The 62261-nt window shown below is 44.8% G+C and overlaps 2 protein-coding genes across 2 annotated transcripts; one reads left to right on the top strand and one right to left on the bottom strand.

Annotated features, from left to right (window-relative positions):
- The first annotated feature begins 1564 nt into the window (after window positions 1-1564).
- On the top strand, window positions 1565-23863 carry Aph1b (APH1B gamma secretase subunit). Its single transcript, XM_013010245.1, has 6 exons — window positions 1565-1770; window positions 4349-4519; window positions 11586-11656; window positions 13004-13126; window positions 20438-20565; window positions 23277-23863. Exons 1-6 carry the CDS (start codon window positions 1658-1660, stop codon window positions 23442-23444), a joined length of 774 nt encoding a protein of 257 aa, XP_012865699.1. The 5' UTR covers window positions 1565-1657; the 3' UTR covers window positions 23445-23863.
- Window positions 23864-35957: 12094 nt separating this feature from the next.
- On the bottom strand, window positions 35958-57012 carry Ca12 (carbonic anhydrase XII; the record flags this gene model as incomplete). The annotated part of the gene is made up of 9 exons (XM_013009930.1): window positions 35958-36923; window positions 38131-38218; window positions 39072-39104; window positions 47953-48079; window positions 49440-49597; window positions 49902-49965; window positions 51206-51301; window positions 55511-55656; window positions 56820-57012. Coding segments are annotated over 9 exons (978 nt in total), but the record flags the coding sequence as incomplete, so codon positions are not given.
- Between the last annotated feature and the right edge of the window lie 5249 nt (window positions 57013-62261).

Below are 62261 nucleotides of genomic sequence, written 5' to 3'. Positions count from 1 at the left end.
TTCCCTGCAAATGCCATTATTTTGTCATTTCTAATGGCTGCATAATATTCCATTGTGTATAGATACCACAATTTTTGGATCCATTCATCTGTCGTGGGGCATCTGGGTTGTTTCCATATCCTAGCTATTGTGAACAGTGAAGAAGCCCTATTTCTAAGTCATGGAAATAACCGCAGTTTTAAAAAAGCTAGAATAGTTGCTATTCTTGAGTGTTAAATTTAGCTCAGAGCCTCCTAGAAGTCAGAGGAAAGCCTGAATATGACCAGTTAGCTCTCCATCTGAGTGTATGTCAAGAGAAAGGCCCAGATCCAAAGCCATGGTGTAATGGTATTAGAGTTTTAGAAAACAAGCAGGAATCGGGGGATCAGTACTGGAGTTTGAGTTTGTGAGGCAGGCGCTCTCCCTCACGAGCCACTGTCTCCAGCTCTTATGTTCCCAATCGAATTTTGTGGGTTTTGCCCAGAACTGGGACGCAGCATGATCTTCCTATGTATATTTCACCTGTAGCTAGGATTACAAGCATGGTACCACCACGTCTAGCTAGTAAAAATGGTTACACCAAAGACATAAGTACATTATGCTTTTTTCCACTCTGGATTTTACATGTTCCCAAAACGATGCAAATGGAAAAAAATGTGCTTTATAAAAGCCTCCTTTATTTAAAAAAAGGAATCTTGTCTCAGTCCTGTTGTTTTCTCAACTTGACCTAGAATCTCTCCTCCTCCGGGGTGCAGGCTCTAAAGTGCACCAGGACCTCCCCTTCTCCAAGCACCACCCACACCAGTGACCTCCCCCTGAACCGTTAGCACCCTGAAGGGTCCAGTGAACCCGGTCCAGGAATAAAGACCTGCTGTGCACCGCGGCCTGGGCGGTCCCAGATGCTGCAGATCGGCGCCTAACGGCCTGTGGGGGGGGGAAGATCCGCATCCTCGGTCGCCACGCCCACTTTACCCAGCCGGGTCGCGGGGATAGGCGCTTGCGCGTCTAGTGGCCCCGCCCCCAGAGCCCCGCCCAAGCCCCGCCCCATCCCTGCACTGCGGTGAACGTCTCCGATCCCCGCCCCCAGGAAAACCTCCCGACCACACGAGCTCCGTCCCCGGAGAGACCGAACGCCCGCTTCTAGCTCCGCCCCCCTGCCCCGAAGACCACGCCCCCGGGGCTCACCCGACTACCGCCCAGGCCGCACCCGACTCTGAGATGCACACTTCTAGGCCCCTCTCTGCCCGACTCTGCGACGGTAGCATTTAGAGGCCACGACTGAGTCCCACTTGCCGACAGAAGCACTTCGAGTCCTGGCTCTCCACCCCCTACCCTTCCCGCGCCCCGTCTCGCAGACCGAACAACCTCCCCGGTCTCCCCCCCACCCCCTGGCTACGCCCCTAGGCCCCTCCCAGAGCGAGGCCTGACTCCTCCCTCCGGCCGCGCCCTGTCTCCACTTCTAGGGCACGCCCCCTCAAGACCCCGCCCACTGCATTGCAAGGCCACGCCCCCACGCCCCGCCCCGAGCCGACGGCGCCCAGCTCGCGACGAGGCCTGCCTCCTCCACCTGCCCTCGCCCCGCCTACCCTCACGCTCCGCCCTCGCCTCAGACTGCGCCCCGGCGCTTGTTGCGTCGTCCCCCCCCTCAGGGTCCCCGGATGGGCTTCGGAGGTCCGCCATGACCGCGGCGGTGTTCTTTGGCTGCGCCTTCATTGCCTTCGGGCCTGCGCTCGCTCTCTACATCTTTACTATCGCCACCGACCCGTTGCGCGTCATCTTCCTCATCGCCGGGTGAGGCGGTTACGCAGGGGAAAACCTGGAAGTCCGGGGCTCGCTTCCCCTCCCCCCCCCCCCCTCCGTCCCTCCTCTCTTCCCTCCCCACCCCGCCCCCCCCCCGGGGCACCTGCGAGTTCGAGCTCCTTGGGGCTCCCGGGAGGCCGAGGAGGGCGGAGCGGAGACCCGGTCCCGCCGAGGCTCGTTAGCCCTCGTCTGCGGGGAGGGGGAGGCCCGGGGCGGGGAGACCCCGGCGGGGGCTCTGAACCCCTGGTGTTTGGCAGGTTTGTGGGCTTTGCAGCCCCTTCCGTGGGCTGCGAAGCCTCTGAAGAGTGATATGTGTGTGAGTACATCCATAGGTGTACCTCCTCCCACCCCCCCTTTTTTGTTCCTGTCAGTGGTGGGCTTTGAACTCTGGGCCTGGGCGCTGTCCCCGAGCTCTTTGTGCTCAAGGCTAGCACTCTGCCACTTTGAGCCACAGCTCCACTTCCGGTTTCCTGGGAGCGGGGGGATATTTGGAGATGAGTATCAAGGACTTTTCTGCCTGGGCTGGCTTTGAACTGCCCCTCCTCAGATCTCTCTGCCTTCCCGAGTAGTCAGGATTACAGGTGTGAGCCACCGGCGCGCCCAGCTACCCTTTGATTTTTGTGGAGGAAGAGGTAGTCTCCTATTTCCCTCAGTTCTCAATGAGGTCTGTAATTTCCCCACCGGGCGAAAGAGCCATCATGTAGAGTCTTGGGGCAGTAGTTTTCCTTCTCTGCCAGTGAGAATCACCTGGGAACCAGATGGTGCCAGCATCTGCCCATGGCCTACCTCAGATCCTCTGAACTACAATGGGGAGGGGGTGAGGTTCAGGCTCAGATTGTCTTCAAACCTTCCAGGTGGCTCAGGTGCTCCTCTGATGGGTGGAAACCTAAGAAAACACTGACATATCTGATCCTGCTTTGCAAACACTCAACTCTGATGGTGAATGTGGTCACTGTCTGAGCTTTCAGGCAAATGAGAGCATGCCCCTTCTACTTACACCCCAACAGGCTGGGTGGCTAGCTGTGATCCCGGTATTTTTGAGCTGCTTCACCTCCCACACCCCTGTAGAAAAGAACTATACCTGGCATGTGTCATTTGAAAAAGCAATATGAGATTTGGGCTAATGGTTTATAATACTATAACCATTAAAATCCATCCTGGATTGTTAAAAGAATTGAGCCCAGAAAGCTGTTTGGTTGTGGGGTAGGGCTAATGCAGAATGTGAATGAGGATGAATGAGGTTGCATGGATGAAAATAGACAAATGAAATCTGTGGAAATTGTTCAAAGAAGTGGAGCTAGGCTCCTGTGGCTCACACCTCCTAACTACTCAGGTGACCTGAGATATGAGGATCTCAGTTTGTAGCCAGCTATTAAGACTTAATCTCCAAGTAAGCACCAAAAAGCTGAAAGCCATAGAGCACTAAGTTTGAGCAGAAAAGGCTAAAGGATGGCACTCAGACCCTGAGTTCAAACCCCAGTACCAATGCAGAAAGTGGGGGGAGAGAGAAGGTGGAGGGCAGAGGAAAGGAGAGAGGGGAGAGAAGAGAGATAGAGGATGGGGGGGCATAACAGTAGGTGAAAAACTGATTAAGACACATGTATACATTCATAAAATATGAAACCTACTTGTTGCACAAACAAATAATATATGCTAATTAAAAAGAATTGGGATCTCTGGGCTAAGAAGGCGGCTCAGTGGTAGAGCGCTTGCCTTGCATGCATGAGGCCCTGGGTTTGATTCCTCAGCACCACATAAGCAAAAAGAAAAAAGCCGGAAATGGTGCTATGGCTCAAGTGGCAGAGTGCTAGCCTTGAGCTGAAGAGCTGAGGAACAGTGCCCAGGCCCAGAGTTCAGGCCCCACGACCGGACCCAAAAAAAAAAAAAATTGGGATCTAGATCAAAGTGTAGGGTTTTAACTTCTGAATTTTATAGCACACACTAATTTATTTTTTCTGGAAAAGACACAGCTTTGTGGATATCTGACCTTTATAACTTCTGGTAGGTTTTAATAGTCACAGATTGTATACTTCATTGTTTTGGCACCACAACAAGCAAAGCATCAGGAAAAGTAAGTTTCCAGCTAGATCCAGGTAGTCTGCCCGTGAACATCACCTGGTCACTGAAAGCAAGAAATTATTGGGCAGGCCTCACATTTCCCTTGGGCCACATGTATCATTGGTTAAGGACAACTGATCAAGAACACCACTATAAGGATTTTTTTTTCCTCTTATAGAAAAATCTAAGCTTGGCACTGTGGCTCAGGCCTATCTTCCTAGCTACCCAAGAGACTGAAATCTGAGGATCAGAGTTCGAAGCCCAGACAGAAAACTCCTCTAGCCTCACCTCCAATTAACTGTCAAAAAGCAAGAAGTGGAACTGTGGCTCAAGTGATAGAGTGTCAGACTTGTATGGAAAAGCCAAGGAGAGTATAAGGCCCTGAGTCGAAGTCCCAGTACTGACACGCATACACGTGCAAAATCTATTCTTTCTCAAGCAGAGTTTTGCTCTTTTGAGTCATTATTAGTACTACTGTTAGTTCACTTGTAACTTTTGTTTTTCTTTTAAGAGCTTTCTTCTGGTTGGTCTCTCTACTTCTTTCGTCCATTTTTTGGTTCATAGCAAGACTCACAAATGATAATGAAGATGGCCCAGTACAGAAATATCTGCTCATCTTTGGAGTGTTACTTTCTGTCATTGTCCAAGAAATTTTCCGGCTTGCATACTACAGACTTTTAAAGTAAGTTCAGTGCTTTATCTTACCTTTTTTTTTAAATCAATTAGATTTGAATTGTGATTTGATCACTTTAAAGATTAATAGCCTGTGGTATTTCAGGGTTTGTCCTTTTCGATATAATTCTAAACAAAGGCATTAGCATATTTCCAACTCCAAATTACTATTTTAACTTAAAGAAATTCTTTGCCAACTTCCTTTCAAAAATATTGGAGAATTTACTTTCTTGGGGTACTTGGGATTGAACTCAAGGCCTCCCAGTTGCTAGGCAGGTGCTCTACCACTTGAGCCATACATCCAGATCCTTTTTGCATTGGTTATTTTTTACATAGTCTCTCTTTATGAGCAGGGTGGCCTTGCTGAGATCTTCCTACTTACACTTCCCTGTGCCAGTGGGGATAACAGGTGCATGCCACTGTGCCAGCCATTTTGTTTCCCTATAGCTGGGATGACAGGGGCATGCCACCGTAAGCATTGATTGGTTGAGATGGATTGTCATTACCTGTTTGGCCTTGAACTTAGGTCTCTCAAATCTCTACCTTCCTAGCAGCTAAGATTACAGGCTGAGCCACTGGGACTGGATACAATTTTTTTTTTAATAGTACCAGGGCTTGAATTCAAGGCCTTGCACTCGCTCAACTTGCTTGCTGCTGTTCTACCACTTGAGCCACACCTCCAGTCTAGTTCTTTGCTGGTTATTTCAAAGTTACAGTCTTTTGGACTTTTCTGCCCAGACTAACTTTGAAACTTGTTCCTCTAGATCTCAGCCTCCTGAGAAGCTTGGATTATGAGCCATCAGTGCCAGTGTAGGTCTATGTTTTTAGTGAGGAAAATAAGCAAGTAGGAATTACAGCTAATTTTTCCTGCTAAGTTCAGAGAAGCCTCTTTAGCTGCCAAGGAAAGCATGTTTGGCCCTCTTTTTTAAAGGACTTTTAGAAATAGACAAACAGATATTAGTATAAACATGTATTAATAAGGGCCTTGCATTTGCAGAATATATCTTTAATAATAGCCTACAAAATATACTGCAAAAAAATGCCAGCAATTTTTTTTTAACAAATATTGAATACTTTATAGTTAAGACATGCTGGAGAGGCTAGATGCTGCTTGCTCACACCTGTAATCCTAACTACTCACACCTGTAATACTAGCTATTCAGGAGGCTGAGATCTGAGGATCTTGGTTCAAAGCCAGCTCAGGCAGGAAAGCCCCTGTGAGACTTTCATCTCCACTTAATCACAGAAAAACCAGAAGTGATGTTGTGGCTCAAGTGGTAGAATGCTAACCTTGAACAAAAAGGAGCTCAGGGATGATACTCAAGTCCAGAGTTCAAGTCCCAAGATCAGCAAAAACAGACAAGCTGGAGAATTATTGTACTTTGTTGATGATTTTGCACACGAATACACTGAAATAGCTTTTATTTAGGCAGTACTTGGGGTCTGAACTCATAGCCCTCTACTGCATTCAAATATAGTCTTTAGTTTCATCAATATTTTGTTTATCTCCACTGCCAAAGTTACCTTTTAAGGATTGCCTCAACTCAATCACTTTTTTTTTTTTTTTTTTGTCGGTCACGGAGTTTGAATTTAGGGCCTGAGTACTCTTCCTGAGCTTTTCTGCTCAAGGCTAGTGCTCTACCACTTTGAGCCACAGCTCTACTTCCATTTTCTGGTGGTTAATTAGAGATAAGGATCTCACAGGGACTTTCCTGCCAGGGCTGTATTTGAACTGGGATACTCAGATCTTAGCTTCCTAAGTAGCTAGGATTACAGGCCTGAGCTACCAGTGTCCAGCTTTAATCACATTTTTACTGATTAAAATGTAGAGTTTAGGCACTCTTGGATGTTGCCTAAAATAGATTTACTAGATTTTTTTGTTTCGATTGAAACTTTTGTAACTTCATTTTTAAAAATTCTAATAGGGGCTGGGAAGGTGGCTCAGTGGTAGAGCACTTGCCTTGCATGCCTGAGGCCCTGGGTTCAATTCCTCAGCACCACATAAGCAAAAAGAAAAAAGCAGGAAGTAGCGCTGTGACTCAAGTGGTAGAGTGCTAGGCTTGAGCTGAAGAGCTGAGGGACAGCGCCCAGGCCCAGAGTTCAGGCCCCACAACCGGACCCCCCCCCAAAAAAAAAAAACAAAAATAAAAATAAAAATTCTAATAAAGGCCAGTTTTAAAAAGGCATTAGTCTGTTCTTTTTAAATTTCCAAAATGATGTATTTAGTATGTATTCAGATTCCTTGATGCATTAAAAAAACAAGAACAAATGAAAAAGACTGATTCATCAGGAACTTTGCAAAGTTTTTTTTCAGTTATTTGGAATTATAATTATCTGTTTAATATAACTATACGTCTAGTATAATATATACATCTAATGTAGCTATACCATCTAATAATTTAAAGAATGACAGAGCTGAGATAGTTACATTTCTATGCAAAGTTGAAACTAAACCACCCTCTACATACTACATTTTATCCCCCTTTTATAATTATCTCATCTGAAGGTATACAAACATTATTTTACTATGTGACCATAAAAATAACAATTCTGCTGCCACTAATAAGGGATCAATAATTGTTTCTATGACATTAAGTAAAATTTTGTAAAAACTGTCACAATCTTAAAATCACAATTCAGAATCAGTGTCATCATGCCTAGAACAGATAAAGCAAGTCCAAGGACCTCACAGGCTTTGTTACACCAAACAAATGAAAAACAGATTGATTTTAGACTGTAGGTCTATGCAAATAAATAAATAACAAAAAAATCCCATACTTTTTTCCTGTGTGTATGCTTAATTTCTTACACAAATAACAAAAACACTCACTTCAAGAATAAACTCCTTAAAAAAAGTCCAAGAGTTGATAATCAACTCCTAAGTTTTATGCACATATTTAAGCAGGAACGTCTTGTTAGTGTGAGTATGTGAGTCTGTAAGTGTTCTGAGCTCTGCAAGGTTACGTATGTCCCATGTTGCTTTTGGTTTCCCATCTCTTCTTTGCTTCAAACCCCCACCCCAGCTGCTGCTGCTTTCTAGCAGCTTGTGAATTTTCAGCTTCCTTTTTGGCTTCTACAAACTTGTGGCAGGCAGTTGCTTTGGCAATTTCAAGACCTGACTTTTCAACTTTTTTCTTTTTCACAGGAGGTTCAAATCTATCATTGGCTCCAAAATACGGAGTAAGCTCCTTCCACTGGGCTTCATTTAAGGACTGTTCACTATGAGAGTCTTTTTCATTCTTCAACTTACCTTTCCTGGAGCGCTTTCTTTTTCTTCCTCTGAATCTTGAGGCTGAAGTTTTCTGCTCAGAATGTTTTTTATGCAATTCTTGAAATTTATTCCATATATTTTTGGGAATTCCAGAAGGGCACTCTTCATATGCTTTTGCCTGGACCTGGGGCTCAGTTGCTGGCCCATCTTCTGGGAAATCTGAGGCATCTGATTTCCTACTGGTCCCATCCTCTTTTAACTTCTTGTAAGTTAAATTTGGAGTTCTCAGGTATGGCTTCATCTTCAGGATTTGACGCTATCATTTTCATTCAGGCCAGGAGGCAGTAGCCCACTCCACATCCTTTCGGCCAGTAAACAGCTGCCCGGCAGCCATCTTAGGACCTCATCAACATCGTGCCTTTTCATTGGCTGCGTCATCCCAGCCAAATCCAAAGTTCTATATTTAAAAAATGGTCAAAATTTTTTTTCTTGCAAATACAATAATAACTGCAAACAAAGAATTTTCCACTTCAAAGCTGGGTATGGTGGTACTTACCTGTAATCCCAGCACTTAGGAGTAGAGGGAGGGGGGTGGCAAATTCCAGGTTAGCCTGCACTGCTACCTAGCAAGATCTTGTCTCAAAGAGCAATAAACAGGGCTGGGAAGGTGGCTCAGTGATAGAGTGATTGCCTTGCATGCCTGAGGCCCTGGGTTCGATTCCTCAGCACCACATAAGCAAAAAGAAAAAAGCCGGAAGTGGTGCTGTGGCTCAATAGAGTGCTAGCCTTGAGCTGAAGAGCTGAGGGACAGCACCCAGGCCCAGAGTTCAGGCCCCACGACCAGACCAAAAAAAAAATAATAACTGCAAACAAAGAATTTTCCACTTCATACTGAAAACACTGCCCCTTGCAGGGAGGGTCATATGTTCTGCTAGCAGGGAATACAGAAACTTTCTCACTTCCTAACTTGACACTGGGGACTGTCAAAGTGGGAACATTTCCTCCCATAAACGTCTATAAGGGAAAATAGAGAAATTTTCTGCTTGTTAGAATCCAATGAGTTCAGTAGATTAGTGGTGGCAGTACTTTGCTGTATCAGGTAGAGCAATTTACATGAAAGAGAGATCCTTCCCCCCTTGAGTCTTCTTGCTATGTTGAGACATTTGCTGATGTGATTACCATCATGTGACAAATTTATTTAGGAAAACTGAACAATTTAGTTGGCTGTTGCTTCCAGGAAAGAAGACAAAGTTGGCTTATGCTAGGTGTTGGTAACCCCCAACTGTAATCCTACCTACCTAGTCTGGAGGCATGGATCAAGTGATAGGGCATCAGCCATAAACAAGAAAGCTGGGTGTAAAAACTTGAGTTCAAAGCCAGGCACTGGTAGCTCATACCTGTAATCCTAGCCACTCAAGAGGCTGAGATCTGAGGATCACAGTTCAAAGCCAGCCTGGGCAGGAAAGTCTGTGAGACTCTTATCTCCAATAAACCACTCAGAAAACTGGAAGTGGTGCTGTGGTTCATGTGGTAGAGTGTTAGCCTTGAACTGAAGAGCTGAGGGGGCAGCACCCAAGCCCAGAGTTCAAGACCCACGACCCACCAAAAAAAAAAAAACAACTTGAGTTCAAGCTCCTTTCCCACACCAGCACAAAAAGAAAAAAGGAAAAAAAATTCAAGCTGATATTTTTTTCTCCTAGCCAATGTTTCTAAACAGAGATTACTGAAATAGCAAATTGTTTCTTTTGAGGCTAGACAAGCAAAGGACCCTTATCATTATGTATATTACTGTTTTGGTTGAATTCTTCACTGCCTTAATGCAATCAATGATGTACATTTATGTACTGAATAGACAGCTATAATGAATATTCATGCCTTGAAATTTAAATTAACACAATACCCAGAAAATTAGGATGTTCTGGATAATTGAATTGTTTTTAGAGTTAATCTAATTCCTTTTGGTTTCAGCACTTGGTGGCAAATTGTTCTGTTTTTTGTTCCTTTATTATTTTAATAAATGAACTTAATAGTAAATATAATTTAAATACTCTTTTTGTTGTTGGTGGTTGTGGGGCCTGAACTCTGGGCCTAGGTACTGTCCCTCAGCTCTTCAGCTCAAGGCTAGCACTCTACCACTTGAGCCACAGCACCACTTATGGCTTTTGTTGCTCATGTGGTGCTAAGGAATTGAACCCAGGGCCTCATACATGCAAGGCAAGCACTCTACCACTGAGCCACCTTCCCAGCCTTTTAACTACTCTTTGTGTATAGATCTTACACTGTTAAAGTTTCTAGTCAAAAAGGATTTTTTGTGTGTGTGTGAAAATACCGAACAGAGGGGTTACAATTACATGAGTAAGGTAATGAGTCTTACCAAGCATTGTTGCCTCCTCCTTTGTTTACCCTTCCCATCCTTTCCCATCTCCCCCCCCCCAGAAGGATTAGTGCCAGGTGTTTGTTGGTGGCTCACACCTGTAATCCTGGCTACTCAGGAGGCTGAGATATGAGGATCTTAGTTCACAGTCAGCCCAGGCAGAAACGTCTATGAGACTCTTATCTCCAATTAACCACCAGAAAAAGGGAAGTGGAGCTGTGGCTCAAAGTGGGAGAGCACTAGCCTTGAATAGAAAAGCTCAGGGACAGTGCCGAGACCCTGAGTTCAAGCCCCATAACCAGCAAATAAAACAAAAGAGGGATTAGTAACAAGTACTGGTCACTGATGGCTCACATTTGTAATCCTAGTTACCTAGGAGGTTGGATCTGAGGGTCATTGTTTAAAGGTAGCCTGGGCAGAGAAGTCTGTGAGACTCTTATCTCCAATTAACCACCAATAAGATGGAAGTGGAGGTGTTACTGAAGTGTTAGTGTGCCATCCTTAAGTGGAAAAAGATAAATGAAATACCCAGGCCCTGAATTGAAGCCCCAGTAGTCACACACACACACACACACACAGAGCCATAGCAACAAAACAGTGACAGTAGAGGACTTGTTGGGCACAACATCCTGATACATCTGCAGCGGGAGAGGGATCATGGTCAGTTTGTGAATCTATGCTTCATAACAGAAGCATAGATAGCATCATTCTGAAGATCATTGTCACCCAAGTATTCATTTAGCTCCTAATCTGCTGGTAACATTCTGTTCTACAAAAATGCCATCTCTCAAGGTCTAGTTGGGGATATGAAACAAATATAGATAATGTTTAAAAATCCAAAGACCTATGGTTATCATGTGAGAGTTTAGGTCAGTATTAAAACATTTAAGAGTAAGGAAAGATTAGTGTTTTACAACCATTGGTAGAGGCTGTTTGAAGAAATTGCCTGAGGATTAGGGTGTCAGTCCAGGGTACAGCATGTGCTTAGCATATGCAAGACTCTGGGGTCAATCCCCAGCACTCCCACAAAAAATCATACGAAGAACAACTTTGGTTCTGTGGAGAAGGGAGCATAAATATAACCCTAGTAGAAAATACAAGGAAGTACCAACTTAAATGAAGATGTATTCTGGGAAGAGAAAGAAAATTCAGAAGAGCTATATTTCTCCCAGGATATTGGGATCTGAAATGGATCTCAGAAACAAGTCTGAATATTGCTATTTTACCTATTCAACTAAATCCTAGTGACTTGTTTGCATATATATACATATATGTATTATTTTTCCTTCTTTATGAACACCAGATAAAAGGCAGACATTTAATTGGAAATATCTTATTGATTTCAGTTCATTGAAAATGGGCTGGGTTTTGTTTAAGTGGATTCTAGAGTTAGTGATAACCTAATCACAAGCCTCCAATAAGTATATAGTTTCTACTGCTTTTTCTTAAAAATACATAATACATGTGTGTGTGCTTGTGGTTTTGTTTTAGAAAAGCCAATGAGGGTTTGAAGATCATAAACCCAGAAGAGACAGCACCCTCTATGCGATTGCTGGCCTATGGTAAGTAGGAACTGGGAAGGTAACTCAGTGGTAGAGTGCTTGGCCTTGCATGCATGAGGCCCTGGGTTCGATTCCTCAGCACATAAGCAGAAAAAGTCAGAAGTGGCGCTGTGGCTCAATTGGTAGAGCGCTAGCCTTAAGCTGAAGAGCTGAGGGACAGCGCCCAGGCCCAGAGTTCAGACCCCACTACTGGCAAAAAAAAAAATCAGAAACCATTTTTATCTTTGTGGATTTCTATTTCTCTTTTATGAACATACATCAGTTGTACAAAATTGTTGCCCTGTGATATCTCCAACTATCTTTGTAGGTTTCAAGCAACATTTCATCCCACCTCAGCCTATTGGTATACATTATTTCCACAGATTTCCTGTTCCTTATGTAAATGAAAGTGATTGCTAGTAACCCTTACATGTTTTCCCATTAAATTCTAACCTTTTTTTTTTTTTGGTCAGTTGTGGGCTTGAACTCAAGGCCTGGATACTGTTCCTGAGCCTCTTTGTGCTCATAGCTAGTGCTCTACCACTTGAGCCACAGCACCACTTCCAGTTTTTGAGTGGTTAATTGGAGATAAGAGTCTTATCCGGGGACTTTTCTCCCTGGGCAGGCTTTGAACCCTGACCCTCAGATCTCAGCATCAGCCTCCTGAGTAGCTAGGATTACAGGTATGAGTCCCAAATGTTAAATAATAACAATTTCAAAGTGAATGTGATTCACTTTTCTGTGGATATTTACCGAAACTTTGTAACGAGAAAGACTCTGCATATGAATGCAGTTAATACTCCTGTGATCAGATCTAGGTCCCTAAGTTGAGTCACCTCAATGTGGTCCAGGGATCACACCTTACAGTATTACCCTCCATCTCTGTTCTGGTTCTAAACCATCGAACTTAACTTTGTAGACTCTTTTCAGAAACCAGAATCAGAGGTTCCATAATCCTCTGCCTCCTGTATTGCTTCTGACTGTGCCTTTCTAGATCTTTATCTTCTCTATTTCATTTCTCTGCTACATGAACCTTTTTTCTTTCCCTTTCTCTCTTTCATTCATCACTTAACCAAACATGAGCCTTTCTGGAGTGAGCTGTCCAATATATCAGCAACAGCATATGTATTGGGGTATAGCTTAAGTGGTAGAGTGCCTGCCTAGCAAAACACAAGGCCCCGAGTTCAAACCCCAGGACCACCAAAATAAACTGACCAGTATGTTATTTTTCCCTTCAACGAGATAGTATTCCCTAGTCCTTGGACATTTAATTTAAAGACAAATTTAAAAAAGAGCAGAAGGAGGGACACTTTATTTGAAGAGAAGCCATAGCAGGGTCTTAACTGATTTTTTTTCTTTCCTCTTTAGTTTCTGGCTTGGGCTTTGGAATCATGAGTGGAGTATTTTCCTTTGTGAACACTCTGTCTGACTCCTTGGGGCCAGGCACAGTGGGCATCCACGGAGATTCACCTCAGTTCTTCCTTAACTCAGGTATGTGTCCAACAGTATGCATACCTCAGGCTTCTGTCCCAAAGGTCTGTTGGAATTCTCTGGCTTAGGACTGCAGGTGGATTGAGACTTACTATATACCTTTCAAAGATAAAATACTCTCAGGCACTACAAACTGAAGGACCTAAGAAATTAAGAATTGTGGTTAGAGTGTTTAGGATTTTTTAGTAATATTTAGCTTCCATAAAATTTATTACTATTTGGCTATCCTAATAATGTTACTGTACACTTAAAATATTAGAAGTTAGTTTTAGTAGGTTATGTGCTCTTTTCTGATTTTATACTTATCTTTAATTGATATTTCTTATTAATTAATATCAGTGGTTTTTGGAGCTAGGCAATAGATTTAATGTCAAAATTGAGAGGAAATAATAATAGTTGTTCTTTGGGTTGGTTTTTTTGTTTTGTGTTAGTGTTGTTTTGTTTTGATGGTCCTGGGGTTTAAACTTGGGGCCTCACAGTGGCTAGGCAGGCACTGTACTACTTATTTTTGCTTTATGCTGGGCTAGCCTGGACTATTATCCTCCTATTTATGCTTGCCATCTTGCTGGGATGATAGGCCCCTCCATCACACTCAACCATTGAATGTGAGGTGGAGTTCTATGAATTTTAGGTTTTTTGTTTGGGATATTTTGGTTGTTTTGTTGTTGTTGTTGTTGTTTGTTGGATTTTTGGCCCAGTCTGGCCTCAGACCACTATCTCCCTATTTAGTATTAGGTGTGAACTATTGTGCCTGGCTGAATTGCTCTTTTTGTCTAAAGGTTCAGCTAACAGGTCCACAAACTCATCTCATATCACCAGCTAAAAATTGTCATCACAATGCAGTGACAACAGATTTGAGTTAGTACTATATATGTAATTTACAAAGGATTCCTTTAAAGTCCTCAAGTAGACTGTAAATAATAGAGGGTGAAAATACATTGTAGTTGTACTACACAGCTGTTATAACACTGAAATAAGTTGACCCCACAACCCAACTTTTAATTAAGTCATTATTCACATGTAGGCTAAAGCTCTGAAAGGAACTTGCCTCTAGTGGAAGGAAAGGAAAAGCTTAAGAAAGTAATAAAAAGGTATAAAAAGGTGGGAACAATTTAAAAACCATTGTCAATGTAGTTCAGAGACATTCCTCATATTGTAGCAATCCCTAAACCCAGCACACTGTCCCTATTCTCAGTGGGCCCTCTGTCCCCCAGACTGTGGTCAGTTGAGGTCTTGCAGCTCCTATCCAGACTGATGACACTGACCCCAGCTTTATCCCGGAATCCATCCTGCAGGCAGCTACCTGCAGGCTGAAGAGTTTTTGAGTTTCAAGATCTATAGGGCCAAGTGGTGGACCTTTAACTCGTTACAAGTTAGAGGTCAGGGAACAGTGAACAGGTCATAGTTATTTCATGCACATTCCTTTCCTAGAAAGGTTCTAGAAAGATCTTTTATCTTTATAATAATGTTTACTTAATCCTACTGAAGGGTTTGACATTGAGACTTAAGTTTTTTTAAACAGCAGACTGATTTTTTTTTAATTAAAATCATGTTAACAGCTAAAAAAACCCTTACATTCTAATCAAGAGAATAAGTTTAAGCTAGACTCTGGTGGCTCACGCCTGTAATCCTAGCTACTCAGGAGGCTGAGATCTAAGGATCATGGTTCAAAGCCAGCCCCAGCAGAAAAGTCCATGAGACTCTTATCTCCAACAAACCACCAGAAAACAGGATGTGATGCTGTGGCTCAAGGGTAGAGTGCTAGCCTTGAGCTGAAGAGCTGAGGACAGTGCCTAGGCCCAGAGTTCAAGCCCCACGACTGATTTTTTTTTTTAAAGGAATAAGTTTAATTTCTGAACTGGAGCTATAGTATATTCTTAGCACTTGGCTTTGGTAACTACTGCCTGCCTTCTTAGAAAGAACTGTACAAGTAAGAGTTATTCCAGCAATTAAGTCAGACCTTAAAACCATAAAGTTTTAGTGTAACACATAAGTCTAGATTTTATTTTTAAATTCAAGTCAGTTTCCTTCAGTTTGATGATTGGAACCTGATAAACCAAACATTTTCTTTTTAAATAAAAGCAATTTGCAGATACACTTTAACATTTCAGATAATCTAGGGATACAAGCCCAGATTAACTTAGTGGCAAACTTTTAAATGATTATACTGAGTGTAAGATTTTTAAAAGAAATGTAATATTAATAGTTAAATTCTTTTGGAGTCATAAATGAATGGGGTGTTTACTTCCTACATTTTCTGTATTTTCTTTCAGTGGTTACATTGCTGCAACTGTTCTACCAGTTTCTTCCACTAAGTGGTGCTAATTCTCTTCAGTGAAGTAGGCTGTTTTCAGAAAGCTAGTTTAAAATGATTCTTTTAGGATAAAGATTTGCTAGCACTGTGGGAAATACATATTATACATATGTGATTTCCATTAATTTAAGTAAAAATACTGTATTTAATAGATAATCTTTTTTTAATTATTAAGTTTTTTTTAATTGTGAAAATCCGTACAGAGGGGTTACAATTATATGAGCAAGGTAATGAGTACATTTCTTATCAAGCATTGTTGCCTCTTCCTTTGTTTCGCCTTACCATCCCTGCCCTCCCATCTCGCCGCTCCCCCATCCCGCCCTCAAAGTTGTAAAGTTCATTTTTCGATATAACGACTTGTACATCTCATTGTTGCAATGGGTCCACCTGTATCCCTATTAAAACGATTTGTTTTTTCCCTTCCCCTCCACAAATTATACCAATATCAAATACAGTAAAAACGGGTTATAGCGTGGGGGAGGGACATACAAAGCAACAAAAAAGCATCTTATATATATGTTAGAAACAATCGCAAGAAAAAAACCATTTGAATATCCTTAGATAGATATCTTTTGTGTGGGAGGGGGAATACTGGAGCTTGAACTCAGGGCCTGGGTGCTGTCTATCCCTTAGCTTTTTCCCTCAAGGCTGGTGCTCTCCCACTTGAGCCACAGTTCTACTTCTGGCTTTTTGCTAGTTATAGATAAGAGTGTCTTCAGTTTGTCTTCCGGCTGGCTTTGAACCTTGATCCTCAGATCTCAGCCTTTCTATTTAAGGATACAAATATGAGCCACCAGCACCCATCATTGATATCTTAATGTCTATAGTAAGGTGAGGATGGCAGGCTGTGAATAGGCATCTGTAGAATGAAATAAATATTGTAAGTTTATGTAAGTTTCTTGTTACAAAATCATTCTTTGTAGTATCAACTTTTTTTTTTTTTTTGTTCGGTTTTTGGGGTCTGAACTCTGGGCCTGAGCACTGTCCCTCAGCCCTTCAGCTCAAGGCTAGTGCTCTACCACTTGAGCCACAGCGCCACTTCCGGCTTTTTTGTTTTTGCTTATGTGGTGCTGAGGAATTGAACCCAGGGCCTCAGGCATGCAAGGCAAGCGCTCTACCACTGAGCCAACTTCCCAGCCCCTGTAGTATCAACTTTGAATTATACATTTAAGAAATTAATTATAGGGCTGGGAATGTGGTTTAGTGGTAGAGTGCTTGCCCAGCATGCATGAAGCCCTGGGTTCAATTCCTCAGTACTACATAAACAGAAAAAACTGGAAGCAGTGCTGTGGTTCAAGTGGTAGAGTGCTAGCCTTGAGCACAGAAAGGCTCAGGGACAGTGCCCAGGCCTTGAGTTAAGCATCAGGGCTGTCAAAAAGAAAAAGAAAAGAAAAGAAAAAAATTAATTTTATTTAAGCATACCCTGTATACATACGTGTGTGTGTGTGTGTGTGTGTGTGTGTGTGTGTGTGTTGCAGGGCACTGTTGGAGTCACTCGTGTCTCCCTTCTCACAGAAATGAGGGGCTCATCCCAGCTATCTACCTCTCAGCTAAGGCAGCCTTCATTCCTTTGTCTTTGTTGTTCTGTTTCTTCCATGTGTGTGAATGGTTCTTACTGTATTCTTCATCCATTGCAACAGTACATTTAGTGTTTAGTGTTTTTCTTCACTGAATTTCACATGGATTTTTTTTAATAGCCACAGTAAGCAGGGGGCTACTCTGAAAAGATGATTAGCAATGAACCAAAGTCATACTTTTAAAAAATCATCCAGGGTGGTAACTTCATTCAGCCCATGGGAATATGATTTTTGCCCTTCAAGTCCTGCATGAATGATTTGAAAGGGCAAAAACATAGTCTGTCTCACGCTTTCCTCACCAGTGTCAGTGTGACCTGTGGCTGTCAGATACGCAGAGAATCTTGGCACACAATGATCTGCTCTACCCCCTTCCCTGATGGTGCAGCCTCTGCACCACTTCATTCTTCTGCCTCTTCATGGCTCTGCTAAGGAGGGTCAGAGTGTCGACATCAGCCCACTGCATTGCTCAACTTCTAGGGAGATTGCTCACATTTTATTGGTATACTCAGATTTTCAACACTATTCCAGGAACAAGGTTTTGCCAAATTCCCCAGAACCAGACTTTTCTTATATGCATAACGTAAGTGTTTAGAAATCTTGGCAATTCTTTTGATGAATTAGTCAACCTTAAGGTTTCCCTGAAGGGGTAGGTCTATTAGGTTTTATTGCTTCTCTATGATTTTAAAGTTGTCACCGAAGACTTAGAGATGGAAATGTTTTTTGAGGCTGAAGTCTGATTCAGGTGGTAAGCTGCATTTCCATCTCTAGTTGGGCCTCTCTCCTTCCATTCAGTAGAGGCAGTTCAGAGTACTGCTGACTTGCCTGGAACAATCCCTGATTGTTTTTCTCATAACTCACACCCAGTCCAACTGCTGATCTCTTCTCCAGCTTTCATTTCAGTCTTCAGGCCTCAGGAGTTAGTAGGTTTGAGTGCCAATTTGGAGCAAATATATTTAAAGAAAATCCGGCTGGGCATGGTGGCTCATGCCTGTAATTCTAGCTACTCAGTTAGCTGAAATCTGAGGATCTCAGCTCAAAGGCAGCCTAGGCAGGAAAGCCTGAGAGACTTATCTCCAATTAACTACCAGAAAACCAGAAGTGTGGTACTGTGGCTTAAAATGGTAGAACACTAGCCTTGAGCAAAAGAGCTCAGGGTCAGCTCCCAGTCCCTGAGTTCAAGCCCGTGACTGGAAAAAAAAAAATCTTATGGTACTAATACTGTACTAGGGCACACTTTCATTAGAAAATCAGTGAAGCATTTTTGAACAGTAGTAGAACACTTCCTGCTACTGAGCATACATCTTCCATTAAGACCTGTGAGCACTGCCTTGGGCCCCATGTTCCCAGGGCACTTTCAGCCACTGAGATCTGGCATGTCTGTGTAGAGCAGAGTTCTCAACACAGCCCTGCTGACAATGAGGGGATTTCCCAGGTAGCTAAACTCCAAGACATGGTTTTAGCAGCCTACTTGGATAGTCTCAGTATTCATGGTGATGCATAGAGTTAATAAGATGCCAAGCAGGTTAGCATGTTGCTTTCTCTTGACGCTTGATTGATGTTTAGGTTTTAGAATATCCTTTGAGTATGAATACTTCATGATTTAAAAAAAAAAGATAGTGTTGTCTTGTGCCAGTTTCTGCCTTCCTTGATGTATAGAAACTTTAAATCCCCTACTTAATGCCTTGACACCTTCAGTGGCCACGAAAATAATCACTGGGATGATCGGTCTTTGCCTGGAAGTTTTCATAACTATTCTTCTGCTTCTACTTTAGTTAAAGTATTTACTGTTGCTTACTAAAATTATGACACTAATACACAAGGATATAACAGCTTGCTTTCTCTAATCACAATAGATATGTCCTTTTAATATTATCTTATATATGCATATATTGCTTCATGTAGATAAAACAGTAGGTTATTTTTTTACAATGTGTTTTCATTCAGTGTTATATTCTGGCATTTATTTGGTGAGTTATGTGTAGTATTTATATTGGAAATCAGCATTTATGTTAGAAATCATATATGGCAATCATTGTGTAGATACGCTGTGGTTTATGCATTCTGGTTATGATGGACATTTTTTGTACAAACTGCTGAAATAAATATTCTTGGCTGTACATTGTAACTCAAGTATATAATCCCAGCTACTTGGGAAATGGAGAACAGACACATGGATAGTAGTCTGAGGCAGCCCAGCCTGTCAGGCACAATGGTGCATACATACCATAGATAGGAGGATTGAGGTCGAAGGCTAGTGCTGGGCAAAAACACAAGACCCTATCTGAAAAATAACTAAAGCAGAAAGTGGCAGGGAGAGTGGCTTAAGTCATAGAGTGCCTGTGAAGCAAGTCCAAGGCTCTGAATTCAAACCCCAGTACTAGCAGTATACATATACTAGCATGTATGCATACATATGCGTACATGTGATACATTTGTATATATCACCTTGGACACAATTATACGAATGTCTCCAGAGCAGGACTGCTAAAGCCTGACCAAGCATCAGAACCACCCTGTTGTTTCTCGGTCGGTGTGGGGTACATCCTAACAATTTGCATTTCTAACCAGTTTCCAAATGCTGGAGACTTACTGGTTGAGACCTGTCGAGGGCATCAGTCTAGCTTGGAATTGCTTGAGTAAAATTAAGATGCAAAATTTTCACTTTTATTAGTAATGGTTGTTTCCCCTCAAGCTTTGTGAAAGAGTTCCCAGATATGAATTTTTCTATGTGACGAGTGCTTATGATTTCTTTATTATGTGACAAGAAAGGGAAATCTCTGTTCCTTCTTTTTCATGTCAAAACTTGTAGAATATATGGAATTTTCCTGAAGAATTTGAATGTTCCCCAGCACCCTGCCAGGATGTGCTCGTACAGCACACATCACACAGAAGCAGTATTCCACAGAGACTTGTCAGTGCTAGTCTTATTGCTTAAGAAGAATCTCTGATAATCTTTTCCCACCCCCAAAAAAAATTCTGAAGAGAAATTCCACTTTAATGAGGAGACTTGTTTCAACAGAAAAATCCTCCTTTTCATTGAGAAAAATCTCTTAAGTAGGATGGAATGCTAGTTGGGAAAAGCTGTTAGATTTCACAATAATCTTATTGCATTCCATGGGAAATGCTTGAAAGCTAGATCCAGTAGACTTTTTATTGAGCAGATTCCCATCTGAGAGGAAAAGTTGCCCCAGAGGCTGACCCTCTCTCAGAAGTGCTACTTTCCAAGTTATCCATGGAACATGTATCAAAGCCTCTGTTGCTGTGGGAAGGGTCAGACTCTACCATTGCAGTGGGGGGGGGCAGAGAGAGGGGGGAGACGGCCGGCAGGGAACACAAAGAGTCCACGCCTAGTGACTGGGCATGCAGAGGGCTTTGATGTCTGTTGTAGGATATGGGCATTAATCATTGTTGTCCTTTCAGCTTTCATGACGCTGGTCATCATATTGCTGCATGTGTTCTGGGGCATTGTGTTTTTTGATGGATGTGAGAAAAAGAAGTGGTACATCCTTCTAATAGTCCTCCTGACCCATCTATTGGTCTCTGCCCAGGTGAGTGCTGTCTCTGTGTTCCCACACTCTGGAGCTCAGAAAATTAGGGACAGATAGAAAAGCCAGGCAAATGAATGAATGAATCACCTGAGTATCACTGTAAAAGAAGACAACCAATACTAATTTTTGGTAGGTCTCATTGGAGTCTTCTTCATGGTTTTCCTGACAGCGTGGCATATGCTTCTGTTAGGAAGCACTTAGTAGTTCCCATTTTACTACAAAGTGGAATGCTTTCTATCCTAACATGAGAATTAGAATTTAATTTGGATTTTTACTTTTACCCTGACTATCTGTATAGATAGAACTTTTTCTATACAAATTTAGATTCAAAGCATGGTATTAGGAAGTTCAAATGGGGTTGATAGCTACATAGTTATATCTTAAAGGATGGAGTTTCTGTCAGCTGAGATGGTGAACTTGAAAAGAGAGGTCAGGAGTTCTGTTTGGGAGTCCAGTTACCTTACATGTGCCAAGTGGAGATGTCAGGTAAGCAGCTGGCTGATCATCAGGTTGGGAGACGATCTGGTTTAGAAAAGACAATTACAAGGACTAAGTATATAAAGAAGATGCTCAAGGACTGAGCCCCAAGATACTTCATGACTGAGGTTAGGGAAGAGAAGAGAAGGAGCCAGCAGAGAAGACTGACAGGGAGTCCCAGTGAGATAGGAGGAAATCTGGGGAAACCTGAGAACCAGATTCAAGAAGCCAAGTGCCCCAGGTGAGCTATCACCTCCACAGAAGCTTTTGGAAGAAAGTCTGCAACTCTTTGACATTAACTACTTATCAGTCTTGCTTCTACAAAGCCAACGCTGGCTGCCCTCCACAGCTGATCTGGTGTGGCCCCTCAGCATGCATACATTTAGGCAGTGATTTGTTTCCCTTCTGACCTAAGTCATTTTGAAATATTGTTCATTCTTTGAAAAGCCTGCTTGGAAAAGTTGTATATTCCAAACTGAGCACAGTCATTGGGTTTTATTCATTGCTCTCTTCTAGTTCTCACCCTTGGCTGGCCTTGTTTTATTTAATAGTTTTCCCATCTCTTTCTCTTCATTTAGAAGGGTGACCATGAAAGGATCAGATTTTGTCACTCATGGTATCCTTAGACTTTGGCACAGTGCTGACCAATGGATATTGATTGACTATTGAATGGGTTGACACTAACAATTTAAAAAAGATCCAAGGAAGTGTGAAAGGTTATTTTCCAAAATGTTAACAATAATTCTCTTCTCAGTAGCAGACTTCATAGAGTGGCTAATAGTTTTATTAAAATGATACCCATGCAAAAAGCACACAAATCAAAAGTGTACATCTTTGTGAGTTTTCAGTGAACACACCTGTGTAACTATTGCCTAGATAAAAACCAAAACATCACAGTCCCCAGGAATGTCCTGTGCCTTCAGTCCCTGTCCCCACCATGAGCACCCAGGACCCTGGTTTTCATGGAGGCTCTGCCTGCCTGTGGGTATTGATGTAAATGGGATGGTATGGTATTTGTTCTTTTATTCAACATCATGTTTGTGAGATTTAGCTCCATCCAGCAATAGATGTCTTGTTCATTTTTTTGCTGCACTGCCTTCTGTGTGCATTTCATAATCCTATTCTGCGGCTGTTGCAGTTCTCAGTTACCATGAGGATCACAGATGTGAACAGTTTGTTGATGATCATGTGTATGCATTTCTTTTGTCTACATACGTGTGAGTGAATTTATCCATGTGTCAGTTTTTTCATGGTGGCTGTGGACAGGATTCACACCATTAACACAGGAGCCAGCACTTGGCTGGAAATGCTCTGGTAGCATATTAGACTTTGATTTTAATTCCTGTGATGAATAACAGGGCTAAACATATCTTCATATATTTATAGGCCAATTGGACGATTATGTAGTGAAGCTCTTTTTCAAATATTTTGCCTGCTTATTGAGTTGTTTATCTTTTTTAAGAGTTCTTCATATTTTCTATTAATAAAAAACTTGTCAGGTGAAACTCTTTGACAGGTAAATTCTGTGGCATGGTTTGTCTTTACATTCTTTTAATGTTGACTTTGGGTGAACAAAGTATTATGGTGCTGGTTTGTTTTGCAGTGCTAGAGATTGAACTTAGGGCTTTGGGTATGCTAGGCAAGTGCTCTTCCACTACACTCTACCCAGGCCCAGATTTTCACTTTAATGTATTTGTTATTTCCCTTTTTGCAGTATTAAATAAAGCTCAATATAGCTGAATTTGTTTTTAAGGTTATTCTCATTTTTTTGTGTTCCAATTTTCTATGGCAATCATGTATTACTTTTGAAATTGTTTAAAAGAGATTAGTGTCTTTAAAAAAGTAAGGAAATGCACAAAAGAACGTAGCACTCCACAATATAAAATAAAATTGAATGGGCTTGAGTATATAGCATTATTCTAAAACTGATTCCAGGAAATTCTTGGTGCCTGCCATGATCTCAGATGCCTCTTGAATAAAGCAGTTTCCAGAACCCGTTTCCTGAACCAGTTTGGTTCTATTTAGTGGCTAAATTCCAGGGTTAACCTGTGAGTCTAGCAAAGGGCACAACCACAGAAGAGTCTGTCACTAGGCTACTTGCACATGGCCTTTGGGGGTCCTTAACACATGACAGGCATCCTGTGTGTGCTGCAACAGCCTGCTGTGGAAAGCATGTTCCTCTTTTGCTGTCCTACAAGTTGAATAAGCTGTGCTGATTCACTTTTTCTTTGCAGACTTTCCTAAGTCCTCACTATGGGATAAATCTGGTGTTGGCGTATATTATCTTGGCACTCATGGGCATCTGGGCATTTTTTGTTGCTGGAGGCAGCTGTCGAAGCCTGAAACTCTGCCTGCTTTGCCAAGATAAGGACTTCCTTCTTTACAACCAACGCTCCAGATAACCTCCGACAGTCAGCACCTCCCGAACAGCAGGCTGCATCTTTAGACGAAGCATACTGTGCCTTTTTCTAAGAAAAAAAAAATCCCTTTTTCTCATGGAATTTAGAAAAAAGCCAGATGATCGTGGTTGGAGTTCCATTCGTGTGGCTTTCAAGAGCTGGTCTCTGCAGTGGACGCAGCTGTGGTCTGCAGTCTGGTTGCACTGGAGAGTCACCAAGGAAACAAAAAATGCTGAATTTAGTTGATCTGGGCATTTGGTTGTTTTTGAAAGCTTCCAGGTGATTCAGATGCGTGGCAAGGTAGCCATTGATGTACAAATGGGAAGTTCTGAGAACACCCAAAGTGAACAAGAGTCTGATGTGTAACTATTGCCTATTCCAAGTTCTGCTAAGCAAGTAAATTTGTGAATGCCAAAACCTGATTAGCCTTTGTCTTTTTATGTTCCATAGTCATAAAAGGCTGAAATCCTCAACTCTGTGTGTGCTTTCCACGTCCTCTCCCTGGTAGCATCTTAGAAAGTAGGCCAGACTTCTAAATGCACTAAGTTACACTACTCTGCTGTGATTATTTAACCATAATTAGTGATTAAGGAAGCTGTATTTTTCTGAAGTACTTCCATTCTAGGTTTCCCATTTTAAGGTATCACATCATCATCATTGTGGTCATTATATCATCCTCCTCTTCCTCCTCCTCCTCATCACTGTTATTTTATTGTAAGTTCAGTTTCTTTAATATTGATAGGGCCAGGAACCAGTAGCTCATGCTTGTAATCTTACCTGCTCAGAAGGCTGAGATCTGAAGATTGCACTTCAAAGCCAGCCCAGACAGGAAAGTCCATGAGACATTTAATTCCGTTTAACCACCAAAAAGCTGGAAGCTGTGGCTCAAGTGATGGAGCACCAATCTGAAAAACTAAGGGACTCAGGCTTTGAGTTCAAACTCCAGTATATACATACCCCACCACCACATACACACACACAAAGATTGACTTCCTTCTGACTTCCTTAGGAATATAGAAATAATTGTCTTCTCCTCAATTTAAAGCTGCAAAGATTACAGTGTGAGAACCAGGCCTCAGGCTGATTGACTTGCCACTCATTCAGGTATCTCTGAGCCGCTGGAGTAGGTGCTGAAGGATGTTTTAGATGGGTTTCACTGGACCTGGTAGAAGGGTAATCAATAGCATGAGGAAAACAAGCCCAAAGGGTGATATCAACACTTTCCATTGGCTCCCATGATGCTAACCACAGCTTTCACCCAGATGGCAAAAGTGGAAATCTGTATTAAGCTACCAAATGTCATGCTATTACATTACATAATCATAATTCATGTAATTTTTAGATCTAGTAGGTGCACCTGGGCTCTGATAACAGTGACACTGCGCTCTCCTTGTAAGAAAGCCCAGGTGTGTGCTCAGCCTCCAAACAGCCCTTGCAATTTCCTTTCTGAAGAGGAAACAGCCAGTGAATCATGACTTTACTAATTGGAAGTTGTTTCTAATGATGCCCTTGGGGGGCTGCTGGTGTGAACTGGAAATGATCTGGCCGTTACGGTGATGCCTTGGTGAGTCCTGTATGTGTCCCGGAACAGCCAGAAGAAACAACTCAGCTGTGACTTGACAAATAGGTTTGTCATGCCATCATGGGAGCCGAGTGAACTGCATGAACTGGAGCTGCAGCCAGATTCTCCACTAGCTGCACACCATTCCTTCTCCTATACTTTGAAATACCAGGATTTCAAGCTAGAGAGTCACTAAGAGTAGGGCTTCTAGCAAGGCAGGCACGGTCTGATAAGCAGCTACAGTTATGCCCCCGAATGTTTACTCCACAATAATCCTAGTGCTTCCGCCAGAGTTTTCAGTTTTCCAACCTCATGTGAGATTTTCCTTGAAAAATCAAGGACATGAAGACTGAACATGAAGTTGTACAGAGTTAAAGGCACTATGATGGCCATAAAACAGGTACTTATCCATAGTGTAACATATCGTATTCTTTGATAAATTCAATACTAACAATACAGAGTTAATGCCCATAATCCCAGCTACTCAAAAGGCTGAGATCCAGAGGATCAAAGTTAGAAGCTAACCCATTCAGAAAAGTTAACCAGCTAGGAACAGGGCTGGAGGTATGGCTCAGATGGTAGAATGTCATGTGCAAACTGGCAAACATGAGGCCCTGAGTTCAAATCCCAGTACCATATCTAGCCAAATGTATGTGTGTGGCAATTATCATGAATTTACAAATCTCTCTCTTTTTTATTTTTTTGGTCATGGGGCCTGAACTCTGGGCCTAGATGCCGTCCCTCAGCTCTTCAGCTCAAGGCTAGCACTCTACCACTTGAGCCACAGCACTACTTCCTGTTTTTCTGCTTATGTAGTGCTGAGGAATCGAACCCAGGGCTTCATGCATGCAAGGCAAGCTCTCTACCATTGAGCCACCTTTCCAGCCCCTACAAATCTGATAATCGGATAATCTGATAAGCTATTTGCTGATCTCAAGTGTTAGAAAACCCAAAAAATGTTATGCACTCTGAGCAAGTTTTTGTATACAAATAGTTTAATACTTGGAAGCTGGGATATTATAAAAGCTCATGTAATAAAAACTCAGATCAGAAGGAAACCTTTCTTAGTGAGATTGATGTCTTAGTTTAGGAAATTATTTAATAATCCTTAGTTACCTATGAATAAGGCACTGTTGTTTCAAATAACCTGCCAACGAAGGCCATAGAGAAGGTATAGTCATAGACATACACAGAAAAAATATGTATATGCACTACATTTTCATTTGTTACAATAAGCTTTTGTCTTTGTCTTTTTGAGACAGGGTCTCACTATGTAGTTCAGGCTGACCTAGGACTCATGATCCTTCTACCTCTCAGCCTCCTGAGTCAGCTTCCAGGGTCCTGATAAAAATTGGAATGAGTAGGGGCTGGGAAGGTGGCTCAGTGGTAGAACGCTTGCCTTGCATGTGTGAGGCCCTGGGCTCGATTCCTCAGCACCACATAAGCAAAAAGAAAAAAGCTGGAAGTGGCGCTGTGGCTCAAGTGGTAGAGCGCTTGCCTTGAGCTGAAGAGCTGAGGGACAGTTCCCAGGCCCAGGGTTCAGGCCCTATGACTGGACCCCCCCCCAAAAAAAAAAGAAACCCTAGTAAAAATTGGAATGAGTAGATGATGTTGAAAGCCTTCTATGAAGTATTAACTGTGCAGAGGGAAATGTACATATTGTTGTAATGCTTGAATAAATGCCCAAGTAATAGAGACTGATATTGTTTCTCTCTACTGCAAGCTTTAGTTCACTTGAACCAGTAGTTATAACTAGAGATCTCTTGCTACCTGAATCCTGGCCTGCCTTACTGGCAGTGTAGTGACCCAAGAGCTTTTTAGAGCACCAAGATTCAAAACAAAACAGGTGCTGGGAAGGTGGCTCCATGGTAAGAGCGCTTGCCTTGCACGCATGAAGCCCTGGGTTCAATTCCTCAGCACCACATAAGCAGAAAAAACAGGAAGTGGCACTGTGGCTCAAGTGATAGAGTGCTAGCCTTAAGCTGAAATGCTCAGGGACAGTGCCCAGGCCCGATTTTTAAAAAACTGCCAGGCGCTGGTAGTTCACGCCTGTCTGTAATCCTAGCTACTCAGAAGGATCACAGCTCAAAACCAGCCTGGGCAGGAAAGTCTCTGAGACTCATCTCCAATAAACCACTAGAAAACCAGAAGTGGTGCTGTGGCTCAAGTGGTAAAGTGCTCGCTTTGAGCTGAAGAGCTGAGGGACAGCGCCCAGGCCCAGAGTTCAGGCCCCATGACCGACAAAAAAAAAAAAAACATGTTTTAGCTTAAAGGAAGTAAGGCTAATATCCACCGACCACACAGAAAATGTTAATATAACCTGTTGTGAGAGAAGAGTCCTGGTATTCTGTCCAGTTGTTTCAGCCTGAAACATGCTTTCTCAGTGTAGACATCAGCACAAAACAGCAGTCTTGCTGCTCACCCATCCCATGTAGCAGCACACTTTAAGGAAGAGCTCCTAGAAGGTGTTAGCTTTTGGTCATCAAAGTGCTGTGCTAGACCTCACCATTCCTAATCGAAGAAGACAGGACAGATGTCACACAATCTTAAAATGCTTTGCTTAGAGTATGTAGCCCAGACTCACCACCAACTGTGATTCTCCTGCCTTGGTCTCCCAAGTGCTGAGATTACAAGCATGTTCCACCACACCTTGCTAGAGCATTTTATCATGTTTACATTTCTCATTTAATATGAGGCTTTAGTCCAACAATTTTCAGCATTTAGAAAATATTGGTATGGCATCTATAAAATGTTATGTAAGTTATGCCACTAAGGCCTAAGTAATTATAAAATAGTGAAGTTATAAAACATCCCATGGTAACCAGGCATCAGTGGCTTATGCCTATAATCCTAGTGACGCAGTAGGCTGAGACCTGAGGATCTTGGTTCAAAGCCAACCCAGGCAGGAAGTCCATAAGACTCTTCAATTAATTACCAAAAAGGCTGAAAGTGTAGCTGTGGCTCAAATGGGTTCTAGCCTTGAGCACAAGAGCCATGGGACAGCTCCCAGACCCTGCATTCAAGCCTTCAGGACCAGCACAGAAAACAAAAACATCATATGACAGTGGCCAATGATTAATGTCCGATAAAGAAGAGGGTACAGATGGGTTCCTGCCTGGTGACCCAAGTAGCCTATAGTCCCTTTGCTTTTCCTCTCCTTGGGGAGGAGTCCAAAGGGTCAAACTTGGCCTTCAAGCTCGGACAGGGCATATTGGGAACTGGGCAGCCTATTACTCAAAACCCCATGGGTGCAGTTCACTCTGGTTTGAAATAAGGCCCTTCCAGGGTGATGTTGATCATATTACTGGATGCTTGTAAGCCAGGGAAGAGGCTCGCATTTCTCAGGTGTCGGCCCAGATTCATGTATCGTTTCCTTGGCCCTTCCACACTGCAATCATGGCTCTCATTCAGTTGTTGTTTGTTTGGCATTCAGTTGGGATAGAGATTTTCCTGTGACCAGCCTGAACATGTGAGAACCCTCCAATGGGAAGAAGTACAGGTTACTCCACCTCACGGAAAATGCAGAATAGAAGAACGAACCATTCTGCTCACTGGCTCAGGGAGGAGTCCCCTGCAGGTCCTCGTTCCAAGGCTCAATCATCCACTGTTGTTTAACAGTGGATTCGTAGGTGGGTTCCCTTTCTACCTAGTTGTAAAAGTATGCTTCTTAGTGCTTGTACAGAATCAGAGATGGAGTTTATAGTATAGTGTATAGTACTTATTATTACTACCATACCCAAAACACCAAACAACAACAACAAAACCAAGATGCCAGAGATCTTTATCCTTGGGGGCCATATAGTAAGCCACATTGATTAGAACACACAGGTATTATACAGATGCTAATAGTTCATGCCTAGCTACTCGGGAGACAGATCTGAGGATCAGGGTTCAACATCAGCCCAGGCAGGAAAGTCGGTGAAACTCTTACCTCCAATTGTCACCCAAAAGCTGGTGGTAGAGCTGTGGCTCAAGTAGCAGAGCACCAGCCTTGAGCAAAAAAAGTTAAGTGAAGCCGGGCGCTAGTGGCTCACGCCTGTAATCCTAGCTACTCAGGAGGCTGAGATCTGAGGATCGCGGTTCAAAGCCAGCCTGGGCAGGAGAGACCGTGAGACTCCTATCTCCAATAAATCACCAGAAAACCAGAAGTGGCGCTGTAGCTCAAGTGGTAGAGTGCTCTCCTTGAGCTGAAGAGCTAAGGGACAGAGCCCAGGCCCAGAGTTCAAGCCCCACGGCCAACAACAACAAAAAAAAGTTAAGTGAGATTATAAGGTCCTGAGTTCAAGCCCTAGTTACCAACACAAAATACCATGTACTATTTTAAGACTATTATAAAATGTATGAATAATATAAAATATAGCTCAAATACATAAGAGGATGCTTTTGGTTTTACAAGTGAATGAAGGGACCTGGGTAATGTAGCTTCAGATCAGTAGTGACAATATGTGTGTGTGTGTGTTTGTAGTTAGTCGCTTCTGGTTGTATTCTTATGAGGCTGTGAGCTCACTGAAAATAAAGGCCCTGCCTAACTCATACTGGAGTCCCCACCACTTAATCTATACTAAGCAGGTCATAGTTGTTACTAAAGTCTTTGTTATATTCTTTTCTAGTACTAGGATTTGAACTCAGGGCCTCACACTTGTTAGGTAGCTACTCTACTACTTGAGCCACTCCACCAGCCCTAAATGTTTGATTTTTGAAAGGGAGGTATGAAAAAGTCAGTTGGAAATGACTTGGATAATGATTATCCAGCTTGTACCCATTTATGGCTGCATGGTCCTTTATAGATAGGAAGTAGCGTATGCAGGAAAACCTCTCAAATGGTTACATGTTGTGTGGTCGGCAAGAAGCACTAAGAAACATGAGATCTTTTACGGTATATCTAAATTTCTAGCTTCAGCACATGAACTAGCTAGTTAGCTTTTGGACTGCACTAGAAAAATCTATGCTTCTCCCAGAGAAGACTATTGTCACTGATACACACATTGCTCTAGCGATCTGTGTCTGCCCTTGAACCCAAGGGCTCTGTGCCTGTTGTGTTCATGGTAATTAAAAGTTAATATTGGAAATGAATGAACTCAAGCAGAAATAATGGCTTTGACTTGCTGGCCATGTGAATAGAGATCTCGCCCCTCCTTGGGCTATCACCATCCATAGGGTGAGCCCTAGACAAGGGTTATACCAACCCCAGCCAAGCCCCTCCTTCCAGGGAGCCAGGAAGAGATGGACTATTGGTGGAAATACTAGGATGGGACCTGGTGTGGCTTGGGAGGTGGGGGGAGGGGGAAGCCACAGTAGTGTGTGTGTGTATGTGTGTGTGTGTGTGTGTGTGTGTTCTCCAGTTTTCTCAGATTTATTGGGGAACAACGGATGCAAGATAAATGGTACATAAAAAGTATAAAACTTACATACTTTTCACATACATGGAGAGACTATCACCACAATCAAGACAATGAGTATGTGTGTGTATGTGTATGCGCACACACATACTGATACTGGGGCTTGATCTCAGGGCCTTATGCTGTCTCTTGGCTTTTTCACTCAAGGCTGGCACTCTATCACCTGAGCCATGTACATGATATACACATACATACATTATGGGTACTTGTACTGTGTGTGTGTGTGTGTGTGTGTGTGTGTGTTTCCTTTTTCCAGCTTAGACTTGGGAAAAGAGAAAGCTCAATGAATATGTCCTTGGAAGTGGTTTTGTTTTGTTTATTGGTTGTGAGGCTTGAATTCAGGGCCTGGGTGCTGTCCCTTTTTGCTCAAGGCTAGAGCACTCCAACACTTGGAGCTACAGCTCCACTTTCAGTTTCCAGTGGTTAATTGGAGATAAGAATCTCATGGGCGGCTGGGAAGGTGGCTCAGTGGTAGAGCGCTTGCCTTGCATGCCTGAGGCCCTGGGTTCGATTCCTCAGCACCACATAAACAAAAAGAAAAAAGCCGCAAGTGGCGCTGTGGCTCAAGTGGTAGTGCGCTAGCCTTGAGCTGAAGAGCTGAGGGACAGCGCCCAGGCCCAGAGTTCAGGCCCCACGACTGGACCCCCCCCCCCAAAAAAAAAAAGAATCTCATGGGCTTGCCTGCTCCTGCAGACTTTGAACTACAGTCCTCAGATCTTAGCCTCACAAGTGTGAGCCACCAGTGCCTGGGGAATTGTTTTTTGTTGTTGTCTTTTAAGAGATAAAGGCCAACCCCCTAGATGCTGAGCTGACTTCCATGCCCAACTTCAGTTGGTGATTCTGGGTCAGACTTCATCTGAGTAAAGGCCAAAGTTTTAAGATGTCCAGGCAGAGTGGATGCAGGGTGTTATTGTTGACTTGATCATTGGCACAGGTGTGTTTAGTGTTTAGTTTGTGGAGTTTATGGGACCCCTGCATGACTGGGCTAAGCCTGGTGCCTTCTACTGCAGTGGAAAAGGCCCCAGAACTGGCAACTGGGCAGCTTGGTGGTACTGTATCTGTGAGAGCTGGGCTTGGCTAGCCAGGTACTTGTTTTCTTCTTCCAAGGTAGGACTAGGACTATCATTCAACATCTCCTTGCGTAGTTGCACAGTGGAGTGAGGGTACACTGAGTCAGGACTGCTCAAGCAAGAGTCATTACAGCTGCTGGTTGATCTACCGTCCATAATAGGCTCGCCTGGTGGCAATCATTTTTTATGGTGAATTATTTGGTGCTGCACAGTACTTTGTCCCGTCATTCTATACTCACGAAGCGCGGGTGGGGCAGCGGGATGCCCCTCCCTCCCCTGGCATCGTCTAGGCCTCACATCTTCCTTGTGTGACAGTTGAATATGAGCTAGGGGGCCCACCTTGTGTCCCTGCTGGATGGCTTCCAGGGTGCTTGACAAGTGGAGGTGGCCCCACCTGACTCAACCCTGCTAGTGCAGAGTGATGCTAGTTACCTCTACTTCCCCACAGGTAACTCCAGGGGCCAGCCACCTTTCCTCTTGAAAGTGGATCCTAGGATTCCTGACAGGAGGTGGGAATGGGACTGGATGAACCATGCAGGCCCCATGGAATTCAGATGTGGAGGGCTTTGCCAGAACCTACCCATTTTGATCCAGCAGGCTCAGGAAGCCTAGAAACACCTTGTGGGTATGAGAACTTCAGGGCTTTGAAGTCATCAGAGATGAGAGTATGTGCGTGGGTATGTACATGCGTGACGGAGAGTCACCTGGCAGAACTCTGCAGAAACTGCTTCTGCCTACTGATAACTATGTGCTATGTCTACAGTGGAGAAAAAGCACTAGAGACACCCCAGGCCGGAGTCACTTCTGAGCACCTAAATCCCCAGGCAATAACCAGGATAGGGAGGGCAAAGCAGCTATGGGTACTGAAGAAGTGGCTCAGGGAGAGGAGAAACTGAGGCCAGGATCCACTACCTAATCCTTTTATTTTGGCTCGATATCCTTCTTCCCCTTTATCTCCTCTCTCCCCCCACCCCATGTCCCTAGTCCCTATCCCCTCCCTCTCAACCATTAAGACAGTCTTCCAGGGTTAAGTCCTCCCCTCCGGGCTTAACCCTTCCTTGTACTATCCACATCTGCACAGTCCACTGAGGTGAGGCTGTCCACAATGGCTATCCAAGCACTTGGAAATGTGGTTAGTGGAAATGAGAAACTCTTATTTTAATACATTTAAATGTAAAAACGGATAACTGATTCAGTAATTTGGAAAATTTTTAAGTACGCTTGGAGCAATTGTTTTTTCAACTGTAAATCTTGTGAAATCTAAGCATGGAGCAATGTTTACAGGGAAAACATAGTATCAGAATCCAGATTGTTGCAACAGTAAACTACACACCAGATTTTCAGGAGTTCCTATGGGGAAACGAAAATATCTCATTAAACTACTGAGTATACAGGGACAGGAGGGGAAAACTGAGATAGAGCAAAGGAAGGGGTGACACTGTCCCAAAAGATGTGTGCTCATTACCTGACTAATGAAGTGGTAGCCCCTCTGCACATCACCTTTATAATATATAGATATAGCTAGATAAGCAGAAAGAGAGACAGACAGACAGAGACACAGAGAGAGAGATGAGCCATGCTACTGGTTTCTTTTATCCTTTTTAGTATGGCCACTAGGAAGTCTGAAGTATCTTGTGCTTAGCATTATATTTATTTATTTTTTATTTATTTTTTGGGGGGGTCAGGTCGTGGAGCCTGAACTCTGGGTCTGGGCGCTGTCCCTCAGCTCTTCAGCTCAAGGCTAGCGCTCTACCACTTGAGCCACAGTGCTACTTCCGGCTTTTTTCTTTTTGCTTATGTGGTGCTGAGAAATCGAACCCAGGGCCTCAGGCATGCAAGGCAAGCGCTCTACCACTGAGCCACCTTCCCAGCCCCCATTATATTTATTTTTATTGGACTGTGTGCTCTACATTATTTTTTTATGTGGTACCAAGGACTCGAACCCAGGGCTAGGCAAGCATTTTACCACTAAGCCACATTCCCAGCCCTCTACATTGTTTTAGCTGCATTTAGATGAGGTAAAAGCCAAGCTGAAGGAGAGCCTGAGTTCCACCATCACCTCACGTTTCTCACCAATGAATTCCAAGCATCTCACATCAACCCAGGCAGGCATTGAGTTCAGGCAATGGGGAGACAGACCATGGAGAACAGAGAAGCTCACTGCTCACTCAGGAAGTGCCCTCCCCAGTGTTCCATGTTGGGGGGGGGGTAAAGGGGGGAAAAGCCCAAGGCATGAGCATTTCAGAGGAACTTTTCTGTCTTCTCACCTCTTGCCACGACTTCAGGGGGCCATGGCACCTGATAGGATGCCAAAGGGGAAAGGGGAGAACTGAAGACTCTTTTAGAGTTCTAGTTGAAGGGACCAGAGGGGTCCAGAGGGCTTGCTATTGTTTCTTCTCCAGAGATGGGCCAGCTGCATCACCTCCCAGAGCAAGGTTCTTGTAAGCGGTACACCTGTGTCTGTCTTAGGGCTATTAAAGTGAAAATGGGAGGCTTCCGTAAATAACTCACAGAATGATGGCGCCTACTTGTAACCCACACAGCACTGCCTCTTTCAGCAAACCGGGATTTGAAATCTGGTTTTAGACAAAAGACTATAGAGAAGGTGAGGTAGTATCTTTTGCAAAAGGATCCAAATTGAAGTACCAGGCAACCAGGGGATTGGGGGCTGTGTACCTGCCACCTACAATCCAGGAGAAAGGAGATTCATGGGAGGTGTCCCCCGTATTCATATCCCTTTGGGTTCCAGCAGCTCCCTCTTTTCCGTCCATCTATTCATTCAAAGATGACTTGTTTGGTTATTGCTGTTTTTGGAGACAATCTTGCTATGTAGCCGTACTCACAACCCTCTTGCCTCACCTTCCTGGGTGCTGGGATTATCGGTATGAACCACCACATCCAGCTCTGAGTTGTACTTCGAGGTGGCGCCCCATCTTCCCCCTGAGCCTTGCACTACTTACTCTCAATTTCCCACTCAGTAAACAGCTGTGTGGCCTGGAGCCACTTACTCCAAAGGTCTGCACCCCAAGTTAAGTGACTAAGTCATATCCTTTTCCAGATTCTAAGCCTTGGACACAGGGACAAGACTTTGTTCTTCCTGGTTGCCATCACCCTATCAGGGAGCTTACAACTTCCCCTCCCACAAAATCAATCTGATGTCAAAAACACTTTATTATCATTTCCTGGATTTACAGTGTATGTCTTCATTACAATCATCGGTGCAATAAATACACAAGGGCGAAACAGACCATCATCACAGTGGCCTCAATCCAAAAGGCACAGGGCCTGAGGGGTGCTACCAACCCCAGTGCTTCCCCAAGATTAGTCGGGGAGAGTTTTCAGAGAGTGTAGGCCCTTAACGTGAAACAGGATTGAGAATCTATACAGCAAATCCTAGAATATTTCTTAAAGTGACAGCTACAGATTTTCCTGAATGATACCAGAAAATAGTAAGCAGAATCAAGAGGCTCAGGAGCCTCTGTGAGAGGCAAAGGGAAGATTGCAGTAAGACAGGGCCCTCCCTAACCGTTTCACTTCTGGGCAAGTCTCTCCTCTCTCAAAACGTATCCAGGAATAGAGAGTGTTTGGAAAGGCAGTTTCATGGCTCTGGGGCAGTGTATGCTGGTTTCTGAGTGATGGCATTGGACCATGGCCAAGAAGCTACTTAAATCATGTTGCCTGGAGGTGGTCTTAGCTGTCACCCCAGGATATCATCCCAGATATACATATGAAATCCCACCAGCCACCCATAACTCTGCCTAGGGAAATAGACCACAGAGACATAGGGCTTCATCACTATGAAAAAGTTGTAGCAGCAGAGGAGGATTTTTGTTTTTGTTTTTTTGTTTTTTTTTCAAGTTACAGGGAAGACTAGATTTAAAAAAAATAGATCTTATAATGTATACTTCAGAGCCAAGTGTCTCAGGTTTATAATCCTAGCTACTTAGGAGGCTGAGATCTAGAGAAGTACAGTTTGAAGTCAGTCCAGACAGAAAAGTCTGCAAACCTCCATCTCCAAAATAATCAGCAAAAAGCAAAGCTGGAGGCATGGATCAGGTAGTAGAGTGCCGGCAGAGCAGGCAAGCCGAGCAAATGTGAGGCCCTGAGTTCAACCCCAGTACTAGCAAAAAAAAAAAGAAAGAAATTTAAGCTTCAAGAGAACATTCCATGCTGTCAAAATGAGAAGGGGAATCAGGAGATTTCTGTAAACTGCAAGGAACTAGCAATTAGGGTGATCTCTACAGGGTTCTCCTCTCTTTGAGAGGGAAATGAAGAAGGAATCAAGTCTCAGAAACTACCGTGTGGCTGAGGAGGAAGAACTCAGAGAATCTTAGTAACATTCTATGAACACTGATCCTTCCATTATCACTGGACTATGCCAGCCCCTGCTTGTACAGACATCCTCACAGAGGAAGGAAGTCCTGATTCCAGGTTGGCAGTAAGGACCCCACAGAAGTCGCAGAAATGAACATTCTGGTAAAAGAGCCAAGGCTCTACAATCATTTTTACTTCTGCCCATTTCCCATTGGCTCAAAAGCAGATTGGGTCATCTGAGAACTCATGACTCCTGTCAGAAAAAGAAAGCAACTCCTCTTCAAGGAATGGCCCAATTCTAAAACAGGAAATACTACAACTGCCTGTAGACAGTTGACTGTGGCCTGATAAACAACTTGTAATTCCAGTTTCTCCTCAAAGGAGTTTCCCTATTCTCTCTCCCTTCTTCGTCTCCTCTCTCCCCACTTTCTCTCTGCCTCCCTTCCATTACCAACAAGAAACAGAACTTGAGGCCACCTTGCTCTAAGGTCCAATCAGTGTGTCTGACCCAAAGGTCAGACTTGGACTCGCCCAATATATTCAGGTCATCTTGTGTTTTCATTTTGCTTTCTGATACCCTGATCTCTTTTGTCTGGTTACACTGAAGAGTTGGAGAGAAAAGATGGAGTTTCAAGGGAGATGATGACTGCTGAGGAAAGTGAGTTTTGAAAGTATCGCCTAAGCAGAGAGTACACATTCTAGTCGGAAAACTTGGAGAAGATGCAGAATTTCAAGGACAGTTGAAAGCATACCCACCGAAGTCCTGGACCGAGGTATTTTCCAAACGTAACCACCACCTACCAGAAGGTGGCTTGGTTTGTGGCCGTCAATCAAGCACTTTTAGCCATCTCTCACCCAACAATCAAGCTGTCCCATCTGTGGCTCACACTGGGGTGACTGACACCAGGGCAAAGGGGCAGCCAGCAGGAGGCCCCCCCACAAGGGTCTGGGGTGTTTACAGGTGGAACTCCAGGAAACATCTTGAGGTATATCAAGTGTCTGGAGAGCCAATGTGCATTGTCCAAGGCAGGGTCCTTCCTTGGACTTTCAGGAGTGCCACGGACCTCAGGCATGGGCCTCCATCTCCTTCTTGATGGCTGGTTTGTAAATGACTCCTTTGCTGTCACCTTTTTTGTTACTAGAACACAAAGAACACATGGATTGTGAGTCACAGAGGAGCCAGAACCCAGAGCAGCCAGACCCAGGCCTGGAATGAGGCAAACTCCTTTCTTTGGGGCCTTTTTTCAATTCTTCAGTTCTTAGAAATATCTTCCCTCGGGGCTGGGAAGGTGGCTCAGTGGTAGAGTGCTTGCCTTGCATGCCTGAGGCCCTGGGTTCGATTCCTCAGCACCACATAAGCAAAAAGAAAATAGCCAGAAGTGGTGCTGTGGCTCAAGTGGTAGAGCGCTAGCCTTGAGCTGAAGAGCTGAGGGACAGCGCCCAGGCCCAGAGTTCAGGCCCCATGACCGGACCACCCAAAAAAAGAAAAAAAGAAAGAAATATCTTCCTTCCCCCGAGCATTAATCAAACAACTTGTTTCTTTAATGCCTACAACTTCTAGACCTGCACTTTGAAGAAAATCTCAAACTGTTAACTCCCATAATTCCTAGAAGTCTTTTTTTTTTTTTTACTTTTTTTTATACAAAGGAAGAAAAAAAGTTTGTCTGAGAAGAAGTCACATGTGATAATAAAACCTGAACAAAAGGTATTAATAGCTAATGTGAGGGAGAAGTCAGGTTTTCCTCCATTTTTATTTCTGCTTTTTCTTAGTAAGAAGATAGCTTTCCTGCCAGGTACTGGTCACTCATACCTATAATCCTACTGCTCAGGAGGCTGAGATCTGAGGATCACAGTTCAATGCCAGCCTAAGCAGAAAAGTCTGTGAGACACTTTATTTCCAATTAAACCATCAAAAAAGCTGGAAGTGGAGCTATGGCTCAAGGAGAAGAGCGTCCGCCCTTTGGGATATAGGAGAACTCTAGCTCAGGGCCCTGAGTTTGAGCCCCAGTACTGGCACCAAAAAACAACAACAAAACAAAATCAGTTTTTTTTTCTAAACTCAGTTTTGCTGCTCCTATTAGGCACAAATCCCCAAACCACGAGACTTGTCCATGCTGCAGGGTAATTAGCAACGGCTCATTAACGAGGCTTCTACGCACATCTCCAAGGCCTGGGCAGTGACCTTGAATGACCAGTGTCTCCTGGAAGGAGTCTGAAGCCCTGGTGTTTGGGAGAACAGCTTGCTAGGGGAGGCATCCAGACGATGGAGGCTCTTTCTTCCCTTAGTCTGCCTTTCCAGGCATGCCATCATGGGCCCATGAATCACCCCTTCCTGACCCACTCACCTCTTCTTCCTTCTGAAAAGCCAAATGGACACTGCCAGGACAATGCAGATGCCGAGAACACCAGCCAGGGCCACGGAAAGGATGATGCCTGGTGAAGAGGCAGGGGGCACAAGTTACGCTCTTCTCTCCCCCTCATCTCTTCCCACAGTGGGCAGGGGTAGGTGCATCATGTGCTAGCATCCTTGGTAAAAGATCATGGCCCCATCTCGCTTCTCAAGATTCTAGCCTTTGGCTTAGTAGACTGGCTGGCGTAGGCAGCCATTTGCAAATTGTAGTAGTTTTTCCAACAGGGTTTCTCAAAGATGCACAAAGATCAGCAGAAGAGCTTGTTCAAAATAGAGACTTTCCTCAAGCCTAACCCTCAAAAGAGACTCAGATTCCATCTGTTTGATGTGGGTCTCAGGAATCTCTATTTTAACCAAACACCTCAAGCTGATGGTGGTGCATGAGGTCTGTGAGCCACACTTTGAGAAACCCTGGGCTACAGAATCACCTACTTAATTCATCTTTGCTCAATGGGTTGAAATCCCATTGGGATGCCTCTATCAGTTTGGCCTCTTAAATTGCATTGCACAGTCCTAAACAGTGCTCCAAACCCTAGCCATCGCCCAGGCCACATGGCCAGTCACCTGACCTCCACACTGGGCTGAGGTATGTTTTACAGGTAGTGTCCCCCTCCCATGACCTAACAGAAGGTCTCCAAATAGGCTGGGGTGTACACATGCTGTAGAGTGATTAGACTTTTCATTAGCAGAACATTGGACTGGCAGTTCATCTTTGAATTAAGAGGGTAAGACTGATTGATAGTAAAGAGGGGGACCAAGAGCCAGAGCGACAGCCAGAGAAGCAGAAAGGATTGGCCAGAAGGATCACAGACCCCAATCACACTGAGAATCACCGGTTCACCCATCGGAAGCATGCACAGCCTGCCGGCCACGTACCCACACTCAGTCCTGTGTCCGGAAGCATTCCCACTTAACAAGGGGAGGAAAGATTGGAAATTAATCCGGGGTCAAACCATACCGCAGGTGACTAGCGTGTTGAGAGGCTCGCTCTTTTTTTATTTGGTGAGTGGTCACCCTTGGCTCCCAGATGGGGAACAGAGGCTGCCTCCACAGGGATCTCCACTGTGACACCCCAATCCCTTTGCCACTGAGATCCTGTGAGAACTCTGGCCAAGTGTGAGATGCCAGTAGAGGGCAGAGGCTCAACTCAATGCTTGAGCCACTCTACACCTGGGGAACCAGACTTCTCTTCTATCCTGTGGATAGGAGAGTCTAGCTGGTACTCAGGAGCTATCAGCCCTCTGTCCCTGGGCTTCCATCCTTCTATAATTTTATGCGCATCCCTGGCCAGGCTGCCCCAGGTGAACTCAGGCTGCTGTGAAGCATGAGCACCACCAACATGGAGAGGACAGGGTAGCCTATTGCGGTCCTTGCTGGCCATCACCAGTAGATCATCCTCCCTCATCCCCATCCCAAGTGGCAGATAAGAGTGGCTCCCCAGCTCAGATTCCCTGCCCCAGGTCTTCTATAACCTGAACACGGAGAGCAGTCTGTGACTTAGGGAGGTGCTGGGGTCTAGAGTCTTCCCCTAGGGAAAGCATCATGTATTTGTATAGCACACACTCAGTCCCTGCCTAGCCAGGGGCCTCTGCAGAGTACAACTTGGTATTAGGTTTTTGGTGGTGGTTGTTTTTTTTTTTCCTCTTGTTTGTTTTGTGCCAGTCCTGGGGCTTAAACTCAGGGCTTGGGTGTTATACCTAAGCTTTTCGGCTCAAGGTTAGGGCTCTACCACTTGAGCCACAGCTCCTCTTCTGGCTGTCTGGTGGTTAAATGGAGGTAAGAGTTGCATGGACTTTCCTGCCCAGGCTGGCTTTAAACATGATCCTCAGATCACAGCCTCCTGAGTAGCTAGGATTACAGGTGTGAGCCACCAATGCCTGGCTTTGGGGCTTGATTTTGTTTAAAATACCCAAGACCGGGGCTGGGAAGGTGGCTCAGTGGTAGAGCGCTTGCCTTGCATGCCTGAGGCCCTGGGTTCGATTCCTCAGCACCACATAAGCAAAAAGAAAAAAGCCGGAAGTGGCGCTGTGGCTCAAGTGGTAGAACGCTAGCCTTGAGCTGAAGAGCTGAGGGACAGCGCTCAGGCCCAGAGTTCAGGCCCCACGACCGGACCCAAAAAAAAAAAAAATACCCAAGACCTTGGGCCTTGGCATAGTAAACAAACAAAAGAAAAGGCCTGGCCATGGTTTCTTTCCCAAGCTCTTTGATAAAATACCCTTTGGTTCTTTCTTCTTAAATCTCTAGACCCTTACAGTGAATCTTTACTTCCATATCTGAATATCTGAGAGTCATCGAGGGGCCTCCACGGTTGAGCAGCCTTCTTCCGTGGCTGGAGGTAGTACCTTTGTGCTGTGGTCTTAAGTTTGCTGAGCAAAATCTGTGGGGAGCAAGGTCCCCAGATGGGATTCTCCTCTAGGCTACAGAGCCAACATGGTGGCTTCTTTGAAGGGACAGTCCGATTCCTCCCATCCCCTGTGCACTGCTTTAACTGGACTAGGTCCTGTCAACAACTGCACCGTTTAATCCAGTACTCTAGCCCAGGCTTGTACTTCTTGAAGTCAATGAGATGAGCCCAGGCAGACTAGGAAAGCTCCAGAGATGGGCACAAGAGTCATTTTCAGCTAACACTTCGATGCAGCCCAAATAAAAAAACTTGATCGAGCAAGCTAGGTGCCTGAGCTGCTAAGGGACAGGAATGCTAGTGGAATGTCATCTAATAATCATGTGAGTGCCTGCTCAGATAGGAAAATGTGGATGGAAACCTGCCCTGCCAGTGAAGGCAGTGCCAACCATCAAGGAAGCAAGGGCCTCTCTGCATAGGGGTTTGGGTCCCACTGGAGGCAGAGTCAAAGCATCTGCTAAGAAAGGGGGACAGGGAAATCCTACGAGAGCACAGAGAGAGCTACCAGGGCAATTGAAGAACTACAGCCAGGAGAGAGAAGCCAAGCCTGTAATTCATAGCATTAGCCAGGGAGGACCTGGGCTACCATAGAGAACCAGGCATTCAAGATGACGTGGGGAGGGGCAGAGCCAGAGAAAGTTATATATTCACATCACACAAAGAAGTGGCGTTATTTCTAACCAGGGATGAAGACAGGCAGTTCCTGCCAAAGAACAATGGGATAGGAAGAAATGGCAGCAGGCTGGGGAAGAAAGGGGAGGTCTCCTGAGCTTCCTAGTGGGTGGGGGGGGTACTGCTGGGCACACACAGCCTCCCTGGGTGAGAGTCAGGGTGAGCAGCAGCACATGGATGTACAACACATAAAGCACAGACATACAGAGACCTGGGCTGTCACACACCTGGTCTAGAAAGGGACAGACACCTGGAGAAGGTGGGCGCTTGCCTCAAGAGCCTTGCTACCTGTTCTGGCTGGCTCAGGAGCTGCTGTCTTCACTGGCGTCTGGCTGGACCAGGGATGCTGGTTCACTGGTTTTTGAGGTCTTCTGAAGCCTCAAGTATAAACACAGACAAGTCCAGCCCGAGGAACAAGTACTCATTAACACATCTTGGGGGTACCTGGAACAACAGTCTAGTATTTTCTAGCTCTGTTTTCTGATGGTGTAATGTACTCCTTTTTCTTTTCAAAGTCTTCTTTGAAAAGAGGGACTGTTTTTGTAGGTGCCAGATTATATAGCAAAAACATATACATTCGTGTATGCGTCTTTGACAGGCTCATAAATAAGAGAGGCTAGGAGAGTTTAGGATTACTAGGGTTCTAAGTACCTGAGATACAATTTAGGCTGGTAAGAACTCTTATTATGTGGTTACAAACCATAGAGTCAGTAAGTACAATGCTCGTGTTCTCTTTGAATAATGCTTCAGTTAAAAAAAAAAAGAAAAAGAAAAAAAAAGAAAAGCCAACGCGGACCCAAGCTCCAGTGGCTCACATTTATAATCCTAGCTACTCAGGAGGCTCAGATCAGAGGGTCAAAGTTTGAAGTCAGCCTAGGCAGAAAAGTTTAGGACACTTACTTCCTCTTAGCCAGCAAAAAGCCAAAGTAGAGGTGTTGGCTCAAGTGGTAGAGCACCAGCCTTGAGTAGAAAAGCTAAAGGCAGCACCTAGGCCCTGAGTTCAAGCCCCGGTATTAGGGGGAGAAAAAATAAAAGACACTACCAGGTGACACAAGGGAATTAATTTCATGTAATTATCATCGGGCTTTGTCTCCCAAATTGCAGCAATGCAGGCCCAGAACACAGAGTTACATTGTTCTGAATCCTTGAGCCAGCAGGACGCGTACAGTGCCAGCCCCTGGTGCCATCAGCTGCCTTCGGTGGCTCAGGCTGCCTGTGCTGAGGGAGGGATGGGCAGTGGGAATGGAGCTGTAATCCCCGTCAAGCCAGAGTGACAGCACCCTAGTGTCACTAGGCAACGTCCTCCCATGCCTTGAAATCTTCACAGGAAGTCTGATCTTTTTCATTTCTCAATGTGTGATTTTTAACACTATTGGGGGAAAAAAGCGATACATAATAACTACAGTTTGACAAATGGCTAGGCCCAGGAGAAAGTCATTGGACAGAAATGACACTGGCGAGAGGAGAGACGCAAGTCAGTTACATGCTTTCCGCAAGTTCTTAATGAGCACCCAGCAGCGCCAGGCATACAGATTGAGATGTCAAGACTCCCTTTCGAAGGAGCTCCAGCGTATGTGTTTAATTTATGCCTTTGCTTTGCCTTCCTTTCCCTTTCCTCCTCTTCCTCCCCTCCTCTGGCCTCCCCTTCTCTCTTTTCCTTCCTGCCAGCTACCCTTCCTCCCTCTCTTCCTCCCTCTCCTTTCCTTCTTTCCTCTCTTTCCCTCTTCCTCCCTCCCTTTTCTCCCTCTGTCCTTTCCTCTTCTCCCTTCCTCCTATCCTCCCCCTTCCTTTTCTTCATTCCTCTATTCCACTCTTCCCTTTCTTAACTACATGGTAATAAAATCAAAATTACCCTGGTGTGTGCTGGGTCCTACAGCAGAGATGAATGAGGTAGTCTGGCTACATTAAGGGGACTGTCATCCTCTCCAGGGGAACAGAGGGGACTTCTGGGAAGATGTGATTGGAAGGGGGAGAGGGCCACTCCTTCAAAAGGACTAGAGCATACACCTGCCCTGCTGGGGAGGCCCTGCAGTTGGTGGAGGCTGAGGCCAAAAGGATGGCTACCACAGGAAGCTGGTGCGGGAAGATGGCTGGAGTGCTCCCAAGGGCAAGTCCAGCCTCTGCCCGACCTCTTTTCCTGCTCTTGTCTCTGAACATGGTTGGCTGTGGGCCAGAGGCTGGTCATTAGAAGCAGAGGAACGCACATAGTCTCTCCACCCACATAGTGCTCGGTTGTGCTGGGCTCAGGATACGTGTGCACTGGGAAAGACTGGGGCATGCCTTCTCAGCACATCTGATCAATGCTGTGGGCTCTTCAGCACCGCCTCCCCCGCCCTCACACAACCCAGCGGTGGGGATTTGAGGGTAGCAACTTCACTGGTTACTCACTTGGATACTTTGGAAGAATTGATGATATTCTTCCATCGACTCCCTTTTATTTATAAACAGAAACTTAAAGAAACACAAGGTCAATAACCATAGCACATAGATTCTTATCTCAAGAAAAATTAATTAGCCATCTTAGCTGGGTAAGAGTGCTTTCTCTTTTCAAGGGTTTCTACAACTACGCAGGTCCCTCAGGGACAAGCAGATTCAAACCATGCTCTTCTACACAGGAGCCCTCCCTCCCCCGCTTGCCTGTCCAGCATTCTTGTTCTAAGTGCACTGCCACTGGCACTGGCTCTAGCTGCCCAGCGGGTGACATGCAGTTGTTTAGAGCAGTTCTGCCAGAGACATGATTATAGAAACTTTTGGCCTTCTGACCCTCCAGCTATCTTTGTCCTGCTATGTTGAAAAGAGGCTCTAGAAGCCAGGCATGGTGGTTCATGCCTGTACTCCTGGCTCTGTAGGAGATAGAGGGAGGTGGATCACCATCCTTGGTTGGAGCAGGCAAAAGAACAAGACATTGTCTGGAAAATAACTAAAGCTGAAAGGACTGGGCTCAAGAAATAGAGCACCTGTCTAGCAAGCCTGAGGTCCTAAGTTCAAACCCCAGAACTACAAAGAAAATAGTATTTATGGTCTTGAGATCAGAATGGTGGTGCCAAACTCAGAATTAAGCCAGAGCTGTAAGTCTCAGCTCCCAGGATTGATATCTGTTTAGGTAGTCTTTGTTCTGTCTTCACCTAGCTCACCAGATTCCATGAAACCTAAACTGGTCCCCAGGTGAGGCCCCTCTCCAGGATCTCACCTTGGGGACAAGCACAGGTGTTGCTTGGAAAAGTTACTTTTCAAGAGTCAAAAAAAAAAAAAAAGTGTCCATCATGACTTGTACCTTAGGTTTGCCAAGTGCCAGTAGCTCATGCCTGTAATCTTAGCTCTTCAGGAGGCTGAGATCTAGGGAATGTGGTTCAAAGCTACCCCAGGCAAGAAAGTCTGTGAGGCCCAAAATATCAGTAATAACAGGTATAGGCAAACCTGCTGTAGGGTGTGGCTAGACTGTCCTCTGTTTCTGAGCATAGTCAAAAGAAGTAAAGGTGAACAAATGCATCTGGTGAGACCTCAGATCCTCTCCCTAAACCTCTTGAACTCTCTCCTAGAGCATTTCCTGTCTGTTACTTTTCTCATGGCACAATGTTTGGACTCCATACTTCTTGTAATTTCCTAAGGACATCCTAAATAAACAGAGACCCTCGTTCCAAAGTTGACTCAGTGGCAGAGTCTGTACATAGAGCCTCAGTTGCTCAAAGTTCATGCTGACAAACACGCTCCACCATAAACCCGCACAGGATGGTGGGATTCACTCCTTAGAGACTGCTTTTCCTTTGCTCCTTGGAAAGCATCCTTCTCTTCTCCCCAGGTGTCTAGGAAGAAGGAGGGGAGTACTCTGGCCACGTTTCTATAATCAGCCTCCAAATGAACAAGTTTGTTTTGGGATTGTCATGTCTCACCCCAAGGAGAAAGCTGAGCCCAGCCTGGGCTCCCAAAAGCTGCATCTCTGGTTGCATCATGCAGGAGAGCCAGCAAAGCTGCAGTCAAGCTCTGATTTTAATGTCCAAAGCCCGCAGTTAGTCTGCAAGCTTCTGCCTAGAACCCTCTTGATCTACCCCAGCTAGTGTGGAGAATCTACTGAAGCACTCTGCTACAAACCTGCCTGTGCTGACCAGCCTACAAGCAGCTACTTAGACCCGAATCAGTCTAAGAAGATGGCTAATTATTCCCAAGACCATGGTCCATCGTTACAAGTGGGTGTTACTTTTAGATGTCATAATCAAGTTCCTGCCAGGTTTCTTCCGATCCTCTGTAACTGCCCTCAAATATTGCCCCTGCAATGTAAAGTCAGGATTGGAAGTAGTTAGAATCATGACATATCACCACTGAAAGGACTCTTCTATCACTTCTCCAGCCTGGCACGTTGTGGCTAAGAAAACTAAGGAGAAAGAAAGGATGATCTTGCACACATCATACAGTCAGGATAAAGCAGTGAGGCCTTGAACCCAGATCTCCTGACTGCAGAGACAGGATGTGTAAGTTACCCTGCTCCCAGGGAATCCGTACACAGGCTCAGAAAACAGCTGATACTAGAATCAGAGGTAAAATTCTAACTTATCTTTGTGGGCAGTTTCCCTCAATTTTAGGCAGACTTGAATGTTATTTAAGAATTGAAGTAGGGGGGCTGGGAAGTTGGCTCAGTGGTAGAGCGCTTGCCTTGCATGCCTGAGGCCCTGGGTTCGATTCCTCAGCACCACATAAGCAAAAAGAAAAAAAAAGCCAGAAGTGGTTCTGTGGCTCAAGTGGTAGAGCGCTAGCCTTGAGCTGAAGAGCTGAGGGACAGTGCTCAGGCCCAGAGTTCAGGCCCCACGACCGGACCCAAAAAAAAAAAAAAAGAATTGAAGTAGGGCTGGCCTAACTGGCTCATGCCTGTAATCCCAGTTATTCAAGAGGCTGAGACCTAAGGGTTAAAGTTTAGAGCCAGCCTAGTCAGAAAAATCCATGAGACTCCCATCTCCACATAACTAGAAAATAAAACTGGGCTAGAGATGTGGCTCAAGTTAGAGTGCCAGCAATGAACAAAGAAGTCAAGCGAGAACAAGACACCCTGAGTTCAAGCCTCAGTACTGGCACAAGAATATAAGAATTGAAGAAGCTCCTTTTAACACTAAATATGTCACGGTCTACTTAAAAGAATAGGAGAGAGAACGCTGTATCTAGATCACATGGGGGAGGATCCTGGGAATTTGGATCATTTCCGAGAAAAGTGGGTAGTTCTAGTCTTAGAGATTCTCAGTTTTTAAGAGAGGCTATTGCACAGATTCAATTTTCAGATTGAGAAACAGGGAAAGAAGGACAGGAACCTTAAGTAGTGCTATCTGGAAGGAAGACAAAATAGACCTTTGGGGCCAGTTCTTAAGTAATTGACAGAGGACGTAATTCAGATCACATGAACGGATTGAGTCAGAAGTAAGTTTCTAACCTTCCTGACAAGGGCCTGGAAGCAGTCTTCATCTACACAACTGCTCTGTGTAGGTGGTGGTTATAATATAACATAATAAGAAAGGAACAACAAGGAAAAAACGTTTACCCAGTAAAAGGAGGGGACATGGATTCCCCAATAGATGGGTTAATGGGCTGTCTTTAAATCCGAATATCTGGCCCAGTTGGTCCACAAGTGGCATGAGAAAAGGAAATGAGACTTGCACAGACCTGGTCTGCTTGGGGCCACTGAAGATCTCCCATGTTGGGAAAGGCACAAGAATCACCAGTGAGAAAGTTAGCTCAGAGTCTTGCAGAAAGAAGTGGGCTCTGAGAGCCCCCACATCCCTTTCCCCAAGCCCGGGGTTCCAGCAGCACTGAGGAGGCACTGAGCAGATAAAACTTATGCTCTTTGGGGAGTCCCAGAACTAAAAGGAACTATGAGTCTGCATAACAGTAGAAGTCAGTCAAACTACTAAGCTTTGTTCCATCTGAAATGTGTATGCTGGTGCTTATGAACTCTCCGTGAGGGTTAAACAAGGGTGTGAACCTAGGTGCTTCCTTGCCTGTGGGCCCAGCTTCATTAGCCCCGGAGCTCCACTGGCCATAGTCTCAAGTCATACCCATACTCTTACAAAGAAACATCACTGGACACTGATGGTCCTAGCTAGGCCCATGTGGGTGGCAGTAACCCTCCATGTCAAAAAAACCAAGAGTAAGCTGGGCAGTGGTGGCCCATGTCTGTAATCCTAGCTACTCAGGACACTAAAATCTAACCATCACAGTTCACATCCAACCCAGCCAGACAAATCTTCAAGACTCTATCGCTACTAAACCATCAAAAGAAAAAAAAATCTGCAACTTGGAGGCATGGCTCAAGTGATAGAGTGCTAGCCAAAAAGGCTGAAGGAGAGCTTAAGAACCTGAGTTTGAGCCCTTGTCCCAACACACACAAAACAAAAAGCCTAGAGTCAGAAATAAGCTAGTGTGATCTCATCCAGAGGGGCCTCCCACATGTCCTGGTATCATTCTTCAGGGCAAAGAACTCCCCAAGAACATCTGTTCCCCATCTGTGCGAGAGCTCTGGTCCCAGTGCCCTGAGGTCCTCGCCTGGGCTTTCTTACCAAGGCTCAGGGAAGCGGGGAGCAGTGCCCCCCCCCACACACACCACAGCTCCTCAGTGCCCTGGTACCTTTGACAGCCACAAGCTCTTAGCCAACCTGCTAAGGATACTGGTGTCAAGAGACTGGTTTGCTCCTGGTCCCCCCTCACCTTGTCGGAAGGAGATATACACCAGCCGCTCATCGAACTTCTGTACCTGCCGGAAGTTGTTGACCATTTCTCTGGGGGAAGGGTCATCCATGTGTGTGAAATACAGAGCTGTCTCCAAATCCAGCAGCTGAGGGGGAAAACGGATACATACCATGGAGGAGAATAATGAATGCTCTCTACAGGAGGCAACCGGGAGAAGCCTCTAGAGCCTGTGGTGTTCGGTGAGAGATGGTAGAAAACAGTGGGAAAGCCAGAGAACTGCGTCTCCCCACCTCTCTAACTCCAGGACTCCATAACTGGATTCCATTCCTGCCTGCCAACCTGCTCCTATTGATCATTCCAGAATCTGGACCCATAGAGGGCAAGCTGGAGGGACAATGACACCCATCTCCCAAAGCATTGGGGCCCACAATACAAGGTCACCTCCCAGGCCCACCTGCCTGCCCACAAGAAGGTGACGTAATTGGTTGCCAAGGCAACTGGGTTAGGATGTCTGCTGGTTCCCCCACACACACCTGTCACCACGCCCTCACTCCTGTCCTCCCACAGGCTGCCACTCATCTGGGATTTTTCCAGCTCAGAAGCTTGTAGTAAAGAGCCCGAGTGAGGAGGATGAGGCAGTATGGGGCACATTTAGATGATGGAGTAGAGAGGGATGAGCCATGACTTGGAACTCAGAAGATCTGATTTGGGGTCAGGTCTCAGAGGGGTAATGCCATGGGCATCGAACTCTACTTTTATCACCTCTGAAATGAGGGGTTCAGCAATGGCTCCTGAGGACTTGGTGGCCCAAGTTGGCACTAGACTCTGGGATTCCTAAGGGCAGCAATTCTCTCTCAGGGACTCTGCTATCATTCTAGCACCAGCTCATTATGTGGGTTAACCTGATACAGTCTATATTCTGCTACCAGGCTCTCCCCTACCTGGGAAGTTAATACTGTCCAATCACTAGGAGAGTGTGTGTGTGAGTGTGTGTGTGTGTGTATGTGTGTGTGTGTGTGTGTGTGTGTGTTCTGGGGCTTGCACTCAGGACCTGGGCTCTGTCCCTGAGAGTATTTTCCCCCTCAAGGCTAGTGCTCTATCACTTGAGCCAAAGCTCCATTTCCAGCCCTTTTTTTTTGGGGGGGTGGTTAATTGGAGCTAAGAGTTACACAGACTTTCCTGCCCAGGCTGGCTTTGAGCTGTGATCCTCAGATCTCAGCCTCCTACCTAGCTAGGATTACTGGCATGAGCCACCAGGGCCGGGGTTCCTTCCAACTCATTTAAAAGCACTATGAGACAAGTGCTCATTTTCCTAGCTTGAGCTGATAGCATCTTTTAAAGCTCAGCCTGTAATCTCTGCAGCATTTTCAGGCCCAAGTCCTGTTGTGTTAGGATTTGAATTGTTTTTCCAACGAAACTCTTAAGGGAAGAAATCAAATCACGGATTGCAACCCAGCAGATGGCAGAGACCACAATGCTACATAGACTCTAGCATGGACAGTTACCTGCTTCTGGGAAATTTGCACAGGGTTTCGGAAAACTGTCCAGAGCACAGTGGGGTGGCAAGGAGGGGTGGTCAGGGATCCTTCATAGCGGTAGAACTCATCCGGCTTCTCTGGAAGCAGTTCTTCAATGTTGAAGCCCGGGATGAGCATCTGTTGGCCTGGAGAGACATGGTGGGTTGATGGTGTCAGCCTTGCTGTCTCTAGCACAAGTGTAGCTGACAACAGTGACTGATCCTCCAATGGTGAACTTCTTTCTGGGCCATCTAGCCCAAAGACCTTGCAACAACCCTGTTCTCTACCCTCAGCTGCTCTTAGCAGATAGCACAGATAGCATCTGCCCCTGCCATTGTTTTCCTTAGAGTCACACACACACACACACACACACACACACACACACACACACACACACGGTATAGGTGACATCCTTATTCTAATAGTGAATAAGCATGTAAAGACCCTCACCTTTGTACTTTACATGTTGAAGATGGCTGAAGATCTTGTCATATGATGGATTGAAGGAGCCCATCTGCAATGGAGACCAGGCAGGTTGAGCTGGGATAGAATCGCCTTGCGGCTGAGCCACACTGACATTCACTATCAGAAGGGGACTGGAGGTATATAGCCACCACTGCTGAGATCCTCCCCAACAGGCCATCTTATGAGAACAATTAGGGTAGACCTGGAGGCCGTCTGGAGTTAGAGGATGGTTCTGACCTCTGATACCACATGGCACCCAGATTTCAGCTTAAGGCATCAGGCTGGAGTGTCCCAGGGCCATAAACATAGGGTGTAGGATGTGTTCCTGATTATATAAGAAGTGATCCTGAAGGCCACAGTCAGCATGTAACACAGAACTTAGGGGAGGGCTGGGAATGTGGCTCGGTGGTAGAGTGCATGAAGCCCTAGGTTCAATTCCTCAGTACCACATAAACAGAAAAGGCCAGAAGTGGCACTGTGGCTCAAGTGGTAGAGCACTAGCCTTGAGAAAAAGAAGCTCAGGGACAGTGCCCAGGCCCTGAGTTCAAGCCCCAGGACTGACCAAAAAAAAAAAAAAGCAACTTTGGGAAGCTCTCATCCCACAAGCCAGACAAGTGAGCAAGCACCCTGGGAAATGAACTATATGCTCTCTTGGTCAGTGGAGAAAATGCAAGCTAAGCAGGAGTCATTCCTGATTTCTAGGATTAAAGAATGCATGCCCATACAACAGGATGGAGCTTGGGTACTAGGATTGCACTCAGGACCTTCATGGGGCAGCACAATGGTTCCCCCAACCCCTTGCTGGTCTTTTGCAGCAGCTTGAGCCACGATCATACAACTAGGCTAAGACTTGTGTTTCTAATGTCAGACACGCCCTGGTGGCTCATGCCTATAATCCTAGCTACTCAGGAAGCTGAGGTCTAAGGATTGCATTTGAAGCCAGCCCAGGCAGAAAAGCCTGTGTAACTCTTCAATTAACCACCAAAAAGCCAGAAATGGAGATGTAGCTCAAATGGTAGAATGCCAGCCTTGAGCCCTAGTACAAAGAAAAGATGAGAAATACAAGAAGAAGGAGAAAGAGGAGGGGGGTGGGGGAGAGGAAGAGGAGGAGGAGGAGGAAGTAGAGGAGGAGGGGGTAAAGAAGGAGAAGCCATGGAGAAGCCAAAAGAGAACATTTCCTTCAAGATATGGCCCTTATTACTAAGGGGTATGCATAGAACAAAGTGCCAAACCCAGATTTCACCCCTGCTCCAAATTTCACATTAAAAAACTCTTCAAGAATTTCTTACCTCAATGAGAACTGCAAGGACAGCGAGACCTTCTGACTTGTCACTGGCGGTGCTGAAGTTGGGGTACAGATCTGAATTATAGTGGACAATGTGCAGCTGCAGTAGGAGAGAAGCCAGCCATCAGAGGACAAGGGACTCACACCAGGAGACTTAGACCTTTCCCCCTAATCTGCAGATAGCAAGTTCCACCAGGACTGTGTCTATTTGATTCACTCATTGATTCCCCAGTGTCTGATAGGCTGTCTGGAAAGTTCCAGAGGGGCAATAGACTTGGATGGATGGATGGATGGATGGATTTTGTATTAACCATGAAAAGACTTGCATACTTTGGAGTTCTTCCCTCTTATGAGTTTTCCCAATTAGTTTGGAAAAAGTGGCCTCTGGGCTCTTGATCTGGAAACAGTGTGTCAGGGCAGGAAACCTCTAGGCATAATTTAATCGTAATTAATACAACCTAAGACACATGTGTCTAGTCCTCTAGTGGCAAAAGTCACTGCCAGAATTCCATTTATTTATTTGTTTGTTTATTATGCCAGTACTAGAACTTGAGCTCAGGGATTTGTGTTTTCCCTGGACTTTTTTGCTCAAGGCTGGTACTCTACCACTTGAGCCACACCTCCACTTCCAGCTTTTTGGTGGTTAACTGGAGATAAAAAGTGTCACAGACTTTTTTGCCCAGGCTGGCTTTGAATGGAGATTTTCAGATCTCAGCCTCCTGATACAGGTGTGAGCCATTGAGGCCCATCTCAACATAAAGATTTTATCAGCCTTAATGTAAAAGGTCACAAATCAAGAATGGTATGCCATGAATACAGACTTCTAACTTCACAAAAATAAAAATTTAAATTGTGCTTTTTTCAGAGCAGTTGTAGGTATTATGTATTATTATTATTAGTGCTGGTCCTGGGGCTTGAACTCAGGGCCTGGGCACTGTCCCTGAGCTTCTTTGACTAGTGTAGCACTCTACCTCTTAAGGCAGAAAGCCCACTTATGGCCTTTTCTTTTCTTTTCATTTCTTTTTTCTTTTTGTCGGTCATGGGGCCTGAACTCTGGGCCTGGGCGCTGTCCCTTAGCTCTTCAGCTCAAGGTGAGAGCTCTACCACTTGAGCCATAGCACCACTTCCAGTTTTCTGAGTGGTTTATTGGAACTAAGAGTCTCATGGACTTTCCTGCCCAGGATGGCTTTGAATCATGATCCTCAGATCTCAGTCTCCTGAGTAGCTAGGATTACAGGCGTGAGCTACCAGTGCCTTGCTTATATGTGTTATTATCAAAGAGAAGTTTTTGAGAAATTCTGGGTTTTCAAAGTCTAATTATGTATTAATTACACCAAAAATCCCACTGATGTTTAACCTAAAGGTGGTCCCATCACCTGACCTTCAGAAACTCTTTTTTTTTTTGTTTGTGTGTGTGTTTTTTTTTGGGGGGGGTCCAGTCTTGGGGCCTGAACTCTGGGCCTGGGCGCTGTCCCTCAGCTCTTCAGCTCAAGGCTAGCGCTCTACCACTTGAGCCACAGCGCCACTTCCAGCTTTTTTCTTTTTGCTTATGTGGTGCCGAGGAATTGAACCCAGGGCCTCATGCATGCAAGGCAAGCGCTCTACCACTGAGCCACCTTCCCAGCCCCCAGAAACTCTTTTTACTAAGTAGGTCTCCATGTTTTTAACACATGAATTTTTATCTATTCTTTGCCTTTCAGACTATGATACCTGAATGTTTTTTCCTATTTTCTTTTCTTGTTTGTGGAATGATTTTTTTTTTTTTTTTGTCTGTTGTGAGGCCTGAACTCTGGGCTTTGGTGCTGTCCCTCAGCTCTTCAGCTCAAAGCTAGCGCTCTACCACTTGAGCCACAGTGCCACTTCTGGCTTTTTCTGCTTATGTGGTGCTGAGAAATTGAACCTAGGGCCTCAGGCATGCAAGGCAAGTGCTCTACCACTGAGCCACCTTCCCAACTCTCTCTTTTGTTGAATACAGCTTAATACCTTCATTTTTTTTTGAAGGGGGCAGGGCCTTGTTGCTTACTTAACTTCCTTGCTCACAGCTGGTGCTCTACCACTTAAAATACCCTCTAGCACTGCTTTTTGTTGATTATTGTAGAGATGGAGTCTCTTGCACTTTTATGCCAAGGCTGGCTTCAAGATCCTCCAGATCTCAGTCTCTTGAGCAGTTAGGGTTGCAGGCATAAGTCATTGGTGCACGGCACACATTTTAAACTTTTTAAGTGGCTCTTTTGAATTTTTTTAAACTACATCAAATTACTCCTTCCTTTTAGCTGTTCTCTAGTAAGGACTTTTAAGAGGCCCTTACCTCACCATCTTTCCCCCTACAGGATGAAGCCTGCCACATTCCCACACCATCATGTATGGCATGGGTTTGAGAAACAGAGGAATTCTGCCCTGGGTACTTGTCTTTTTTTTTTTTTTATAGCAGATCTTTAAGCTTGTAGTTTATCTGAGCACTTAGCATATTTAGAATAAATCAAGGAGTAAAGATTAAGCCAGGCTGATGGGAATTCTCTGGAATGGAGTTTTATGGCTTTTACTGGGTAGTCCAATATTCCTATAATACCCAGCTATTCAGGAGGTGAAGTTGGTAAATCAGAGTCCAAGACCAGCCCTGAGCAAAAAGCATGAGACCCTATCTGGAAAATAAATGAAAGCAAAGACATCTTGGGGATGGGGCTCAAGTGATAAAGGGTTTGCCTAGCAAGCACAAGACCCTGAGTTCAAACCTTAGTCCACCTTAAAAAAAAAAAAAGTCTTCTATAATTCTATAGTCGCCTGGTGTGGTGGCTCTCGCCTGTAATCCTAGCTACTCAGGAGGCTGAGATCTGAGGATCACGGTTCAAAGCCAGCCTGGGCAAGAAAGTCCACAAGACTTATCTCCAATAAACCATTCAGAAAAAGAAGTGGTGCTGTTACTTAAATGGTAGAGCGCTAGCCTTGAGCTGAAAAGCTGAGGGACAGCATCCAGGCCCAGAGTTCAAGCCCCACAACTAACCAAAAAAAAAAAGTTATAGTTCTATAGTCTCCATCCTATAGAGCCACTGTTTACAAAATGTCTCCGTAGAGAAATTGCCACTTATGGTCACCCTGATGTCTTTTCTCTGGTATGAGCATTTATGGCTAATGATCACCAGGCTCCTGGTCTGATCATTGGCTTGATTACTAGAAATATTTTTAAATGTATGAACCTTCCTAGTCTACACCCTAACTCTTTATCCCCTATGAGGGAAACAGAATCCTCAACATTGCAATTAACCTGGAAGAAATTGCAGTTGTTGAGATTCAGGGAAGGGCCTGCTCTGAACTGTGTGAGCCTCCAGTAATGCCAATTGACTGGGCCAGAATGCTATCGCCTCCACACTAGTAACCAGACCTGTAATTAGCCTGAGACATTAAGCAGTTCAGCAGTTATGAACAGAAGAGAATAGCCATGCCATAAACCTATCATGGGCTGTGGCTGGCTGATCAGTAGCACTTAACTCCTTCTGTTTATTTCCCTGTAAACACTCAGAGCACACTCTCCCCCCTCCCCCCCTTTCCTCCTCCCTCCTCTCCCACCCCCAGCTCAGGGCCACAGGTCTGGAATGGAGCAACACCTCACCCCATTGCATGCTTGTTTTTCTGTAACATAGCACAACAATGCTGTGCTGACGTTCCAAACAACCTTCAGCGAGTCTCTGATAGCTGTGAAATCTTTACCTTATAAAAGTCAGTCATCCTTCGATTTGTGGCTAAGTGAAAAAGTGGCCCTAGACTAAACTACTGTCCCTATGTTCTCAAGCATAACCCCCTGGTCCAGGGACAGGAGAAGAGATGAGGTGGGGCAGATATTTGTAGACAGCATAACATGTGAATAAAGACTGTATTGGGAAGCCGGGTGCCAGTAGCTCACGCCTGTAATCCTAGCTACTCAGGAGACTGAGATCTGAGGATCATGGTTCAAAGCCAGCCCGGGCAGGAAAGTCCATGAGACTCTTATCTCCAATTAACCACCAGAAAACCAGCAGTGGCGCTGTGTATCAAGTGGTAGAATGTTAGCCTAGAGCTGAAGAGCTGAGGGACAGTGCCAGGGCCCAGAGTTCAAGCCCCTGGACTGACCAAAAAAAAAGACTGCATTGGGGCCCACTGGGCCATCTGGGAAGCCTAGTCTTCTCAAAAGCATCACTTAGTAAGAGATAGAGACAAACTCAGCACGTTCAAGGGAAGGAAGGGTCCAGGACACCACAGATGAGCAGTAGAGTGGTTGCTCCCAACAGACCATACATGGCCAGATACAAGATTATCCACAGCCTCGCTCACTCACCTCGGCAGCGAAGTGCTTCCCACTGATGGTATGCTCAGAGCCGTGGGGGTCATTGCGCTCTCCCCAGTGCAGATGCAGCTGCTCGGCTCTGTACTGGTGAGAGTGGAGGCCCTGGATGTGCATGTCTGAGATCAAGTTCAGTCTCACTGTAGGGAGGGAAGGGACAGCTGTTAGAGTCCTGGCCAGCTGAACACTGCCAGAGAGCTGTCAGGTAGGCAATGCCTATACACCAACAGGAAGATGCAGATCAGAGAGATGCAGGTCAGCAACCCACTTTCCTAGCACTAGACCAATGATGGATGGTTTGGGGCTTTTTGTTTTGTTTGTTTTTGATTTTGTTTTTGAGTACCGGCTTTAGGGCTTGAACTTGGGGCCTTGTGCTCTTGTTTGACTTTTTTGTTCAATACTGGTATTTTGCCATTTGAGCAATGCTTCCCTTTGGCTTTTTGCTGGTTAACTGGAGATAAGAGTCTCTTGGATTTATATTTATAATTCTCAGATCTCAGCCTCCTGAGTAGCTAGGATTACAGGTGTGAGCCACTAGTGCCTTGCTTGAATGTTTTATACACTCATGTATCAGACATCTGTTTTGTTTTGTTTTTGTCAGTTGTGGGGCTCAAACTCAGGGCCTGGGTGCTGTCCCTAAGCTCTTTTCCTCAAGGCTAGTGCTCTACCACTTTAAGCCACAGTGCCACTTCCAGTTTTCTGGTGGTTAACTGGAGATAAGAGTCTCATAGACTTCCCTGCCTGGGCTGGCTTTGAACTGTGATCCTCAGATCTCAGCCTCCTGAGTAGCTAGGATGACAGGCACAAGCCACCAGCACTTGTCCAAGACATCTGGGTTTTGAAGGTAGAACCTTTACCTCCAAGTTTGAGAACTATATGACTAATAACAACAGTTGCTGGTTAGGAAGCATTTCCTGTATGCCAGACCCTAATAGAACCGACCTCTGGTCTTAATCATATTTATCAATATGACCATTTTCCCAGATGAAAGCTTGAGTTTATTATCCACACTCTGCTGGCTCATAAGTAGTTAAGCCATGACTCAACCCCAGGTATATCAAAGTTGAAAAAATCAGCAATGGAGCTGCATCCCTTCAGTTGCTCTTGATGACCCAGAAGCCACTCTTACCATGGACCAGGGGGCTGGGACCTGATGCCTGCCCCATCCTGAGAGATGTGCTTTCTCTCAAGCACATCTGGAAAAATGAGCCAGGCCTGCCTCCACAGCCTCTCCTCTGGCTAGCTCCAGGGAACTGCCCCCCTACCAGATGGAAAAGGGCTGAACAGGAGATCGCTCCCTCACCTGAATGGCCATCATTGGTCAAGTTCAGCAACTTGTCAGCTGATATGTTGTAACCATGGAACTGGAGAGGCACAAGGCTGGCATCATACTGGAGGATGTCACTGTGCAGGTCTATTGGGGACTGCAGGAGGCCCCCACAGGATGGGTACTTCTTGGACCAGCTCTTCTCCCCAGTTGGACCTAGAAGGAGAGATCAAGCCTAAGACTAAGTCAGGGTATTTTCTCTGATCTTCTAATGTTGTGTTCAATACGATTAATCTGAGGAAACTTGTTCAAGATATAAAGACTTCTGTCTATAGAAATCAAAGCCAGAAAATGCCTCAAGACCAGCTCTCCACATGAAGATGATTCACTTTTGGGCACTCGCTGCCTTCACAGAGCCAGGAATTCCTCTGGGCTTTGGATTATCGGGTCAAACATCATCCAGGCCCTGCTCACCCAAGCTGGCATTCCAGGCTGTGCTAGGTCTGGAACATTGGTCCAAGGGAGTTCCCTCCTCCACAGAGAGACCTTTGATGGATCCACAGGTATGAACATCTTGATATAAAATCCTGAAGACATTGACTCTTGATACCTACATCTAGAAAGCAGAACTCGACCTGATGGGAATGCTTGAAAAATGTCAAATAATTATGGGAATCACCTAGCCAAGTGCAGGATTTCATGTAGGGAAATACATGAAAATACTCCCAACTCATTATTACAATGTAATTGACAAACCGTCAGGAAGAATGACTTTAAAAATGAAAAACCCCTGGGGCTCAAGCTTCTTGCTAACTACCAGATAGCAATCGCTCTTCTGGAAAATGTAAATAAACACCACATATTCAAATAAACTATCCTACTCCCACAGAGGGAAAAAAATCCTTAAAGAATGTAAATCTATATTTAAAAGATTATCTCCCTTGGTAATTAAATCAGATTTTCAGGCTGAGGTTTTCTCCAGAAAAGCAAATAATCGGCAAGTCATAGCTCGTTACAGTTAAAACCATGATGCCCCGGTGGGTGCTAACAGAACTTGGAATCCAGCTTCACCATCTGGGGTTCATTCATCAGCAAGTATGTAGGTGCTAACTAGAAAAAGAGGAAGGGAACAGAAATATTGGGGGGGTGTTGGCCCCATAGAGGGTCCCTGCCCCCTACAGCTTGCTCTCCAAGGAGAAGACTTCTGAGAGACAAGTGAATCAGAAGTAATACTTGGTACCCTCATTTATGTAAAACACGATGAAGTCAGGCACCAGTGGCTCATGCCTGTAATCCTAGCCACTCAGGAGACTGAGATCTGAGGATTGTGGTTCAAAGTCAGCCCAGGCAGGAAAATCCATGAGACTCTTTATCACCAGAAAACTGGAAGTGTCACTGTGGCTCAAAGTGGTAGAGTGCTAACCTTGAACAAAAAAGTTCACGGATGGGGCCGGGAAGGTGGCTCAGTGGTAGAGCGCTTGCCTTGCATGCCTGAGGCCCTGGGTTCGATTCCTCAGCACCACATATGCAAAAAGAAAAAAGCCAGAAGTGGTGCTGTAGCTCAAGTGGTAGAGCGTTAGCCTTGAGCTGAAGAGCTGAGGGACAGCACCCAGGCCCAGAGTTCAGGCCCCACAACTGGACCCAAAAAAAAAAAAAAAGCTCACGGAGAGTACCCAGGCTCCAAGTTCAAGCCCCACAACAACAACAATAACAACAACAAAAACAGTATGAGGAGTTGGTCTCAGGTTTAGTTCTTTGAGATTCCGACACATAACAGAGCTTTTCGGGCTGTCAAACTTTGCACCTGCCTTTTGGGAAATGGTAGAAAATAAAGGGATTTCAGACACTCCAATCCAGCTCCTCCCCAGACCTGCCAGTCTCTCTACTGAACTATACAGTTTGTATTTGCAAAGCTTCAATGTCCTAGAATCAAAGCAATTCAAATACATTAAGATGGAGACAGAGAGAATTAGGACTATACCCACACAAGTCAGCCAGATGCCAGAGTGAGACAGTTACTCATCTGGGGGCAGAGTGGTACCACCATGGTGCCTCATGTTGACCCCAGGGGTCACGAGGAGACACAGCACAGGCTGGCAGGATTTCCCAAGGAAAGCTGCCCACAGTCCCTCCCAAGCCCATAGCCAGGGTGGCAGAAGTTGGCAGCCAGACAACTACCTAGGAAACTCAGGAAGCAAAGAGATGCAGCAATGAGAAGATTTCTCCTTGTACATGTAAATAAAGGGAACCAGGTTAGATGGACTTTCTTTTCCCAGAGTAAAAGTAAAGGATTTTTATCAAGAGAGTGTTTTGAGGTTTGGAGATGTAGCTCAGTGGTAGGGCACCTGCCTAGTATCTGCAAGGCCCTGGCTTTGATCCCTAAGCACTAGGAAAGAAAGAAAGAATGAATGAAAGAAAGGAAGAAAGGAAGGAAGGAAAGAAAGAGAAAGACAAAGAAAGAAAGACAAAGAAAGAAAGAGAGAGAGGAGTGACATTGAAATGAAGATGTATTTTACTCATAACTTGAAAAGTTGAATTGAAACCCATTTACCACTACTTAAAGACAACTAAAAAATTAAACTGAAAGCAGGGTACCAGTGGCTCATGCTTGTAATCCTAGCTATTCAGGGGGCTGAGATCTGAGGACTGCAGTTCAAAGCCAGCCCGGCCAGGAAAGTCCATGAGACTTAATCTCCAATTAAACACCTAAAAAGCCACAAGTGGGGCTGTAGCTCAAATGGTAGAACACTAGCTTTAAGCCAAAGAAACTCAGAGTTCAAGTCCCAAAGCTGGGATGCGCGTACACACACACACACACACACACACACACACACACACACACACACAATTAAACAGAAAGAGAAAAAGGAAAGAAAGGAGAAAAAAGTGGGGGAGAACATCAGTAAATACTGAACAAGAGCTCTATGAAGACAAGGGTCCCTTATTTCCTTCTTTGTAAACCACATCCTGACAGGCACTTACCTAGTAGATATTCTCAAAGGACAGAGAGCTTGGAACAAGGTTATCAAGGGAATTTTTGTTTACAGCTGTGCTAGCCCTGGGGCTTGAACTCAGGACCTGGACATTGTCCCTGAACTTTTTTTGCTCAAGGCTGCTGCTCTACCACTTGAGCCACAGCTCCACTTCCAGCTTTTTGCTGATTAAATAGAGGTTAAAAGTCTCACAAACTTTCCTGCCCGGGCTGGCTTTGAATCATGATCCTCACATCTCAGCCTCTTGAGTAGCTAGGATTATAGGCATAAGTCAGGAATGCCTGGCTGAAATTTTTCTTTTTAATTGTACCCTAAACATTCTTTACTGGAAGTCAGAGCTAAGTCAGGTATTTGGGGGACAGGAAAAACGATGGATAGTAAAGACAGCAATAGCTATGTTGATAAAAACCTTCCTCGGGAAAAACAAAAAGCAACTACATTACAACCAAAAGAGTCCAGGAAACAATATTCCAGCAGCACTGGTCCCTCCACCTGGAGCATGCCTTATTCCCTGCTGGAGCCTCCACAGCCCCTGGCATAAATGGGAGAGTTGGACATTGCTCTGGAAGGTTCCTTCTGGCTCTCCAGCTCTGAGATTTATAAAGATCAGGACTAAGTACCTTTGCCCTGCACATCAGGCGAGTTTGGACGAGTTGAGGAGGGGTTGTTCATGCCAAGAAAGCCGCTGAGCAGGATGATGAGGTGCCCGGTGTGAAGCAGCGTCAAAAAGAAGGGCACAGGGCACGGGTGCCCCTGCCCTGGCCAGGGCACGCACACTGCCTATTCTGTCCTGGCTGCAATCCAGGAGCAAACTAGTGCTTTTTCATTTGTCACCGGCCCTTGGGCAGAAACAAGAACCTCTTATTTTTTTTTTAATTTTATGTTGGTACTAGGGCCTGAACTCAAGCCCTCACTTAAGCCTCACTCGGCTTTCTTGCTCATCATGGCTGGCATTCTACCACTTGGATCATTGCTCCAATCCAGCATTTCACTGGAGATGGCATCTTTTCTTCTCCCAGTGGCACTGAACCACAATCCTCCAGATTTCAGTCTCCTGAACAGTCAGAATTACAGTAGTGAGCCACCGGCACCTGGCTTTAAAGAAGCCTCTTCTATTCTTCCTGCTTCTTCATCATCATTGTTATTAGTACTATATTTTAAGAGGTTTGATCCTTACAATTTTATGGTGTAACCAGATTAAGCTTACGTAATTTGTACAAAGTTAGACTTTGGCTTAGTAACAGAGTTACTTTACTTGGGATAGAAAAGGTGTGTCTTCTGTTTCAGCCTTTATCTAGGGGATTTGGGGCATCTGTTTCCTCCTGCTCCCACACTCTCCCTGGAGGGAAGAACTATGTCTATGTTTTATCCATCCCTGTATTTCCCACCATGCCTGGCCCAACAAGTCCTCACATGTTGGCTGAGCTGGATCTTCACACCTCTGCGTATTCTTTTCCACTGAATCAAGCATCCACTCCAATTTCTCCATATGTTTGCTTCCCTCAAAACAAAGAAGCACATAAGATCACTTGCTCAGAGCCTTCAAGTTAACAAGATGTGAGGACTGTGGAAAAGAAATGGGGAGCTGGCTTGCCAGTCCTAGCTACTCGGGAGGCTGAGATCTGAGGATTGCGATTCAAACAAAGCCAGCCCAGGCGAGAAAGCACATGAGACTCTTATCTCCAACCAATCACCGCCCCCCCCCCAAGAAAAGTAGAAAGTAGAGCTCAAGTGGTAGAGTGTTAACCCTTGAGCAAAAAAAAAAAAAAGCCAAGGACACTGCCCAAACCCTGACTTCAAGCCCCAGGACTGGTGACAAAACAAAAATTCGTTTGTTTGAATCAATGTTCAAATAAGGCTCACGTAGCGTGATTGATTGAGAAATATCTTCTAAGATAGTTTTTATCTAAAGTTCCCTCTTTCATCTCCAACACAAATATGCTTAGTCTATAAGATTATGAATGTACAGTCTCCTTCTTGCCCTGGGCAAGTAATTTATGCAAGTAAATGAAGGATAATTTTATTTATTTTATAGCCTGTTTATAGACATGATATAGGCGTAAGTAAAAAAAAAATTTATGGGTTCAGCCGTTTCTGATGTTTACATACCTGGAATGTAACATTATGCATAGAGCAATAAAAGCACCTCAAGTTCTTTAGGAGACAAGCAATACGCAATTACCCATACAGTTTGATTACTATTTCTCACTGTGTGTCCTATGAGCTCACATTAATAAAAAAATTTTAATGAAAATAAGTATTGTTCATGATGTGGACAGGATCCCACAGAACCTAAGCCCAAAATAAGAACAAAAAGAAAAAGAATGTTCCATGTCATTTAATTTTGAGGTTGGTCCTCTTGGCCTTTGGAAATAGGGCCCTCAGACCTGCCTCTGCCCCACCTGTCCTGGTGGTCTTACTTTCTGAGTAGCTGCCCTCCATTTGTGTAGAAGTGGAAGGCAGGTAACTACCTGGGAGCTAGCTC

The sequence above is a fragment of the Dipodomys ordii genome, unplaced genomic scaffold, assembly GCF_000151885.1.
Source record: "Dipodomys ordii isolate 6190 unplaced genomic scaffold, Dord_2.0 Scaffold11, whole genome shotgun sequence".
Taxonomy (NCBI): domain Eukaryota; kingdom Metazoa; phylum Chordata; class Mammalia; order Rodentia; family Heteromyidae; genus Dipodomys; species Dipodomys ordii.
Note: the sequence above shows the minus strand (reverse complement) of the source record. Positions and strands in the feature narration are given on the sequence as shown.

Excerpts from the sequence above, each read along its gene's own strand:
- Aph1b (XM_013010245.1), top strand. The coding sequence starts at position 1,658 with ATGACCGCGGCGGTGTTCTTTGGCTGCGCCTTCATTGCCTTCGGGCCT. Across the intron at positions 4,520-11,585 it reads GCATACTACAGACTTTTAAA|AAAAGCCAATGAGGGTTTGA; the intron begins GTAAGTTCAGTG and ends GTTTTGTTTTAG. Across the intron at positions 11,657-13,003 it reads TATGCGATTGCTGGCCTATG|TTTCTGGCTTGGGCTTTGGA; the intron begins GTAAGTAGGAAC and ends TTTCCTCTTTAG.